The sequence below is a fragment of the Haliotis cracherodii genome, unplaced genomic scaffold, assembly GCF_022045235.1.
Source record: "Haliotis cracherodii isolate W230 unplaced genomic scaffold, xgHalCrac1.p SCAF_6, whole genome shotgun sequence".
Lineage (NCBI taxonomy): Eukaryota > Metazoa > Mollusca > Gastropoda > Lepetellida > Haliotidae > Haliotis > Haliotis cracherodii.
This window is the reverse complement of record NW_027266319.1, coordinates 36,934,512-37,006,600: the sequence shown is the minus strand read 5'-3', so window position 1 is coordinate 37,006,600 and position 72,089 is coordinate 36,934,512. Positions and strand designations below refer to the sequence as shown.

Sequence of the window (72,089 nt, the reverse complement as noted above, 5' to 3'; positions counted from 1 at the left end):
GGAGTTTAGGCGTCAGATTCTACAAAGGTAATATGACGCACATCATAAGCAATCTGTCCCACATCTATATCGTATGGCATTTCTTTTTGGTAGCAGTCGATTATTCTTGTCAGTTTGTGACAGGTACAATAACAGTTAGGGGGATGTATTTGTAATAGATCATCCCCAAGATTTTGTTTATTGTTTGGTTGTACGATCAAACAGAACCATTTATTTGCGACTACATAATTTAGAGGACTATTTGCTTATTGGCTTCGTCAAAACGTAAGTGATAAAGTGTATGAGAGCTGACTTTTACACGCGTGGATACATGTAATGGTTACGATGGTCTTGTCACTCTTACAGCTGACGAAACATTACAGAATGTGAACGAGATGAGCACATACATGTTGCGTGAAAAGGACATGTAATTTCAAGAGGCACATACATATATTATCCGTAGTTCCTCTAAGCTCGTAAATTATTCTCTAAATCATATTCAGTCAAAGATTTACTTTCCTTTTTAACGTCAAAGGGACACAACTCGTGTTAACGTAAGCGAAAGTTCACCCGTACCTGCATTCCGTTACATTACATGGCCAAGGCGTCTCTGAGTGAATACAGGCCAAGGCCAACATTTTTTAATTATTCATACCTCTAAGGATTTGATTCTTTTGTAAGAGTCATCTCCGGAGATTCTAATAGTCTGTTATTAAATTCATCTCGGGTAGACAATTCATGGAAGCAATTTTCTATCTCTAAAATTCCTCTGGGGTTTGGGGAAGGTCGCATTAAGATTGTTGCATTTTTTGCAAGGGTACAGCAGTTCAAGATTTACGGTATTTAAGAAGTGGCTGTTTTCGTTCACTGTGATTTAGGGTGTTCGTCTAAATAATTCTTTCCTTCTTAATTTTAGGAAATATGTTCCTTTTCATTTTCAGATATGTACGCACGTACTTACGCGCGCAACGAAGACCTGAATATCCTCCATCACATCCATTCCCGCAGGTTCCGTTCCTTTTGTCACATACTGTACCACTCTTGCAGTGACCACATTCTGACACACATCCACTGCCATACCTCCCGTCGTCACACACTGAAATAGCCAGTATTGCATTGCCAAGTCACATTTACCTGCATCTTCTTGTGTCAGATGATACGTAATATACATTTGTTCTCATAAACAATACCCGTGGAAGTTCTAGTTGATGATTATGCACAGACTGAACTTTAAATGGCCAACCGTTTTTACGTGAGTAATTATGACTTCTGGTATTCAGACAATCAGGAAGTACATTTAAAAAACGATACAATTTGTGATGGAAATGCAGAATCAACAGAAATACTGAGTAAACATGCTCATGGATATGCATGCGCATGCAAACACTTGCGCTGACACGCAATGACAAATGACATTTCAGACCTGATTAAGTTCACATGATTAATTGTCTTTCTGAAACATGTTTCACACTCCTCTTTTCACTGCCTGTTTCCGTGTTTTATTGTGAGATATTTATATCCTTTTCCACGCACTTATGATGCAGTATTGAAATGGATTTTTCCAAAACAATACCAATTTTCTCTTTTGATCAATCACTTCTCTAGATGTATACCTGGCAAGTGATAAATGTGAATGAAGCAAGAGATGAATGTGGCAATGTATGCACATGGATGCCTTCTGCATGTGTTGAATGTATGGATATTTTGTATGAGACACGAACTGAAAACCAATCAACGATTTACCATTATGGCACGTGGTATTCATCCAACCTGCTCCACATCCTCTAGGGCATGTTCCTGTTGACTTGTCACACGCATCACCATTTAGACAGTTTCCACAATTGGACATGCAGTCAATACCATAAACACCATCTGCACATGCTGCAAAGACACTTGAAGCTGTGAGCGTACATGTAATAGTAAATGCAAATAGATAAGACACCAAGTGATATAAATATTACATTCTAATCTACAAAGAACATCATATACATATACTTTACTCATCTCGTAACCGCGACATTGTGTGTTCGAATTCATTGCAACAGTTACTTTTCACGTGTATTAAGCGGGTAAACTGTCAAGAAAAAGTTTCACCTTTCATGCCCACGAAACGATAGCAAACAGTTACAGCTACATATTTCGTTATATTTGGTGAATATTTTATGTCCACTTCAGTTATCCTTGCCAGCTTTGATATGTCTAAACAATTTGAAATGAAAATGTAAATGTAAATATCGCCTGAGATTGGGCATATGCTAGCTTTACTCGGACCAACCTACAGTTTTGTTCATGGAGGTGTCGCCTATCACAAAACTGTACATCTAAAACCGACCGTCAAAAACCTGATTTGGAAGACTTGACAATGTTATGTTGTAAGAATCATATTCGACTTTTTTTCGCTTAAATGTTCATGTGTTTACATCGCATACAATGTACAGGTCTGACTTACCTTGATTACACCTGTCACTGATCCACCCTGATGCACATCCTTCAGGACATGTTCCATTTGTCTTGAAGCAAACATTGCCATCCCGACAGTTTCCACACTGGACACCACAGTCCGGACCATAGGAACCACTTGGACATGCTGTGTACATAATTCAATGTTTTGGTCATGATGTCAGTGATATTTGAAAGAACTTGCATGAATGTGTGTCTCACCTTCTTTATTCCAATGGTGATAAAATGGAATTATAACCAGAAACGCATATCTAAAGTATGTGAATAAGGCATAAATATATTTTATGGAATAATCTGGGTAAAGAGGACACATAGAAACTTAAGTATAATATTGCATGTATAAAATCTACACTCACGTTGACCACAGGTGTCGTTCATCCATCCTGCAGCACATCCTTTTGGGCATATTCCTGTTGACTTGTTACATGCATGACCATTAAGACAGTTTCCACACTGGGAGACACAGTTGATACCATACCGTCCATCCAAACACGCTGTACACGTTAAAACGATTATAAAAAGTTAATAATGTTCAGGATGATGAGAAACATGAAAGATATTCTGCTGTCTATGAAGATTTCAAAGAGCGCCATCCAACGCTTGCTCGAAAGTTGTTTGATCAAGGTTAAAACCTCAAATGCCCTATTGAAGAGTTTAAAGATTTTATGATAGACACGCGGAGGACATATCCATATACTTGACTTATCAGTGACCAAAAATATCTGATGCAATATACGTTCCCATGTTTGTTTCTCTTTGAACACTTGAATTGTCTTTGCATGTGTTTGTGGCGGGTACGACCGATAAGGCATGATACACTGACTTTGTCGCACTCCAAGCAACGAAAAACTACTCACGTTGAAGACAGGTGTCGCTTAACCACCCTGCTGCACAACCTCCAGGACAGTAGCCTGTGGTCTTGTAACAATGGACAGCGTTGAGGCAGTTTCCACACTGTGAGGTGCAATCTCCATAGTACCCGTCTGGACATGCTATACATGTCAAAGAAGACCTTTGTCAGTTGTATTATTAAATGTTTATGAAAACACGTTAATTTGTAATGTTATTATGCTCGTAATGCTATAAAGGTCATTCTCAAATGGTTGGAACATGCCAGGAGACATAACCAATATCAAACACTGTGGACGGACCGAATATATCATACGCATCAAGATATATATTACCCCATCTTATTGAAAACACGATGGCATTTCGCTTTACATTCAACCAATTATTACCTTAACGTAGTAATTTGTCCATTTAAATATGTCCTGTAACGTTTGCTGAGTATGTCTGGAACGTTAGTATGACGTCAGTAAGATTATATGACAAGAGAAATGACTTCATCTCTCCCTTTTATATTCCGCAATATTCCAGCAGTTCCAGCCTTCGGTGTCCACATTTCACAACTTTTAAGATCCAATCGAGCATGATCTTTTAACGAAAATTTCGACTCTTGTTCAAAGGTTATTTGATAACGGTTACAACATTTAAAGCTTTAACAAAGTTTTATAGTAGACATATAGAGGATATTTCCAAATTTGACGCATCATTGTCTGATGCAATTGCCTATTTCGTCTTATACCATATTATGTTCACGTGTTTGTTTTCAGGCGGGTACACACACCTTTTCGCGATTTCACTATTTGATAGTAATATATTATATTATATATATATGCTTTTAGCAGGGATTTCTTTTGAATATGGAAAGATGTTTGTAGCGTATGTACTTGTGAAACAGAGGTAACTCTGGCAAACCTAAAATCAAGCATTGATAAGCCTTCCTTTGTTTTTCAAGACTACAATCATCAATGATTGTCCGTGAAAGTAATTAAATGCCCACTATCTGTGATAAAGTACATTTTGATAAAAAATCCTTCCCGACTCGTAAAAAACATGTTTTTATTGAATGGTGCTTTAGAATGTATTTTCTTTGAATTGTCAAAAACATTGATCAAATTCAGTGAAAACCCTTTCTATGTGAAAGACATCATTAGCGAAATTTCGTGGACGTATTCTAATAATATGCATAAAATCACACTCAAAACAAAGAAATATTCTCACGTTGAAGACAGGTGTCAGTTGACCAGCCTGCTGCACAACCTCCAGGACAGTAGCCTGTAGCCTTGTTACAGTAGGCATGATTGCGACAGCTGCCACACTTAGAGGTGCAATTTCCATAGTAACCGTCTGGGCATACTGTATATGAAGTAAAAGAATCAGTTCGTCAGAGCAGAACAAAAATTAGTTTTCTACAGAACAGAACATTGAACAAAACTGATGGAAAGATCACTAACACACCAGTCAAACATCACAGTTTACAGTAATACTGACGTTAAAACTTAAATTCAATATCTTATCAAACAGTTTAATTTCCTTAAAATTATGCTGAAATAAGTTGTAAGAAACGGTATTAAAAGGTCAAAAACAGTTTGAACAACATAAAACATTGACGAATCAGTCCAAAATCAGTGAAGGCATGTTATCCAATCAAGGGTTGTGTGGAATTAGAGACTTGGTTATTACAGCTTTGCTACAACATATATCTAACATATTGCCAAACAGCAGGCTTCATATCAGTATATGGAAAAATACTTCTCGTAAATGATCCGTGTATGCGAGGCTCCGAACCTGTACCTGATTGACAATTGATTCCCATGTATCCTGGAGCACATCCACTCAGACACTGTCCAGTGATCTTGTCACATACTTCTGCGTTTTGTGAACAGTGACACTGTTTGTCACAATCCTCATCAAACCAACCGTCACTGCAAACTGAATATGAGCATGATGCGAATACAAAGCTAACACGAAATATAAATGACGACATCTTATTGAAATCATATTTCATGATTCATGATGAACAAAATTGTGGAAAGAGTCCATTTGAGCAGACCAAGAAAAACCAACAACACATTAAGGAGAACACCGGAAGCCAAATACGTTAAAGGTGAATGTAATATTTCTGTCCTGTCTACTGTTCTATTTCTAGAGCTTATGTGAAGACCTGTTCTCTATAATGGCATAGACACCAATATCTTTACCAACGCGGGCGAGAGCTCTAGATCTTTGATTCCGTAACCCCTTGCTGATCAGGGCTTTGTTTGGTCTGTCAGCAATAGTCTCACCAAATACCTCAACATCTACTTCCGGGGTAACTTTGGACTTCACTCTCACATTATGCAAACTGGCAGTTAAGTTATAACTTAATTGTTGATCGAAGCAACGTTACAACGCAAATCTTTCGCTCACATGATCAATGGTGTATGTTACCCTCCAAATATCTGCACCTCGCATGGCGTGAGAAAATCGCTTGTCTGTATAGTGAGTGTGTTTACACAAATAGCTTTCCCCAGCCTCTTGCGAGAGTTCTTAGGTGCCGCAAGAATAATAATTTAACATGTGTAACCAGGCTAACTTTGGATACTTCTCACACGTTAAACAGTCATCCTGTGATACTACTTAATTATTATTCAAAGCAACGTTACAACCCTAATGTTTCGCTCACACGATCAATGGTGTATGTGAACCTACCAAATATCTGCACCTCGCATAGCGTGAGGAAATTGCTTGTCTGTACGGTGAGTGTGTTTCCTGTCAGTGGTTGTTGACATCTGACGTCAGCTATAGCAGGCGGATAATTATTGGTTGGCCACTGGGCGCACAGCTGCTCACCGACGAATATCTTCATGCCCGTGTTTCTTTCTAGTTCTGCATTTCAATGGGAAAATGTGCAGTCTTTTGAGGGTCAGGTGTTATAGTTGATAAAGCACCAGATCGATTAGGACCCGTGAAGATCCGGGGTAGACATAAGTTTTCAGCAGCCCATGCTTGCCGTAAAAGGTGACTATGCTTGTCGTAAGAGGCGTCTAAGGGGATCGGGTGGTCAGGCTCGCTGACTTGGTTGATGCATGACATCGATCCCAATTGCGTGGATCGATGCTAATGATATTAATCACGCGATTGTCTGGTCAAGTCTGTATTATTTACAGACCGCCGTCATATAGCTGGAATATTGCTGAGTGCGGCGTTGTAAAACCAACCAACCAACTGACCAACCAGATAGATTAGTCACGTGAAATGGTACAGCAAGTTATGGCATGCGCGAACACAATTCCAAAAAGACACAAAACATGTTACCGAGATCAGGATGACCATGGCTTTTGACCACAACGTACCTATACTGACAATATTCCGTAAGCACCTGTCATTAAGCAGTACAGTACAAGAACCATACACCAACGATACATTTTGTTATGTTAAGGATTTAGTTATGTGTAGTCAAACATGCTACATTTTAATGATATTCGTCTTATCGAAAACAAATTATATTTTGATACCCATACTCACGGTCATTACGTAGATACAGCCTGATGCGTTGTATCTTGTCTGTGTTGGTGTTCAGGTACACGGTCCATGTTTGGACTCCCCCGTATGTATGTGTACATGTCAGTGGTGTACTATAGAAGTCGTTGGTAGCTCCGCCATCTACAGCATATTTGGCCTCGAAATATTGTGGTGCATACCCTGTGTTGATACTGTTTTCAATGTATGTACTGCTCTGGTTGGCACTTCTTCCTAAAGCAACATTTTCTGAAGAAAACGAAACAATGTACAACACCATAACATGAGACAATGGTGGAGCCAGAAGGTTCATGTCTGACAACAGGTAATGCATGGTAGTGTACATTATTTATTAACATTCAGTTTACTTTATAAACTGAGCTATGGAAACCTTTGGTAGCCAACGTGGAACATGGATTTCATATGTCAAGTAGCATTGCTGGCTTAATATAGACACCCTTGCTAAACTAATATAGTAACAACTGTATATGATGACGATACAGTCTAACAGTGTTGACACTGGTAGCTTCTTGGTACGGCTACCATTTTTCTTCATAACAGCTAACCATATGTTTGCATAGTAAATGAGTCCTGTTCATAAAGACATTGTGTCAGAATACATGTTTATATCTTACTCGCAAAGGAATGTAATAATCTCTGAGTAGGTCACATTTCCCCCACACAACATTTTAATTTTCGGCAATTGTACATTCCAGTTTAATTGTAGGTGTGCATACACTGTTCAGAACCTTGTCTTCGTTCTTTCAGTAGCTATCTGTAAAATGTTTTCAATCTAAAACACAGATCGAAGTCAGTATGTAATTTACCGAGATGGACTAATTCTAACCGAGACAAGTTAGAACAGTCACATTCAACAATAGTGATAATGAATAATAATAGAATGTTTATATAGTGCCGATTTTCTTATACAATGTACATAGTACAGTCTGTGTGAAACAAAACAAATGTGTTTTTAATTCCTTGCTGAAAGCTTTCTAGACTGAATGCCAATTTCATTGTAACGGAAAGATTTTCCAAAGCACAGATGATGCACACTGGAAGGAGAGTCATAGCAGGTTCTTGATTTGGGTCTGATGACTAAGTCTTTGTTCTGTGATCTAAGAATTCATGATGGAATCTGACTTTTGAGGAGTGATGATAGATATGATGGGATTGAGACGTATTCAAACTCTTTTAAACAAAGATGAGCAGTTTGAAACTGATTATGTTAGTAACACGAAGCCAGTGATATTCTCGGAGTACTGCAGAGTACTGCCAAGAAAGAATAACAAACGCAAATCCCGAAAACTCACGTCTCTGGCAGTAGGAACCAAACCATCCCTGTTGACATCTGTCTTGACTACCGACCTGGCTACAGGGTGTAGACGGGAACATGGAACAGGCAGTCGCAGTGTCACAATGGCACTCGGCATCTAAAGAGATATTGAAAATAAATAATGTTGTTTATACAAAATAGGGATATCTACTTTTACAGATCAATAGACAGAAGAGAATGTAGATGCGCAATTAGATGACATTGTTAAAAACCGATTTGTTCTTCTTCCTGCTTGATATCCAGTCTTAGCTAGAACTGTTATAACCAGGACGTCAAGTACCATATGAAACAAAGTATCACACTCATAGTTGATACTAAACGGACTTTTATAGAAACCCTTACCAGTGAGTGTCCCAGTGACTGACACCAACAGCACCCCAGTCAATAACCATGCCATCAGGTCTGTTTCTTGGGAGATGAATCTTGAAACGAAATAGACGCTGACGTTGATTCTACCACCATTCATATTTCATTCATGTATACAAACCACACATCGTTATAGAGGACATTCTACGTGCCTATAACACGTTCTACTTTCAACTGGTACGCCCTTTGCAGCAGGGAATCTCACAAATATTTACTAATTGGCAAATTCCTAATTGACACGTTTTCATTAATCTGCCCAATCGAACAAATAAACAAGTAAAATCCTACTCTTGCGAAACAAACCCTGCGGTCTCATCTTGGCAAGCTTGCCCTGACAATTGATACGCCCTCATCGAAACAATGTCACAGTTGAAAAATAGCATGCCGGTATACTATAATATTTGATAAATGTATAAGAGTGAGTGTGTGATCATGAGTGGATGAGTTGGGTTTAACGCCGCTTTTAACAGTATTCCAGTTATATCACGGCGTGTCAGCTTAAGTGTGAGGAAAGCCCCATGTGATGCAGATCTAAGACGTCTGCAGGTCTTTAATGTTTACCACTTCGGTGAAACCAACGGGAGCGGGTATGGTGCTGACAAACCTAGGAGCATAATCGGGGCCAACCGGGATTCGAACCCACAATCATAGGTTTCTGCCACGCAACTCTGCACAGCGAATCGCGGCGCCTTTGACGACTGAGCCACCCGTGTCCCCAAATGCATGAGACAATGGACGGGTGCATACACACAGTTAAGAGTAGTTATCATTTTCTTTGTCATCACTATGGACCCGACAAACATAGTATTGTATAAGTGGAACGTGCAGACCAGTGTACGTACGTATATGTATTGCTATCTCAATTGATCATGTTTGAAATTCATGAATACTGATTTGGGTATTTCAGCTATGCATCAACCATACGGACATGGAAATTAGCATCTTTACATCTGTGTCAATTAAAAGTTATTAAACATAACATCTGACTAGTTTCACGTGCATCTTTGCTATCATCGAATTTGTTATGGACACACACGTGCTTCACTTGCATCTTTACTATAGTCGCGTTTGTTATGGACACGTGTTTCACTTGCATCTTTGCTATCTTCGCGTTTATTATGGACACGTGTTTCACTTGCATCTTTGCTGTAGTCTCGTTTATTATGGACACGTGTTTCACTTGCATCTTTGCTATCGTCGCGTTTTTTATGGACACGCGTTTCACTTGCATCTTTGCTATCGTCGCGTTTGTTATGGACACGTGTTTCACTTGCATCTTTGCTGTAGTCTCGTTTATTATGGACACGTGTTTCACTTGCATCTTTGCTATCGTCGCGTTTTTTATGGACACGCGTTTCACTTGCATCTTTGCTATCGTCGCGTTTGTTATGGACACGTGTTTCACTTGCATCTTTGCTGTAGTCGCGTTTGTTATGGACATGTATGTAACTTATGTCATATTGCTACGGTCAAATTAAACGAGGTCCATAATGGTTTCATTAGTTTAACATAATAGTTTAACGTTTCTAATGACACCATGCTCAATGAGCAGGTTCAAAATGCTTCCCATGAATGTAGCCTAAATTGTAATTTAACTCGTTCTTTTGACATTCTTGGGTTTCACTTTGTATTAGGCTTAGAATGGCTTAAAGCTAGAATATTTGTTTGCTTTAATGGAATGTGAAATTGTCCGAGGAATTGTTGCACATTATAGTAATGTCCATGTAATAAGGTCAAATGTGAAGTCTGAAGCAATGATGACAAAGATTATATGTGTATACTTACAACATCTATAACATTAATTCAGCAATAGAAAGTAGGATATGTAGCGAGTGAGGCAGTTCTGTTTGACGCCGCTTTTAACAGTATTCCAGTCATATCACGGCGTGTCAGTTAATGTGGGGGGAAAGCCCCATGTAATGCAGATCTAAGACGTCTACCACCTCGGTGAAACCCACGAGCACGGGTATGGTGCTGACAAACCTACAAACATAATCGGGGCGAACCGTGATTCGAACCCACAATCATAGGTTTCAGGCGTGCCCAAGAGACGCAACTCTGCATAGCGAATCGCGGCGCCTTAGACGACTGTGTTTTCCTAAAAGATACCCGATTCGGAAAATACCGCACTTACAACCCTGCCATATAGTGTACATGGATCGTAACCCCACTAAAGCTGTAATCCGATTCGTTCTCTAAAACACATTCCTTAAAATACATGTACTTATATTTCCGATCACACGACTTTCTATGTACTTATCGGGGTCGTATCATCGAAGGTGTACGGAGTTTAGGCCGCCATTATTGTTTGGTGAGCATGTCGACGTCCTGTGACAACCCGGATTTAGAAGCTGCTATGTTTATGTTTTTAGAGCTCAATACATACTGTTACACATCAGTGATTTTTCCGCTGTGGTGAATCATATAATAACGATGCACTGTTATAGTTTGGAGACTCTGTTGTCGTGAGTTGTCCACAAACACATACAATTATATATGAATATACTCGTGTGTATAACGAGAAAGGGAGACTAATATTAACAAAACGGGTATCCACAAATACCTCTCCATGTCAACATAATTCACCGTGCCCTGCAAACTAAAATAGACTCATAACCCAGATAGATAACCCAGCGCCCAGTCTCTCAAATGCCAGACGCTTTACAAGTAGCCATAATAGCTATGTCATAGTTCATCTCCCTTCAGAAATTACGGTATCAATTACAAATGTATAACATCGTGGTAATGAAAGGTACACCATACACATCGAGATGAATTACACAATGTGCAACACGCATGTAAAACGCTACCACAACTCACCTGTGTGTTCCCACGAAGGAACAGTGAACTTCAACCAGGAAGAAAGTTGTTGATCTTTGTAACGTGCAGTGACCCAGGGTCTCCACAGTTTCCAGGAGCGTAAGTTTGCATTGGCTGGTATTTTTAATATTACATCCTGGATTCCTACGTTTTCGTATACAGTCTTTAGATGTTATCCATGTCAATCAAATGTCTCTGTTGGATAGAATATCTGGTAAACACTGGGGAAAAGTAGGAAGCTAGAAAACAAACACAAGTGACACTTATGTTATGAAGTAACTTCTGTGGTAGGGAACGAAAGTGTGAAGTGATTGCTGTCTAAAGAGAGAATTGTTAGTTAATTTATAGAATTGATATTAACGTCTATCTGTATCAGGAATTATATCCAGATTTCAGTTATACCTAAATATCTAGATCCCACTTATACCTAAATATCTAGGTCTGTTATGCCTAAATATCTACATCTCAGTTCTACCTAAATATCTACTTTTCAGTTTTACCTAAATATCTATATCTAAGTTATACCTAAATATCTACATCTAAGTTATGCCTAAATATCTACATCTCAGTTATACCTAAATATCTACATCTCAGTCATGCCTAAATATCTCGATCTCAGTTTTACCTAAATATTTACACCTCAGTTATGCCCAAATATTTACATCCCACTTATACCTAAATATCTAGGGCTGTTATACCTAAATATCTACATATCGGTTATACCTAAATATCTACATCTCAGTAATACTTCAGTATTTTCAAGTCTGTTCTACAATATACCAAATAACTTGATCTCAGTTAAATATTGATATCAACATCTACCAAATAAATTGATCTCAGTTATACCTCAATATCAACATCTCAGTTATACCTAAATATCTAGATAGTAGTTATACCTCAATATCTACAACTCAGTTATACCTAAATACATATACGGCTTCCACCCTCCTCAGTATGAGATTAATGTACGAATTTCCTCGAGACTAACTTTTTGTATAAAAAATTGTAACCTATTGAGTGTCTGGCTCACATTGAGGTCTGTCAGAAATCTTCCACCTCCATTCTCATGTATTGTATTATAATGAGTGTGTGTGTTTAGTTTAGAGGAAAAAAGCCACCAGGAATGATGCAGGTTGATACTTGATCCATGAGCACAGGTAACTTCCTGACCTGAAACATAATCAGGGTGTAACTGAGATCCTTGCACACCTGAGGAACCCATCTTTTGACAGGGAAGTACAGTGTCTCAGGCGACAGAGAAAGCGTGACTTCCCATTTATATCACGTGGGCACAATAAACCCAAATATAAAGATTTCTTTTCGTTAACATGTTATAATTATACGCCGTATTCATTTACATGTAGGCTTATATTAAATAACAGGGTACGAAGCAAATAGCTGATTCATATGAGGTCGTTTTATTACTCTGCCCTTCAAATATTAAAGTGTGTTTAACGTTTATGTTGCCAAAGCGAAGCGTAGATCTTCCGCTTGACTGCATACGTGTCAGCCAGCCTTTCGAGAACCTCATACCTGCTCCTGTCGCCGTCGTATTGTGTGAGATTATCACAATGAGAGTATAGCCTGGGGTGGCTGGTTGCGATAAATGAAGGAGGGTGATGTGAAAAATAGCATTGAGATACATTCTTTGACAGTTGTGTAGGAAGACTGCGGTTACAATATGGACATATGTTGCAAACACGTAAAACTAACAAGCACATTATTTTAGGTTTAATGGCCCAGGTAGATTTGATTCAGATTATGGGAATGCGTGAAGTGGCAGACATGGGATGTTACTGATGCGCAGGGATCAATGTATAAAATGGACATGCTTGGGGCGATTACAATACTTGTGACAATTAAACTCCTTTAAAGCAGGACACTACGCAATATGTACACCTTTCAGTAAAGTGTACGGCACTGCTACCTACAGTGACGACTGCTACAGAGCCTACTGTGCATGTCACAGACTACCTTTTACGAGAAAATAATATATGTAAACAAAACTGTATAACGTCAATCAAATTACATTAAAAATTCATGAATTCTTTATTTGTTTGTTTGTTTGTTTGTTTGTTTTTACCGCCGCACTCCGCAATGTTCCAGCTGTATAATGGCGGTCTGTAAATAATCATGTCTGGACCAGACAATCCTGTTACTGACATCATGAGCATTGATCCACGTAATTGGGATACGATGACATGCATCAACCAAGTCAGCGAGCCTGACCACCCGATCCCGTCAGTCGCCTCTTACGACAAGCATAGTCGCCTTTTACGGCAAGCATCGGTTGCTGAAGATCAATTCTATCCCGAAGCTTCACGAGTCATTCATGAATTCATTAAGATATCCGTTTGATAGTATTTTGATTTGTGTCCGATTGATCACCACAATCCTTGCTAGTAAAACGATCAAGTATCAACATAATTGCGATGTTTAGATGGTTGTACGCCATGATAAGTTTTAGATCGATGTTATCGGGCAACATCACACGAAGGACCTTTTGTTATCACTTGTGTAGTTTCTAGTTATATATTAAATGCTTTGGGCAAGGGAAGTTAATTGCGTGACAATGGACAGTATATTTTTCTGGCTATCGTTTTGAAATATATAAATAACCTTACACTTGTTAAAAGAAACAGTACCATGCTTAGGGGCTCCACGACGACTTCCGGGTCATTTGTTTGCGTCGGATATTACTGACGGCGTATAGTCGTGGGAAACTAGTACACAGTGATTATAATTATTATTATGCACATAATTAAATTTTTGTTGTTTCGTGCATTCCGTATAATAATAATCATAATTGTACTTTTGAATTCCATATGTATGCACACTATATGGACTATCATACAATGTAGACTTGCGACAGATACTATGGCATTTCATTGTGTAAATAAATGGGACATATCATCAACAACCTGAACTTATTGTCAATAATAATCAGTGTGATTGAGAATGTTGGATCCCATGTCCATATCAATCGCAATGAGGCAGGATACTATCCTTCCTAACTGAAGTAGATTGTCCCCAATTACCAATAACTGCAGGAAGACTTTCCTTTACATGTACATGAGTTTGTTGTAGCTTTCATACGTTGCAGGAGTTCCACCCAGGAATCCCCAAGGCTTCCTATGTCTTTTAACACATTTTTTTGTTCGTCTGTTGTTTAATGCCGCACTCAGCAATGTTCCACCTATATGACGGCGATCTGTAAATAATCGAGTCCGGATCAGATAATTCAGCGACTGACATCAAGGGCATCGATCCTCTAAATGGGATACGATGACATGCATCAACCAAGTCAGCGAGCCTGACCACCCGATCCCTATAGTCGCCTCTTAAAACATACAACATATCATCAAAACCTAATTCTTAACGTGTTTTGAAAGTGCTAAATGTGTATGCTTAATGGCGATCACAGCTTAAAAGGACAGGAAGGACCTATTATATAATATGTTCTAGATTTTATTTATTGACCCCAGCAGCTACCAGGCGTCCAGTTCCACACCCTCTGCGCATTTAATAAACAGCACTAAGTCTACACATTTTCCACCATTTTAATACATTTGTTTTCTTGACAAATAATATCAAGTAACTTGACAAAGTTGATATTTTCAGGATTGGCTCAGGTAACGAGGTGAACCTGTTAATTGACAAGATAAGCCAAATGTCATATTCGTTTTTTGTTTTTTTTATCGATCTCTTCGGAAGTACAAGGAGTCAAACAGGCAAACTAAAAGTACTTAAAGCGAAAATATGATGTCACTCAGATAAATACAATACTTAATTTCTACATGCATAATAAAAATGGTACATGAATTGTACATTCACACTAGGCTTATAGTGACAATGGTCAAATATATTTATTTTGCCAATTAAGACGTTGGCGTGGATTAGAACGTCGTGTGGAAGCAGTATGCAGGTTGTGGTTTGAACATCAGTCTAACCGGAAGGGTCGTGGCAGCTGTTCGATAGAAAACATCAGGGTTAAATGACATACTCATTCTCACTGGTCAGGCTGCTGGACCGCAGTTTAAAATGAGAAAATGCTTCAGTTATACACGTGACATGTAATAGTGCATGTGGATACGTGTATCATACAAATCAAGACCATGTGTATTGGAAATACATGAATATGTCATGACATATGCTATTGACCTGCACACGAGATGACTTTACAGATGTATCAATAATGTCCATGCGTATACTGCATCTGGTAAATATAAAACATCAATAAAAGAGAATAACCAGTTTTGATTATCCGTCGAAACAGATCATTCTATTTTGGCGCAAAATAGCCGTGCAATTTATGTGGATGGACATCTGAAAATCAGCGATGGCACCACGAGAACTTGTAGCACTACTAAAGCTATATATTTCCACATAAAGTAATCAGTTCTCACATCCGTCTGTTGTGTTTGTTTTGATTAAATATATTTGTTTTTGATTACAAAGAGATATACACAAGTTGAAAAATAGAAACCAATATCGATTATTTATTTTTTGTTACTGTTATTCTTTCACTCTGTTGTTGTTTTTGTATCATATGATTTAACGTAGTACTTGTGAATAGCTAGCGAAATATACCATGGTCATGTACTGACAAAGCAGGCAACGTTGGTGTCTTAGACATTAATACAATGATGCCAGTGCAATATGACCATACATGTTCATGTATGTCAAAAAGCTATATGGCAGCGTTGGGATGTATGTGAAATTATAGATAGGTGAGCTATCAACCAAACGCTTTATCCGCGAATGATTATTCGACGAAAATCGCTTCAAATGATTTCTATAAAAGGTCAGATTTCCAATTCCACAATATTCCCACGCTAAGCTGTCTTCGTAAGTCTTTCTTAGATAATGAAAAAGCATTCGATAGGATATGGCACGATGAATTATTTTACAAACTACATAAACTAGGCATTAAAAGGTAATACTCTCTCTCTCTCTCTCTCTCTCTCTCTCTCTCTCTCTCTCTCTCTCTCTCTCTCTCTCTCTCTCCACTTTGGATCGTTTTGGTGAAATTTCACCAGACTAAATTTAAGTGAAAATGACAGACGGCGAGCCAAAAGGAACAACTGAATTCGATACCTCGCAGCATAACGTCGTGCGTCAATCCAATGGCAGGACCCGTGTCTTAAGGTGTCAAGGTGACCGATACGTCAACCCACGTGTTCTTGAATGCAATCGGCATTATGATGTGGGGTGGAATAACTGCTGCAGGAGGGACCCAAGTGCTTGTGATTGAATGGCATTGAATACTTTGAGATGCTGGGGTGAGATTTGTAAACGACCAATTTAACGTTATTTCAGCTCAACGGCAATCCCGACATTGGACCATAATAACACCAGACTATATGTTGCTTGGGTTGTATACTAGTTAGTGACCAAACGAGAAAAAAAAGATGTTGACCCAACCCAGAACAATGTTGTTAAAAAGAATCTGCTCTGTATCAATCTACAACAAGGCAGTTCTTTTGATGCAACTGATTTTGATCAGTTCAAATTCGGCCCTGATGGTCGCCTGCATTAGCATAAGGAGTGGTGCTGTCAATGTGTTCATATGTGTTTTCCATAACTGGATCCTTGGTCTTCTCATCAAGAGATATGTAGTTATCTTCAGGCTTCTTCTGTAAAGCATCCAGTTGACACTTCAGTCTGAAATATACAGCAATAAGCTAGTAATACACAAGATGGTTGTTACATAGAGAATCTCACCTGAGTGTCTTTTGATATCAAATATATCAACACGAGTTGAAAAAAGTGGGAAAACAACGAGGCTTTCCGAGGTGTTTTTCCACTTTTATCAAAGAGTGTTGATATATTGCATATCAAAAGTCACATGGGTGAGATTTTATATATCATCCAACATCATTCTTCCAACTTTTTCAGTGTGTAGACAGTAATAAGCAGTGTCTAAAGTGTAAAAAGTACTGCTAACAGCTTCAGGTAGCAGAGCCATTAGTGATGTCATTTGGTTGTGACGTCATTGTAACCAGTGCTGAAGACCATATCACCACTAGTTGTTTCTTGTTTGTGTTGCAGAGAACTGCAATCCTAGTATTCAATATCTGTGTAAGGAGAATGTCTGGTACGTCTCTGTGACTTAATCAATACTAATTGTCTCTTGAATATTTGTCTTAATCAATCGATACAAGTATCGCCAAATGTACGCTCCACATTCGTACATGTTTGTACGAGCTGATACTTTCTTAGAATACTTGACGTTAATGTACATCATCGATATCGTTGTAGGTCGAATCAACTGAAGTTCTGTGTAAAAAAATGAGTTTCATGTTATATTATTGAATATGAATGCATAGTAAAACAAAAAATGAACGACGTATGATCAATATGATAAAGAGAATCTGTAAGTTAGAGTTTCTAAAGTACAATCATTCACACGGAACCAGTTACTATTGCTCAATATTATGAACCCTCTTTTCATGTTCATGATATTTTATTTTTACACATTACACGATCCCTACCTTCTGATGTAAAAGATGGACGCCAACAGAGCGATAACAGCCAAGACGAGAAGTGTACCGAGTGTTGCTACAACTGGCGCTTCCCGGCTTAAACATCCTGGTGTTGCCGGACACACTGTACAACATTGTTTGTGAAGACAAGTAAATGATTCATATTCCTTGATACATTGTGTAGTTTTTACAAATGCCTTGATAGGCCTTACTAAGTTCCTTTCAAAGAGAAATATTGACTAAACAAACTAGTTTTATAATATTGATTTACTGTCAGGATGACTAAACAAAAATTGTAAAAGTCGACTTCAAAATGTAAAAGACAGTAGATAAATCTTATTATTTTTCCTATTGAATTTAGTGTTCTACCCAGTCTCATTAAAATCAGATCTGAGTTATCGCTGCCGCTAAACAAAGATCTGAGGACATCCCATTACGGGTCACGTCAGAACGACCTTTCGCGAACTTTGACACGACTGAAATGATTAAAAAGAAGTCGACATCAGCCAATTAGAAAGTAGCTTTTCTCGAGCTTTATGGCACTCGTTTCAACCTGGCGACTTCCATTTCAGACTACGCTTGAAAGATATGTTGACACAGTTCTCGATTAAAATTTTGAAAACTGAACAAACGAACATTCTGGAATGTCTAATATATGGTTGAGATTGTATGGCAGTGCTTCCCACGTGCTGTTCAACGCCTCCACCGTTCAAAAGTTTATCCCACGAAACCGAGAGATAGACGATAATTTTGACGGAACCATTCGTACGGGCCGTAGCTGACGTTCGGATACCCCGTGTTAACGTTTTCGAGGTTGCATGATTAGACAACACATTCCGACCGTCACTTTCATGATCTGGTAAGCGACGCTTTGATTGGTCGGATAAAAGGTCGTTCTGATGTGACCCGTAATGGTATGTCCTCAGGTCTTTGTTGAGTGATAGCGAGAACTAAGATCTAATTTTGATGAGATCGGTGTCCTACCTTGACACAGGGGCTTCACGAAGTGGCCCTGACATCCTTCTGGACATTTCCCACTGGACTTATCACAGATCAGGGCGTCTTTACACTGACCACATCGGGACATGCAGTCATCTCTGTACATTCCATCAACGCATTCTGGCGAGTAGACTACGTATTCTTTTTATCTGAATACTTTATTTTTATGATATATTGGCAAGGCTGTAGCGACCAGTGAAGGGAGAGTTGTTATCATGTACAAAGAGTGAACAATAACATCAATCACATCGAAAATGCATCCCACCTTTACAAGTGGGTTCTTGAAACCCTGGCTGGCATCCCTGGTCACATGTTCCATTGATCTTGTTACAAGGCAGGTTTCCTTTACACTGGCCACATTCTGACTGACAGTGGTGTCCATGACGACCGTCACTGCAAGCTATAACAAATAAGATTACCATGAACAAAAAGACAAAACGTTTCAGGTTTGTTAACTATACTGAAGATCAAGTACCTACCCTGTGAACAGAGATCTGGCCACCATCCAGGCTGACATCCTCTGGGACATTTCCCTGTCACCTTGTCACAGACAACAGTGCCCAGACAGTGGCCACACTGAGATGGACAGTTGACACCATAACGTCCGTCCGGGCATGCTGTAGACAGTAACATGAGCAATCGTCACTGAATATAAACTCTTAGCGAGGGCAAGCTTTGATTAGGCCGTGAGTCACACAGGTACAAATGTGTACATTTTGGGAGCATGAGACATTACAACATAAAATCATGTCAGGCACATATTGTCCATTACTCTTGATATGGTCAAGTACATGTCAACCATTTAGTTCAGGTTCCTATATACATGTAGGCAGATTTAAACGAAATACTTTAAAACATGATCATTGTACATGTACTGGATTGTTAATTTTCACAAGGTTGAACAAATCTTAAAGTTTTCTCTGGACACTAGTACGCAAATCAGTATATCTATCTAAGATTAAGCAAATAACTTTAATGTTCAGGCTAAAAAAGGTACGTGTGTAAACAATCGTGTCTGGACCACGGTGATAGCATGATCAACTCCCACACTTACACCTAATAATTGTATGTAGGCTCCTGCGTCAAGCATGGGATATTGAGGACCTCTTCTCTCCGAGAATTCCCATCATATAACTTCTTTATACCCTTTTCAAATACTATTGGCTATTGGTTCAGCGGGGAGGACGTTACACATGATTATTATATAGTCAAATCATACAATGTCGCTTTTTGCACAGTTTTTGTGAGGATAGGCCAATATCGTTATTGGCATCGTAGTGTTGTGATGTTGATCTTGTTCCAGTGCATAAGAGTCATGTAATGTATTGTGTGCGAGAGGTGTAAGCCCATGTGTCGAACAGTGTAAATGCATGAGATAATGTCTGCAGTGAATGTGATACGGTAGGTACTTTCCATACGAAATTATCTTGATTCAAGCTTAAAACTGAGTGTATTTGTTTCAGACGAAAGTTGATCTTAAACAACTCTTATATGATCGTTGATTATTCGACGTTCTTCGATGGTGATGGAGTTTAGGCGTCAGATTCTACAAAGGTAATATGACGCACATCATAAGCAATCTGTCCAACATCTATATCGAATGGCATTTCTTTTGGTAGCAGTCGATGATTCTTGTCAGTTTGTGACAGGTACAATAACAGTAAGGGGGATGTATTTGTTATAGATCATCCCCGAGTTTTTGTTTATTGTTTGGTTGTACGATCAAACAGAACCATTTATTTGCGACTACATAATTCAGAGGACTATTTGCTTATTGGCTTCGTCAAAACGTAAGTGATAAAGTATTTTGTGTATGAGAGATGACTTTTTACACGCGGGTGGATACGTGTAATTGTTACGAGGGTCGTGTCTCTCGAACAGCTGACGAAACATTACAGAATGTGAACGAGATGAGCACATACATGTTGCGTGAAAAGGACATTTAATTTCACTAGGCACATACATGTACATGTATTATCCGCAATTCCTCGTAGCTCGTAAATTAGTCTCTAAATCATATTCAGTCAAAGATTTACCTTCCTATAAAACGTCAAAGGGACACAACTCGTGATAACGTAAGCGAAAGTTCACCCGTACCTGCATTCCGTTAAATTACATGGCCATGGTGTCTCTGAGTGAATACAGGCCAAGGCCAACATTCTTTAATTATTCATACTTCTAAGGATTTGATTCTTTTGTAAGAGTCATCTCCAGAGATTCTCACACACTGTTATTAAATTCATCTCGGGTAGACAATTCATGGAAGCAATTTTCTATCTCTAAAATTCCTCTGGGGTTTGGGGAAGGTCGCATTAAGATTGTGACGTATTTTTTGCAAGGGTACAGCAGTTCAAGATTTACGATATTTAAGAAGTGACTGTTTTCGTTCACTGTGATTTAGGGTGTTAGTCTAAATAATTCTTTCCTTCTTAATTTTAGAAAATATGTTCCTTTTCATGTTAAGACATGTACGCACATATTTACGCGCGCAACGAAGACCTAAATATCCTCCATCACATCCATTCCCGCAGGTTCCGTTCCTTTTGTCACATACTGTACCACTCTTGCAGTGACCACATTCTGACGCACATCCATTGCCATACCTCCCGTCGTCACACACTGAAATAGCCAGTATTGCATTGCCAAGTCACATTTACCTGCATCTTCTTGTGTCAGATGATACGTAATATACATTTGTTCTCATAAACAATACCCGTGGAAGTTCTAGTTGATGATTATGCACAGACTGAACTTGAAAGGACCAACCATTTCTACGTGAGTAATTATGACTTCTGATTTTCATTCAATCAGGAAGTACATTTAGAAAACGATACAATTTGTGATGGAAATGCAGAATTAACAGACATACTGAGTAAACATGCACATGGATATGCATGCGCACGCAAACACTTGTGCCGACACGCAATGACGAATAACATTTCAGACCTGATTAAGTTCACATGATTAATTGTCTTTCAGGAGCATATTTCATACTCCTCTTTTCAATGCCTGTTTCCGTGTTTTTTGGTTGGATATTTATATTCTTTTCCACGCACTTAGGATGCAGTATTGAAATGGATTTTCCAAAACAATACCAATTTTCTCTTTTGATCAATCACTTCTCTAGATGTATACCTGGCAAGTGATAAATGTGAATGAAGCAAGAGATGAATGTGGCAATGTATGCACATGGATGCCTTCTGCATGTGTTGAATGTATGGATATTTTGTATGAGACAAGGACTGAAAACCAATCAACGATTTACCCTTATGACACGTGTTATTCATCCACCCTGCTCCACATCCTCTAGGGCATGTTCCTGTTGACTTGTTACACGCATCACCATTTAGACAGTTTCCACACTTGGACGTGCAGTCAATACCATAAACACCATCTGCACATGCTGCAATGTCACTTGAAGCTGTGATACATGTAATAGTAAATGCAAATAAACTACTGGTCAAACGAAAGTTTTCACTTTAAAAATAGTTGTATAAAAAGCAAAAAAGTTGGTACAGGTTTGAACCCCGCAAAAAACATTCGCCCAAATGCAACATGACCACAACCACAACGCAGATTTTCGAACGCAGCTTTCCAAATCATGCATTGTTAAAAACGTGCAAAACGTGATTTTGAGACATTGGTCCAAATGCACGTGCGTGATTGTGGCATAAATACCGACTTTGGACAGAGCAGGCATACAGTAAGCAAACAACCACCAAGAATATGCCCAGACTTACACAAGCGCAACGAGACAGGGCGATCGGTATGGCCAATATGGGGGCTACTCAACGTCAGATAGCCAGAACCTTCAACTGCTCCCTGGGTTTTGGAGTATCAACACTGGAGTATCATCATAATCAATGAGAAAAATAGGTATATGAAAGGGATCATTATCCAATTCACATAAAGCAAAATACACTTAGAATATGCTGAAACCCACAAGATTGCACTCACAGCAATGAAATGTACTCACGCTGATGACAGGTGTCAGTTAACCACCCTGATGCACAACCTCCTGGACAGTAGCCTGTAGCTTTGTTACAATGAACAGCGTTGCGGCAGTTTCCACACTTGGAGGTGCAATCTCCATAGTAACCGTCTGGACATGCTGTGGGTGTTAAAACAATAAGTTTGTCAACTGTATCATTAAACGTTTATGATAATACCATACATTTTCTTTGCTGAAATGCACAATTCGAAGGTACATGCCTAAAAGAAAATGCTATTAAATATTGAATAGTGTCACCGTCCGAAACGCATTAAGGTACATATCAGAACCGTATGTTATTAAAAAATATCTGTGAAAGCATGATGGCATAATGGTTTACATATAACTAAATTTACAATTCCCCTGTTACGTCTGTTGAGTTTGTCTCGGACTTTGCTATGACGTCAGTATGACTTATGACAAGAGGGTGGACTTCTACTCTCCCGTTATGCGGAACAATATTCCGTAGGTCCGTCCTTTCGTGTCTACATTCGACACCTTTTAAGGCATACCCTTTCTAACAAATTTCCAGAGAGCGTCATTCGACTCTTGCTCAAAAGATATTTGATAAATGTTACAACATACAAGGCGTCAGTTTTAAAAAAAGTTTTATGTTAGACATATGAAGGACGTTTCCAAATCTGACGTATTAGTGACAACAGAATGTCTGATGCATTCCCTATTTTGACGTTTACCATAATGTTCCCGTGTTTGTTTTCAAATATATACAGTTGACTTGCCTGTTCATGTATTTGTGACGGTTGCTATCGGTGGGACAGGATAGGTCCATTTTTTGCGAATGCCTAGTATCATCACTATTCCTTAGTCATTGATATACACATACCCATGTAAACGTCGGAATCGTAAGTCGACTCTGCCTTCAGCAGGGATTTCTTTTGAATATGGAAGCGTTTTGTTGCTTATATTTATATAGTTGTGAAAGAAAGGCAACTCAGACAATCTTAACATCAAGCATTGATAAATCTTTGTCATTCTTTATGGTTCAAGAGTAACTGTCCATGCAATGAAAGTAATTCCCATTGCCTGTAATAAAGTACATATTAATAAGAACCCGGTTTTCCTGACTCACATAAAACGTGTTTTAGGTGCTTTAGGATTGCGGAGAACTGTGACTCTTGGGAATGTGTTATCTTTGAATTGTAAAAAAACTTTATCATTATTCAGTGAAAACCCTACCTTTATGAAAGTTTTCGTTAGCCAATTTACATTGAGAAACGGACTTACAAATATGCATAAAACAACACAATTAAAAAAACGCAGGAAGTGTACTCACGTTGAAGACAGGTGTCAGTTAACCACCCTGCTGCACAACCTCCTGGACAGAAGCCTGAATCCTTGTAACAATGAACAGCGTTGCGGCAGTTTCCACACTTGGAGGTGCAATCTCCATAGTAGCCGTCTGGACATGCTGTATTATCATGTAAAACAATCCGTTGGTCAACTGTAGCATACATGTACAAATAATACACACAGATGACATATATACAGTACACATTGTATATACTAGTAATTCATGTTTATGATAATATGACACACCTACCCTAGAGACATCAGAGGTATATACTCTCAGATTTACATACTATATAGGGCCTGCACGTAACAAATGTGTCCTCGCTCCAAAGTACTTATTAGAGCTGGCATGGATTACGGTGAATGCCAGTGAATATTGACAATGGCTTGCCAAGACACTTTATTGTGGCCTTTCAACAACTTATGCATACAGTCTTACTAAATTCTTGCTGCCCTATAAAAGGATAAGGGAGTACGTAAAGATTAAAAAAAACGACAGGGTCAGCAAAAAGTTAAAGCAGCGTTGTTAATGTATTATACAAAGTATGTTCCTCACTTTTGTACTTTTGCAAAAGGTCACAGACACCTGTTTATTTCACAGCGAATCAATTTGCTCATAATAAACTTCTATGACAGCATGTAATGTTCACAACACGATTCCTACTGTGCGAGGCTCAGAACCTGTACCTGATTGGCAATTTATTCCCATGTATCCTGGAGCACATCCGGTCAGACACTGTCCAGTGATCTTGTCACACACTTCTGTGTTTTGTGAACAGTGACACTGTTTGTCACAGTCCTCATCAAACCAGCCGTCACTGCAAACTGAATATGAACATGTAAGAATGTATATAACTAACATGAACTATAAGTGACATCGGCAGACGCTAGATAAACTCATATTCATGATTAATGATGCACACAACTGTTGAAAAAGTTGAACTCCGCCGACCATTTAAAACCAACAAAACATTAAGGATAAACGTGGAGACAATCTGCCACTAAGGCAAAGTAAATCTGTCCTATCCATACTGTAATAGTTCCATTACGAGAGCTTGTTTGGAGACCTATTTTCTTTTATGTCATTTACTAAAATAGCTGAGCCGTTGTTGATCTTGGGTTTTGAATGTTTGGTTCGTCAGCAATTGTCTTTGGACATTTAGTGAGTGAGTAATAAGTAGGGTTTGACGCTGCTTTGAACAGTATTCCAGTTATCAGCTGTATGTGGGAGGAAAGCAGGTCTCTGACTTTAACCACTTTGGTGATACCCAAGAGCACGGATATGGTGCTGACAAACCTAGACACATAATCGGGGTTTGCCGGGATTCCAAACCACGATCAAAGGCTTCTGGCTAACAAAAGGATGTGTTTGTTTGCTGTTTAACGCCAGCTATTCCAGCTATATGACGGCGGTCTGTGAATAATTGTGACATCACGAGCATCGATCTACGCAATTGGGATACGATGACATGCATCAACCAAGTCAGCGAGTCTTGACCACCCGATCCCGTTAGTCGCCTCTTACAAGCATGAGTTGCTGAAGACCAATTCTAACCCGGAATCTTCACGGGACGCACCCAAGGACGCAACTCTGCACGGGGTATTGCGGCGCCTTTGTCATGCTGTGATATAACTGAATTATTGTTAAAAACATGAAAACCCAAAACTTTCGCTCACACGATCAGTGGTGTAAGTTAACCTACCAAATATCTGCACTTCGCAGAGCGTGAGAAAATCGCTTGTCTGTATTGTGAGTGTGTTTTCTGTCAGTGGTTGTTGACATCTCACGTCAGCTATAGCAGGCGGATGGGTATACGTTGACCACTGGAAGCACAGCTGTCCACCGACAAATATCTTCATGCCTTGGTTTCTGCTAAGTACTGAATTTGAAGTGAAAATGTGCAGTCTTTTCAAGGTCAGGTGTTTCATTTGATGAAGCTCCAGATCGATTAGCCACGTGAAATAGTACATCAAGTTATGGCTTGCACGAACACAATTCCAAAAAGACACAGCAAATGTTACCTGAGATTAGGATAACCATGGCTTTTGACCACAACGTACATATACCGACAACAATCCATAAGCACCTGTTATAAAGCAGTACTAGGAACCATCCATCAACGATACATTTTGTTTTGTTACGGATTTAGTTATGTGTAGATAAAAGCGCTACATTTTATTGGTATTCTTCACATTGAGAAAAACACAAAATTTATATGTTGACCCATACTCACGGTCATTACGTAGATACAGCCTGATGCGTTGTATCTTGTCTGTGTTGGAGGTGTTCAGGTACACTGTCCATGTTTGAACTCCAGGGTTTGTATGTGTACATGTCAGTGGTGTACTATAGAAGTCTGTTGTAGCTCTGCCATCTACAGCATATTTAGCCTCGAAATAGAATGGTGTATACCCTGTCCGGTCACTGTTTTCAACGTATGTACTGCTCTGGTTGGCACTTCTTCCTAAAGCAATATTTTCTGAAGAAAAAGAAGCAATGTACAACACCATACACATAAGACAATGGTGGAGAGAGAAGGTCCAGGTGTGACAACAGTTAATGCATGGCCGTGTACATTATTTATTAACATTCAGTTTACTTCATAAACTGAGCTATGGAAACCTTTGGTAGCCAACATGGAATATGGATTTCATATGTCAAGAAGCATTGCTGGCTTAATTTAGACACCCTTGCTGAACTAATATAGTGACAACTGTATACGTGGCGATACAGTCTTAGAGATTTGCCACTCTTAGCTTCTTGGTGCGTCTTCAATATTAATTACCAGCTAATCATATGTTTGCATAGTAATGAGTCCTGTTCATAAGGATATCGTGTCAAAATATAGGTTATCACGCGAGTGTGTTTGGGGATGGTAAATATCCTGCATTAGGAACAAACATTGTATTTAGCGAGCCTTGGCAGAATTAATTCTTTAATTCTGTGCTTGAAAATCGCTTTCCTTCTCTCACAAACATAATCTAAACATTGCGAGTTTTCCTGGAATGCGCGCATTAATATGTATTACGTCACAGGGTAAGTGATGTGTCAGTCGGACAGTGACAGTAGCCAATGTCGTTCCAACTGAATCCGTTTCTTTTACACTGGTGAAGCAATATATACGCAAAACAACAATCGTTTTTATTTGCCTTTCGCGGCAATCCATCGGTCTGTCCGCTAGAGTAACTGCCCTTTTTCAAAGGGAAGCTACTCTAACCCTAGTCTATGAGACGTCACGGCCACGGTCAGACGTTGTTGACAGTCGGTCTGTCATAACGTTAAGAAGTGTAGTCAGATGTACACACAGCAACAAAACGAAACAAGGTAACAATTCAAACATATTTCGGCCAAATCCAACTATTTTAATTTGTGGAGAAGGTTCCAAGCCGCAAAGGTCTACAAGCACAGATATGGCTACTGATCCCGCTTGGCTAGGCCTCGTGTCCTCGCAAAATTGTTTCGAAATTTATATCTCCAAAACTTATAAAATGCCTGAGCTACGTCACAGTTAAACACTGATTTTCAGTATAATAGACTGTGCTTTTGATAATGATGGCAATTATCTCTGTAGTTTATCCAGATTCCCGATGGTTAATTCGGACTCGGCTGCCTAATGACAAGGGCGACGCCATGTTTGTTTATAAACACTGAAAGTAGTCCCTACTTGACCTTTGATATCATTCGTCACCACTCGCCCTTTCCGTAACCTGCAAGAAGACTCGTCCCCCTACCGATGAATGTTATGTGCGAAAATACGACAAACAAATCAGAATGCGCGTATGATTTCAAGTACTTCGTCAAAGAATCCCTCAGAAATATTGTTTTGATTTTACACATCTAAAAATATACCCGAGACACAGTTAAATGTGTTCAATCATACTGTATAATTCCGCACGTCCCGATGTGCTTTAAATTTTATCTGAAATATATATAATATATGGGGAAACATATGTGAACCATTACGCAACGAATTGACAATTGTTTTAGGTGTGCCCGTTTGCGCTAAGACGGAACCCGGTCGCAAAAATGGCCACGAGAGGGGCACGAGTCGCTATTCGGCTTGTCCCGGAATAACACGAGTTGGTCACGAATGCTTTGATATTTGCATCTCTATCCGCATATGACCCCAACGGATATCGTTTTTATCCGTTGGCTTTATCCTGCCGAGAAACCTACCCATTGTATGATAAATGTTTATATCTTACACTCTCTTAAAACGACACGCAAAGGAATGTAATAATCTCTAAGTACGTCACACTACCCCCACGGAACAACTTAATTTTTCGGCAATTGTACATTCCAAATTAAATTTAGGTATGCACCAACTGTTCAAAACGTTGTTGGTGTTCTTTCAGTTGCGTTCTGCAAAGTGTTTTCAATCTAAAACACAGATCGAAGTTAGTATGTAATTTTCTGAGATGGACTAATTCTGATAGAGACAAGTTGGATAAGTCACATACAGTAATAGTGATAATAAATAATCATATCGTGTTTATATATCCTGTGATGATAGATATGATGGGACTGAGTCGTATTCAAACACTTTTAAACAAAGATGAGCAGTTTGAAATTGATTATGTTAGTAACATGAAGCCAGTGACTCGGAGTGCTGCAGAGTACTGCCATGAAAGAAAAACAAATGCAAATCCCGAATACTCACGTCTCTGGCAGTAGGAACCAAACCATCCCTGTTGACATCTGTCTGGACTGCCGACCTGGCTACGGCTACAGGGAGTGGATGGGAACGTGGAACAGGCAGTCACAGTGTCACAATGGCATTCGGCATCTAAAGAGATATTGAAAATATATAATGTTGTTTATACAATATAGGGACATATACTTTTACACATCAAAAGACAGACGAGAATGTAGATGTGCATTTAGATGACATTGTTAGAAATCGAATTGTTTCATCTTCCTACTTGAGATCCAGTTTTAGCTAGAACTGTCATAACCAGGATAGCAGGTGCCATATGGAACTAAGTATCACATGCGTAGTTGATACTGAAGGGATTGTATCAATAATTCTTACCAGTGAGTGTCCCAGTGATGGAGATCAACAGGACCCCAGTCAATAACCTTACCATTTCGTCTCAGGTCTGTGTATTGGGAGTTGAATCTTGAAATGAAATAGACGCTGCCGTTGATTCTACCACCATTCATATTTCATGCATGCATACAAACCACACATAGTTATAGAGGACATGCTACGTGCCTTTAACACGTTCTACTTTCGACTGGTACGATGTTTGCAGCTGGGAATCTCACAAATATTTACTAATTGGCAAATTCCTAGTTGACACATTTCCATTAATCTGCCAAATCGAACAAATTAACAAGTAATTAAAAAAATCGTACTCTTGCGAAACAAATCCCGAGGGCTCATCTTGTCAAGCTTGCCCTGACATTTGATACGCCCTCATCGAAACAATGTCACAGTGGAAAAATAGTCTGCCGGCAGGTATACAAGATTGTATGATAAATGTACGAGACAATGGACGGATGCATACACACAGTTAAGAGTAGTTATCATACTATTTGTCATCACTGCGGACTAGACAAACATAACATTGTACATGTGGAACGCGCCTAACAGTTTACGTACGTATGTGTATTTCTATCTCAGTTGATCACATTTGAAATTCATGGACACTGATTGGGGTATTTCAGCTACGCATCAACTAAACGGACATGGAAATTTGCAACTTTACATCTGTGTCAATAAAAGTTTATAAACATAACACCTGACTAGTTTCACGTGCATCTTTGCTATCATCGAATTTGTTATGGACACGTGCTTCAGGTGCATCTTTCTGGTATCGTCGCGTTTGTTATGATCATATTTCACGTGAATCTTTTCTATCGTCGCGTTTGTTATGGACACATGTTTTACTTGCGTTTCTGCTATCGTCGCGTTTGTTATGGACACGTGCTTCACTTGCATATTTGCTGTAGTCGCGTGACATGGTGATTAAAACAGCAAAAGAATTAAAGTGGAGATTGTACATACCACTTGATACATCATTCGATTTCAAACTGGAACGATGATATAAATATGGTTCGGCTGTTTAATAATTGCGAGTGAGTGTGTAAGTTGGGTTTAACGCCGCTTTTAACAGTATTCCAGTTTTATCACGAAGTGCCAGCTTAATGTGGGAGGAAAGCCCAAAGTGATGCAGGTCTCAGATACCACTTCGGTGAAACCCACGAGCACGGTAATGGTGCTGACAAACCTAGAAACATAAGCGGGGCGAACCGTGATTCGAACCCACAATCATAGGTTTCTGGCGTGACCAAGGGACGCAACTCTGCATAGCGAATCGCGGCGCCTTAGACGACTGGGCGACCCGTGCCCCCTTTAATAGTTGTGAACTCTTCACAAATGGTGGATTAACTATGATGGATTTAACTGGGGTAACTGTAGCTCTGCCTTGCTGCTAAACGATTTGGATTGTTACTTGTCACTACACAGAGCTGCAGACTGTCCCACAGTGTTTTCCTAAAGATACCCGATTCGGAAAATACCGCACTCACAACCCTGCCATAAAGTGTACATGGATCGTGATCCCACCAAAGCTGTAATCCGATTCGCTCTCTAAAACACATTCCTTAAAATACATGTACTTATATTTTCGATCACACGACTTTCTATGTTCTTATCGGGGTCGCATCATCGAAGGTGTACGGAGCTTAGGCCGCCATTGTTGTTGGGTGAGCATATCGACGTCCTGTGACTACCCGGAATTAGAAGCTGCTTTGTTTATGTTTATAGAGCTCAACACAGACTGTTACACATCAGTGATTTCTCCCCTGTGGGAAATGATATAACAACAATGCACTGTTATAGTTGGGAGACTCTGTTGTCGTGAGTTGTCCACAAACACATACAATTATACGCTGTTTTCACTCACGCTATGTTTGAAGCAATAGTTTCAAAAATGTATATGAATATACTCATGTGTACAACGAGAAAGGGAAACTAATATCAACAAAACGGGTATCCACAAATACCTCTCCATGTCAACACAATTCACCGTGCCCTGCAAACTAAAATAGACTCATAACCCAGATAGATAACCTAGCGCCCAGTCTCTCAAACGCCAGACGCTTTACAACTAGCCATAATAGCTATGTCATAGTTCATCTCCCTTCAGAAATTACGGTATCAATTACAAATGTATAACATCGTGGTAATGAAAGGTACACCATACACATCGAGATGAATTACACAATGTGCAACACGCATGTAAAACGCTACAACAACTCACCTGTGGGTTCCCACGAAGGAACAGTGAACTTCAACCAGGAAGAAAGTTGCTGATCTTTTTAAAGTGCAGTGACCCAGGGTCTCCCCAGTTTCCAGGAACGTAAGTTTGCATTGGCTGGTATTTTTAATATTACATCCTGGATTCCTACGTTTTCGTATACAGTCTTTAGATGTTATTCATGTGAATCAAATGTCTCTGTTGGATAGAATATCTGGTAAACACTGAGGAAAAGTAGGAAGCTAGAAAACAAACACAAGTGACACTTATGTTATGAAGTAACTTCTGTGGTAGGGAACGAAAGTTTGAAGTGATTGCTGTCTAAAGAGAGAATTGTTAGTTAATTTATAGAATTAATATTAACGTCTATCTGTATCAGAAATTATATCCAGATTTCAGTTATACCTAAATATCTAGATCCCACTTATACCTAAATATCTAGGTCTGTTATGCCTAAATATCTACATCTCAGTTATACCTAAATATCTACATCTCAGTCATACCTAAATACCTACATTTCAGTTATGTCCAAATATCTAAATCTCAGTTACACCTAGAAATCTAGATCTCAGTTATACCTAAATATCTATGTCTCAGTTATGCCTAAATATCAACATCTCGGCAATACCTAAATATCAACATCTCGGCAATACCTAAATATCTACAGCTCAGTTATGCCTAAATATCTCCATCTCACTTATACCTAAATATCTAGATCTCAGTTATGTCCAAATATCTAGATCTCAGTTTTACCTAAATATTTACACCTCAGTTATGCCCAAATATTTACATCCCACTTATACCTAAATATCTAGGGCTGTTATACCTAAATATCTACATATCGGTTATACCTAAATATCTACATCTCAGTTATACTTAAGTATTTTCAAGTCTGTTCTACAATATACCAAATAACTTGATCTCAGTTAAATATTAATATCAACATCTACCAAATAAATTGATCTCAGTTATACCTCAATATCAACATCTTAGTTATAACTAAATATCTAGATAGTAGTTATACCTCAATATCTACAACTCAGTTATACCTAAATACATATACGGCTTCCACCCTCCTCAGTATGAGATTAATGTACGAATTTCCTCGAGACTAACTTTTTGCATAAAAAATTGTAACCTATCGAGTGTCTGGCTCACATTGAGGTCTGTCAGAAATCTACCACCTCCATTCTCATGTATTGTATTATAATGAGTGTGTGTTTAGTTTAGAGGAAAAAAGCCACCAGGAATGATGCAGGTTGATACTTGATCCATGAGCACAGGTAAATTCCTGACCTGAAACATAATCAGGGTGTAACTTGGATCCTTGCACACCTGAGGAACCCATCTTTTGACAGGGAAGTACAGTGTCTCAGGCGACAGAGAAAGCGTGACTTCCCATTTATATCACGTGGGCACAATAAACCCAAATATAATGATTTCTTTTCGTTAACATGTTATAATTATACGCCGTATTCATTTACATGTAGGCTTATATTAAATAACAGGGTACGAAGCCAATAGCTGATTCATATGAGGTCGTTTTATTACTCTGCCCTTCAAATATTAAAGTGTGTTTAACGTTTATGTTGCCAAAGCGAAGCGTAGATCTTCCGCTTGACTGCATACGTGTCAGCCAGCCTTTCGAGAACCTCATACCTGCTCCTGTCGCCGTCACATAGTGTGACATTATCACAATGAGAGTATAGCCTGGGGTGGCTGGTTGAGATAAATGAAGGAGGGTGATGTGAAAAACAGCATTGAGATACATTCTTTGACAGCTGTGAAGGAAGACTGCGGTTACAATATGGACATATGTTGCAAACACGTAAAACTAACAAGCACATTATTTTAGGTTTAATCGCCCAGGTAGATTTGAGTCAGATTATGGGAATACGTGAAGTGGCAGACATGGGATGTTACTGATGCGCAGGGATCAATGTATAAAATGGACATGCTTGGGGCGATTACAATATTTGTGACAATTATACTCCTTTAAAGCAGGACACTACGCAATATGTACACCTTTCAGTAACGTGTACGGCACTGCTACCTACAGTGACGACTGTTACAGAGCCTACTGTGCATGTCACGGACTACCTTTTACGTGAAAATAATATATGTTAAGAAACTGTACAACGTCAATCAAATTACATTATAAATTCATTAATTCTTTGTTTGTTTCTTTTTTGTTTAACGCCGCACTCAGCAATGTTCCAGCTATATGACGGCGGTCGGTAAATAATCGTGTCTGGACCAGACAATCCAGTGATTGACATCATGCGCATCGATCCACACAATTGGGATACGATGACATGCATCAACCAAGTCAGCGAGCCTGACCACCCGATCCCGTTAGTCGCCTCTTACGACAAGCATAGTCGCCTCTTACGACAAGCATCGGTTGCTGAAGATCTATTCTATCCCGAATCTTCACGGGTCATTCATGAATTCATTAAGATATTATTTTTGTAGTATTTTGATTTGTGTCCGATTGATCACCACAATCCTTGCTAGTTAAACGATCAGGTATCAACATAATTGCGATGTTTAGATGGTTGTACGCCATGAATATTTTAGATCGATGCCGAACAAGTTATCGGACAACATCACATGAAGGACCTTTTGTTATCACTGGTGAAGTTTCTAGTTATATATTAAATGCTTTGGGCAAGGGAAGTTAATTGTGTAACAATGGACAGTATATTTTTCTGGCTATCGGTTTGAAACAAAAAAATATATAAATATACCTTACACTTTTTAAAAGGAGCAGTACCACGCTAGGGGCTCCACGACGACTTCCGGGTCATTTGTTTGCGTCGGTTATTACTGACGGCGTATAGTCGTGGGAAACTAGTGGAGTGATTATGATTATTATTATGCACATAACTAAATTTTCGTTGTTTCGTGCATTCCGTATAATAATAATTATAACTGTATGTTTGAATTCCATATGTATGCACACTATATGGACTATCATGCAAAGTAGAATTGCGACAGATACTCTGGCATTTCATTATGTAAATAAATGGGACATATCATCAACAACCTGAACTTATTGTCAATAATAATCAGTGTGATTGAGGACGTTGGATCCCGTGTCCATATCAATCGCAATGAGGCAGGATACTATCCTTCCTAACTGAAGTAGATTGTCCCCAATTACCAATAACTGCACGAATTCTTTCCTTTACATGTACATGAGTTTGTTGTAGCTTTCATACGTTGCAGGAGTTCCACCCAGGAATCCCCAAGGGTTCCTATGCCTTTTAACACATTTGTTTGTTCGTCTGTTGTTTAATGCCGCACTCGGCAATGTTCCACCTATATGACGGCGATCTGTAAATAATCGAGTCTGGATCAGATAATTCAGCGACTGACATCAAGGGCATCGATCCTGTAAATGGGATACGATGACATGCATCAACCAAGTCAGCGAGCCTGACCACCCGATCCCTATAGTCGCCTCTTACAACATACAACATATCATCAAAACCTAATTCTTAACGTGTTTTGAAAGTGCTAAATGTGTATGCTTAATGGCGATCACAGCTTAAAAGGACAGGACCTGTTATATAATATGTTCTAGATTTTATTTATTGACCCCAACAGCTACCAGGCGTCCAGTTCCACGCCCTCTGCGCATTTAATAAACAGCACTAAGTCTAAAAAAATTCCACCATTTTAATACATTTGTTTTCTTGACAAATGATATCGAGTAACTTGACAAAGTTGATATTTTCAGGATTGGCTCAGGTAACGAGGTGAACCTGTTAATTGACAAGATAAGCCAAATGTCATATTTGTTGTTTTCTTTTTTTCGCAGATCTCGTCAGAAGTACAAGGAGTCAAACAGGCAAACTAAAAGTACTTAATGCGAAAATATGATGTCACTCAGATAAATACAATACTAAATTTCTACATGCGTAATAAAAATGGTACATGAATTTTACATTCACACTAGGCTTATAGTGACAATGGTCAAATATATTTCTATTGCAAATTAAGAAGTTGGCGTGGATTAGAACGTCATGTGGAAGCAGTATGCAGGTTGTGGTATGAACGTCAGTCTAACCGGAAGGGTCGTGGCAGCTGTTCGATAGAAAACAGCAGGGTTAAATGACATACTTATTCTCACTGGTCAGGCTGCTGGACCGCAGTTTGAAATGAGAAAATGCTTCAGTTATACACGTGACATGTAATAGTGCATGTGGATACGTGTATGATACAAATCAAGACCATGTGTATTGGAAATACATGAATATGTCATGACATATGCTATTGACCTGCACAAGAGATGACTTTACAGATGTATCAATAATGTTCAGGCGTATACTGCAGCTGGTAAATATAAAATATCAATAAAAGAGAATAACTAGTTTAGATTATCCGTCGAAACAGATCATTCTATTTTGGCGCAAAATAGCCGTGCAATTTATGTGGATGGACATCTGAAAATCAGCGATGGCACCACGAGAACTTGTAGCACTACTAAAGCTATATATTTCCACATAAAGTAATCAGTTCTCACATCCGTCTGTTGTGTTTGTTTTGATTAAATATATTTGTTTTTGATTACAAAGAGATATACAAAAGTTGAAAAATAGAAACCAATATCGATTATCTAATGTTTTGTTACTGTTATTCTTTTCCTCTGTTGATGTTTTTGTATCATATGATTTAACGTAGAACTTGTGAATAGCTTGGGAAATATACCATGGTCATGTACTGACAAAGCAGGCAACGTTGGTGTCTTAGACATTAATACAATGATGCCAGTGCAATATGACCATACATGTACATGTATGTCAAAAAGCTATATGGCAGCGTTGGGATGTATGTGAAATTATAGATAGGTGAGCTATCAACCAAACGCTTTATCCGCGAACGATTATTCGATGAAAATCGCTTCAAATGATTTCTATAAAAGGTCAGATTTCCAATTCCACAATATTCCCACGCTAAGCTGTCTTCGTAAGTCTTTCTTAGATAATGAAAAAGCATTCGATAGGATATGGCACGATGGATTATTTTACAAACTACATAAACTAGGCATTAAAAGGTAATACTCTCTCTCTCTCTCTCTCTCTCTCTCTCTCTCTCTCTCTCTCTCTCTCTCTCTCTCTCTCTCTCTCCACTTTGGATCGTTTTGGTGAAATTTCACCAGACCAAATGTAAGTGAAAATGACAGACGGCGAGCCAAAAGGAACAACTGAATTCGATACCTCGCAGCATAACGTCGTGCGTCAATCCAATGGCAGGACCCGTGTCTAAAGGTGTCAAGGTGACCGATACGTCAACCCATGTACGTGTTCTTGAAGGCAATCGGGATTATGATGTGGGGTGGAATAACTGCTGCAGGAGGGACTCAAGTGCTTGTGATTGAATGGCATTGAATACTTTGAGATGCTGGGGTGAGATTTGTAAACGACCAATTTAACGTTATTTCAGCTCAACGGCAATCCCGACATTGCCCCATAATAACACCAGACTATATGTTGCTTGGGTTGTATACTAGTTAGTGACCAAACGAGAAAAAAAGATGTTGACCCCACCCAGAACAATGTTGTTAAAAAGAATCTGCTCTGTATCAATCTAGAACAAGGCAGTTCTTTTGATGCAACTGATTTTGATCAGTTCAAATTCGGCCCTGATGGTCGCCTGCATTAGCATAAGGAGTGGTGCTGTCAATGTGTTCATATGTGTTTTCCATAACTGGATCCTTGGTCTTCTCATCAAGAGATATGTAGTTATCCTCAGGCTTCTTCTGTAAAGCATCCAGTTGACACTTCAGTCTGAAATATACATCAATAAGCTAGTAATACACAAGATGATTGTTACATAGAGAATCTCACCTGAGTGTCTTTTGATATCAAATATATCAACACGAGTTGAAAAAAGTGGGAAAACAACGAGGCTTTCCGAGGTGTTTTTCCACTTTTATCAAAGAGTGTTGATATATTGCATATCAAAAGTCACATGGGTGAGATTTTATCTATCATCCAACATCATTCTTCCAACTTTTTCAGTGTGTAGAGAGTAATAAGCAGTGTCTAAAGTGTAAAAAGTACTGCTAACAGCTTCAGTAGCAGAGCCATTAGTGATGTCATTTGATTGTGACGTCATTGTAACCAGTGCTGAAGACCATATCACCACTAGTTGTTTCTTGTTTGTGTTGCAGAGAACTGCAATCCTAGTATTCAATATCTATGTAAGGAGAATGTCTGGTACGTCTCTGTGACTTAATCAATACTAATTGTCTCTTGAATATTTGTCTTAATCAATCGATACAAGTATCGCCAAATGTACGCTCTACATTCGTACATGTTTGTACGAGCTGATACTTTCTTAGAATACTTGACGTTAATGTACATCATCGATATTGTTGTAGGTCGAATCAACTGAAGTTCTGTGTAAAAAAATTAAATGAGTTTCATGTTATATTATTGAATATGAATGCATAGTAAAACAATAATGAACGACGTATGATCAATATGATAAAGAGAATCTGTAAGTTAGAGTTTCTAATGTACAATCATTCACACGGAACCAGTTACTATTGCTCAATATTATGAACCCTCTTTTCATGTTCATGATATTTTACACATTACAAGATCCCTACCTTCTGATGTAAAAGATGGACGTCAACAGAGCGATAACAGCCAAGACGAGAAGTGTACCGAGTGTTGCTACAACTGGCGCTTCCCGGCTTAAACATCCTGGTGTTGCCGGACACACTGTACAACATTGTTTGTGAAGACAAGTAAATGATTCATATTCCTTAATACATTGTGTAGTTTTTACAAATGCCTTGATAGGCCTTACTAAGTTCCTTTCAAAGAGAAATATTGACTAAACAAACGAGTTTTATAATATTGATTTACTGTCAGGATGACTAAACAAAAATTGTAAAAGTCGACTTCAAAATGTAAAAGACAGTAGATAAATCTTATTATTTTTCCTTTTGAATTTAGTGTTCTACCCAGTCTCATTAAAATCAGATCTGAGTTATCGCTGCCGCTAAACAAAGATCTGAGGACATCCCATTACGGGTCACGTCAGAACGACCTTTCGCGAACTTTGACACGACTGAAATGATTAAAAAGAAGTCGACATCAGCCAATTAGAAAGTAGCTTTTCTCGAGCTTTATGGCACTCGTTTCAACCTGGCGACTTCCATTTCAGACTACGCTTGAAAGATATGTTGACACAGTTCTCGATTAAAATTTTGAAAACTGAACAAACGAACATTCTGGAATGTCTAATATATGGTTGAGATTGTATGGCAGTGCTTCCCACGTGCTGTGCAACGCCTCCACCGTTCAAAAGTTTATCCCACGGAACCGAGAGATAGACGATAATTTTGACGGAACCATTCGTACGGGCCGTAGCTGACGTTCGGATACCCCGTGTTAACGTTTTCGAGGTTGCATGATTAGACAACACATTCCGACCGTCACTTTCATGATCTGGTAAGCGACGCTTTGATTGGTCGGATAAAAGGTCGTTCTGATGTGACCCGTAATGGTATGTCCTCAGGTCTTTGTTTTGTGATAGCGAGAACTAAGATCTAATTTTGATGAGATCGGTGTCCTACCTTGACACAGGGGCTTCACGAAGTGGCCCTGACATCCTTCAGGACATTCCCCACTGGACTTATCACAGATCAGGGCGTCTTTACACTGACCACATCGGGACATGCAGTCATCTCCGTACATTCCATCAACGCATTCTGGCGAGTAGACTTCGTATTCTTTTTATCTGAATACTTTATTTTTATGATATATTGGCAAGGCTGTAGCGACCAGTGAAGGGAGAGTTGTTATCATGTACAAAGAGTGAACAATAACATCAATCACATCGAAAATGCATCCCACCTTTACAAGTGGGTTCTTGAAACCCTGGCTGGCATCCCTGGTCGCATGTTCCATTGATCTTGTTACAAGGCAGGTTTCCTTTACACTGGCCACATTCTGACTGACAGTGGTGTCCATGACGACCGTCACTGCAAGCTGTAACAAATAAGATTACCATTAACAAAAAGACAAAACGTTTCAGGTTTGTTAACAATACTGAAGATCAAGTACCTACCCTGTGAACAGAGATCTGGCCACCATCCAGGCTGACATCCTCTGGGACATTTCCCTGTCACCTTGTCACAGACATCAGTATCCAGACAGTGACCACACTGAGATGGACAGTTGACACCATAACGTCCGTCCGGGCATGATGTAGACAGTAACATGAGCAATCGTCACTGAATATAAACTCTTAGCGAGGGCAAGCTTTGATTAGGCCGTGAGTCACACAGGTACAAATGTGTACATTTTGGGAGCATGAGACATTACAACATAAAATCATGTCAGGCACATATTGTCCATTACTCTTGATATGGTCAAGTACATGTCAACCATTTAGTTCAAGTTCCTATATACATGTAGGCAGATTTAATTATTTCCCTGTTGAGTGGCGAGAGATAAAAACGAAATACTTTAAAACATGATCATTGTACATGTACTGGATTGTTAATTTTCACAAGGTTGAACAAATCTTAAAGTTTTCTCTGGACACTAGTACGCAAATCAGTATATCTATCTAAGATTAAGCAAATAACTTTAATGTTCAGGCTAAATAAGGTACGTGTGTAAACAAAAGTGTCTGGACCACGGTGATAGCATGATCAACTCCCACACCTACACCTAATAATCGTATGTAGGCTCCTGCGTCAAGCATGGGATATTGAGGACCTCTTCTCTCCGAGAATCCCCATCATATAACTTCTTTATACCCTTTTCAAATACTATTGGCTATTGGTTCAGCGGGGAGGACGTTACACATGGTTATTATATAGTCAAATCATACAATGTCGCTTTTTGCACATTTTTTGTGAGGATAGGCCAATATCGTTATTGGCATCGTAGTGTTGTGATGTTGATCTTGTTCCAGTGCATAAGAGTCATGTGATGTATTGTGTGCCAGAGGTGTAAGCCCATGTGTCGAACAGTGTAAATGCATGAGATAAAGTCTGCAGTGAATGGGATACGTTAGGTACTTTTCATACGAAATTATCTTGATTCAAGTTTAAAACTGAGTGTATTTGTTTCAGACGAAAGTTGATCTTAAACAACTCTTATATGATCGTTGATTATTCGTCGTTCTTCGATGGTGATGGAGTTTAGACGTCAGATTCTACACAGGTAATATGACGCACATCATAAGCAATCTGTCCAACATCTATATCGAATGGCATTTCTTTTGGTAGCAGTCGATGATTCTTGTCAGTTTGTGACAGGTACAATAACAGTAAGGGGGATGTATTTGTTATAGATCATCCCCGAGTTTTTGTTTATTGTTTGGTGGTACGATCAAACAGAACCATTTATTTGCGACTACATAATTCAGAGGACTATTTGCTTATTGGCTTCGTCAAAACGTAAGTGATAAAGTATTTTGTGTATGAGAGATGACTTTTTACACGCGGGTGGATACGTGTAATTGTTACGAGGGTCGTGTCTCTCGAACAGCTGACGAAACATTACAGAATGTGAACGAGATGAGCACATACATGTTGCGTGAAAAGGACATTTAATTTCACTAGGCACATACATGTACATGTATTATCCGCAATTCCTCGTAGCTCGTAAATTATTCTCTAAATCATATTCAGTCAAAGATTTACCTTCCTATAAAACGTCAAAGGGACACAACTCGTGTTAACGTAAGCGAAAGTTCACCCGCACCTGCATTCCGTTAAATTACATGGCCATGGTGTCTCTGAGTGAATACAGGCCAAGGCCAACATTCTTTAATTATTCATACTTCTAAGGATTTGATTTTTTTGTAAGAGTCATCTCCAGAGATTCTCACAGACTGTTATTAAATTCATCTCGGGTAGACCTCATGGAAGCAATTTTCTCTCTCTACAATTCCACTGGGGTTTGGGGAAGGTCGCATTAAGATTGTGACGTATTTTTTGCAAGGGTACAGCAGTTCAAGATTTACGATATTTAAGAAGTGGCTGTTTTCGTTCACTGTGATTTAGGGTGTTAGTCTAAATAATTCTTTCCTTGTTAATTTTAGAAAATATGTTCCTTTTCATGTTAAGACATGTACGCACATATTTACGCGCGCAACGAAGACCTAAATATCCTCCATCACATCCATTCCCGCAGGTTCCGTTCCTTTTGTCACATACTGTACCACTCCTGCAGTGACCACATTCTGACGCACATCCACTGCCATACCTCCCGTCGTCACACACTGAAATAGCCAGTATTGCATTGCCAAGTCACATTTACCTTCATCTTCTTGTGTCAGATGATACGTAATATACATTCGTTCTCATAAACAATACCCGTGGAAGTTCTAGTTGATGATTATGCACAGACTGAACTTGAAATGACAAACCATTTTTACGTGAGTAATTATGACTTCTGATATTCAGACAATCAGGAAGTACATTAAGAAAACGATACAATTTGTGATGGAAATGCAGAATCAACAGAAATACTGAGTAAACATGCACATGGATATGCATGCGCACGCAAACACTTGCGCCGACACGCAATGACGAATAACATTTCAGACCTGATTAAGTTCACATGATTAATTGTCTTTCAGGAGCATATTTCATACTCCTCTTTTCAATGCCTGTTTCCGTGTTTTTTGGTTGGATATTTATATTCTTTTCCACGCACTTAAGATGCAGTATTGAAATGGATTTTCCAAAACAATACCAATTTTCTCTTTTGATCAATCACTTCTCTAGATGTATACCTGGCAAGTGATAAATGTGAATGAAGCAAGAGATGAATGTGGCAATATATGCACATGGATGCCTTCTGCATGTGTTGAATGTATGGATATTTTGTGTGAGACACGAACTGAAAACCAATCAACGATTTCACTTGTTATTCATCCACCCTGCTCCACATCCTCTAGGGCATGTTCCTGTTGACTTGTTACACGCATCACCATTTACACAGTTTCCACACTTGGACGTACAGTCAATACCATAAACACCATCTGCACATGCTGCAATGTCACTTGAAGCAGTGAACGTACATGTAATAGTAGATGCAAATAAACTACCGGTCAAAAGAAAGTTTTCACTTTAAAAATAGTTGTATAAAAAGCAAAAGAGTTGGTACAGGTTTGAACCCCGCAGAAAACATTCGCCCAAATGCAATATGACCACAACCACAACGCAGATTTTCGAACGCAGCTTTCCAATTCATGCATTGTTAAAAACGTGCAAAACGTGATTTTGAGACATTGGTCCAAACGCACGTGCGTGATTGTGGCATAAATACCGACGTTGGACAGAGCAGGCATACAGTAAGCAAACAAACACCAAGAATATGCCCAGACTTACACAAGCGCAACGAGACAGGGCGATCGGTATGGCCAATATGGGGGCTACTCAACGTCAGATAGCCAGAACCTTCAACTGCTCCCAGACCCCCATCAGCAAGTTGATAATCCGCTCCCAACAGACAGGACAGACTCACGACCGGCCAAGATCGGGAAAACCGAGACTAACAACACCGGCCGAAGACCGCTACATCCGTCAGATTCACCTCCGAAACAGATGTGTGACCGCGACGTCAACGGCGGCAACAGCACTAGGGCATGCCATCAGCAGAAGAACAGTCCTTCGAACACTTCGTACGGCTGGTATACCAGCCTACCGACCCTTCCGTGGAATCGCCTTGACGCGTCTACGCCGTCAACGCAGACTGCAATGAGTACGAACTGTACGTCGGAAGTGGCGACTTGACTGAACGAGAGTGCTCTTTACAGATGAAAGTCGGCTCTGTCTGTTCAGGAACGATGGCAGAGTTCGAGTTTTTCGACGGAGGGGAGAGCGACTGGCGCCAAACTGCATTAGAGAAGTTCGCCCGTTGGGAGGTGGAGTCGTTATGGTATGGGGTGGCATTTGTGGCCAGATTACAACACGACTGGTTATCATCCGAGGAAACCTGAATGCTCAGCGATACAGGGATGAAGTGTTGAGGCCAGTTGTGGTGCCCTTTATTCAACATCAGCCAAGAGGATTAATTTTGCAACAAGACAACGCAAGGCCTCACACCGCCTGAATTGTTCAAGACTACCTGAACAACGTTAACGTCAACGTGTTGCCCTGGTCAGCTTGTTTTCCAGACATGAACCCCATTGAACATCTCTGGGATCATCTTGATCGTCAGCTGAGATAACATGTATCGCCTCCAGCGAACCGACGGGAACTTGAACAGACTCTATTGAACTAATGGAACAGGATGTCTGTTGACGTTATCCACCGACTGACGACGTCAATGAGGAGGCGTGTGTTGGCGTGCATGGATGCCCAGGGTGGTCACACTCGCTATTGATGACGTGTTACCTGACTACTGTGTCATTAATGGACTCTTCATACACTTTTTCAATGAACTCTGATTTGTGTAATTTTTAATTTGGACCCATTGACTCTTTCTTTGTGTCTTGCGGAGAATGCAATATCAGCATTACAATGCATTTTGATTCTAATTCATGGAAAATGATTTCTGTTTATAAATTAATCATCATAAATCTCACATATGCCTTTGTTTGTAGTGTTTGGTCATGTGAAGTCGGTGAAAACTTTCTTTTGCCCGGTAGTTTAGATAAGACACTAAGTGATATAAATATTGCATTCTAATCTACAAATAACATCATATCATAGACTTTACTCATCTGGTGCCCGTAGCATATTCTTATCATTGCAATAGTTATTTTTCACGAGTATTAACCGGGTAAAATGTCAAGAGAAAATGTCACCTTTTACGCCTGCGAAACGATCGTTAACAGGCCACTTAACAGTTATATATTTCGTTATATTTGGTGAATATTGTATGTCCACTTCAGTTATCTTTGCCAGCTTTGGTATAAACAATTTGAACTGAAAATGTAAATGTAAAAGCACACTTACTCGCCTGCCATAGGGCATATGTTAGCTTTACTCATATACCTTTACTCGTACCAACCTACACTACAGTTTTGTTCATGAAACTTCGGAGGTGTCGCCAATGACGAAACTGTACATCTAAATCCGACCGTTAAAAATCTGATTTGGAAGACTTGACAACGTTATGTTATAAGAATGATATTTGAGTTTATCTCACTTAATAATAAATGTACATGTGTTTACATCACATACAATGCATAGGTCTGACTTACCTTGATTACACCTGTCAGTGATCCACCCTGCTGCACATCCTCCAGGACATGTTCCATTTGTCTTGATGCAAACATCGCCATCCAGACAGTTGCCACACTGGACGCCACAGTCCGGACCATAGTAACCACTTGGACATGCTGTGTACATAAATCAATGTTTTGGTCATGATGTCAGTGATATTTGAAAGAACTTGCATGACAGTGTGTCTCACCTTCTTTATTCCAGTGGTGACAAAATGGATTTATCAACTACACAGGTGGTAGACTACATGTAGATGACAAACAGGTATCAGTATCAACACTGGAGTATCATCATAATCAATGAGAAAAATAGGTATATGAAAGTGATCATTATCCAATTCACATCAAGCAAAATACACTTAGAATATGCTGAAACCCACAAAATTGCACTCACAGCAATGAAATGTACTCACGCTGATGACATGTGTCAGTTAACCACCCTGCTGCACAACCCCAAGGACAGTAGCCTGTAGCTTTGTTACAATGAACAGCGTTGCGGCAGTTTCCACACTTGGAGGTGCAATCTCCATAGTAACCGTCTGGACATGCTGTGGGTGTTAAAACAATAAGTTTGTCAACTGTATCATTAAACGTTTATGATAATACCATTCATTTTCTTTGCTGACATGCACCATTCGAAGGTACATGCCTAAAAGAAAATACTATTAAATATTGAATAGTGTCACCGTCCGAAACGCATTAAGGTACATATCAGAACCGTATGTTATTAAAAAATATCTGTGAAAGCATGATGGCATAATGGTTTACATATAACTAAATTTACAATTGCCCTGTTACGTCTGTTGAGTTTTTCTCGGACTTTGCTATGACGTCAGTATGACTTATGACAAGAGGGTGGACTTCTACTCTCCCGTTATGCCGAACAATATTCCGTAGGTCCGTCCTTTCGTGTCTACATTCGACACCTTTTAAGGCATGCCCTTTCTAACAAATTTCCATTGAGCGCCATTCGACTCCTGCTCAAAAGATATTTGATAAATGTTACAACATGCAAGGCGTCAGTTTTAAAAAAGTTTTATGTTAGACATATGAAGGAAGTTTCCAAATCTGACTTATTAGTGACAACAGAATGTCTGATGCATTCCCTATTTTGACGTTTACCATATGTTCCCGTCTTTGTTTTCATATATACAGATGACTTGCCTGTTCATGTGTTTGTGACGGGTGCTATCGGTGGGACAGGATAGGTCCCATTTTTGCGAATGCCTAGTATCATAGTGATTGATATACACATACCCATGTAAACGTCGGAATCGTAAGTCGACTCTGCCTCCAGCAGGGATGTCTTTTGAATATGGAAGCGTTTTGTTGCTTATATTTATATAGTTGTGAACGAAAGGTAACTCAGACAAACCTAACATCAAGCAATGATAATTCTTTGTCATTCTTTATGGTTCAAGAGTAACTGTCCATGCAATGAAAGGAATTCCCTTTGCCTGTAATAAAGTACATATTAATAAGAACCCGGTTTTCCTGACTCACATGAAACGTGTTTTAGGTGCTTTAGGATTGCGGAGAACTGTGACTCTTGGGAATGTGTTATCTTTGAATTGTAAAAAAACTTGATCACTATTCAGTGAAAACCATACCTTTATGAAAGTCTTCGTTAGCCAGTTTACATTGAGAAACTGACTGATAATATGCATAAAACCACACAATTAAAAAACCGCAAAAAGTGTACTCACGTTGAAGACAGGTGTCATTTAACCACCCTGCTGCACAACCTCCTGGACAGAAGCCTGAAGCCTTGTAACAATGAACAGCGTTGCGGCAGTTTCCACACTTTGAGGTGCAATCTCCAAAGTAGCCGTCTGGACATGCTGTATTATCATGTAAAACAATCCGTTGGTCAACTATAGCATGCATGTACATAATACACAAAGATGACATATACAGTACACATTGTATATACTAGTAATTCATGTTTATAATAATATGACACACCTACCCTAGAGACATCAGAGGTATATACTCTCAGATTTACATACTATATAGGGCCTGCACGTAACAAATGTGTCCTCGCTCCAAAGTACTTATTAGAGCTGGCATGGATTACGGTGAATGCCAGTGAATATTGACAATGGCTTGCCAAGACACTTTATTGTGGCTTTTCAACAACTTTTGCATACAGTCTTACTAAACTCTTAATGCCCTTTAAAAGGATAAGGGAGTACGTGAAGATTAAAGAATACGAAAGGGTCAGCAAAAAGTTAAAGCAGCGTTGTTAATGTATTATACAAAGTATGTTCCTCACTTTTGTACTTTTGCAAAAGGTCACAGACACCTGTTTATTTCACAGCGAATCAATTTGCTCATAATAGAACTCTATGACAGCCTATAATGTTCACAGCACAAGATTCCTACTGTGCGAGGCTCAGAACCTGTACCTGATTGGCAGTTTCTTCCCGTGTACCCTGGAGCACATCCGGTCAGACACTGTCCAGTGATCTTGTCACACACTTCTGTGTTTTGTAAACAGTGACACTGTTTGTCACAGTCCTCATCAAACCAGCCGTCACTGCAAACTGAATATGAACATGTAAGAATGTATATAACTAACATGAACTATAAGTGACATCGGCAGACGCTAGATAAAATCATATTCATGATTAATGATGCACACAACTGTGGTAAAAGTTGAACTCCGCCGACCATTTAAAACCAACAAAACATTTGGGATAAACGTGGAGACAATCTGCCACTAAGGCAAAGTATATCTGTCTTATCCATACTGTAACACTTCCATCACGAGAGCTTGTTTGGAAACCTTAAAATAATACTAAAATAGCTGAGCCGTTGTTGATCATGGGTTTGAATGTTTGGTTCATCAGCAATTGTCTTTGGACTTTTCACTCACATGTAGTGAGTGAGTAAGACGTAGGATTTGACGCCGCTTTGAACAGTATTCCAGTTATATCAGCTGTATGTGGGAGGAAAGCAGGTCTCTGACGTTTAGCACTTTGGTGATACCCAAGAGCACGGATATGGTGCTGACAAACCTAGACACGTATCGGGGTTTGCCAGGATTCCAAACCACGATCAAAGGCTTCTGGCGAACAAAAGGATGTGTTTGTTTGCTGTTTAACGCCAGCTATTCCAGCTATATGACGGCGGTCTGTAAATAATTGAATCTGGACCAGACAATCCAGTGATTGACATAACGAGCATCGATCTGCGCAATTTGGATACGATGACATGCATCAACCAAGTCAGCGAGTCTTGATCACCCGATCCCGTCAGTCGCCTCTTACAAGCATGAGTTGCTGAAGACCAATTCTAACCCGGAATCTTCACGGGACGCACCCAACGACGCAACTCTGCACGGGGTATTGCGGCGCCTTAGTCATGCTGTGATATAACTGAAGTATTGTTAAAAACATGAAAACCCAAAACTTTCGCTCACACGATCAGTGGTGTATGTTAACCTACCAAATATCTGCACTTCGCAGAGCGTGAGAAAATCGCTTGTCTGTATGGTGAGTGCGTTTCCTGTCAGTGGTTGTTGACATCTCACGTCAGCTATAGCAGGCGGATAGGTATTGGTTGGCCACTGTATACACAGCTGTCCACCGACAGATATCTTCATGCCTTGGTTTCTGTTAAGTACTGAATTTGAAATGAAAATGTGAAATCTTTTGAAGGTCGGGTGTTTTATTTGATGAAGCTCCAGATCGATTAGCCACTTGAAATGGTACAGCAAGTTATAGCTTACGCGAACACAATTCCTAAAAGACACAACAAATGTTACCTAAGATTAGGATAACCATGGCTTTTGACCACAACGTACCTACACTGAAAACAGTCCGTAACCACCTGTTATATAGCAGTACAGGAACCATACACAAACGATACATTTTGTTTTGTTAAGGATTTAGTCATGTGTAGTAAAACGTTCTACATTTTATTGGTATTCTTCTCATTGAGAAAAACACAAAATATATATTTTGCTACGAATACTCACAGTCATTACGTAGATACAGCTTGATGCGTTGTATCTGGTCTGTGTTGGCGGTGTTCAGGTACACAGTCCATGTTTGGACTCCCCCGTCTGTATGTGTACATGTCAGTGGTGTACTATAGAAGTCTGTTGTAGTTCTGCCATCTACAGCATATTTAGCCTCGAAATAGTGTAGTATATTCCCTGTCCGGTCACTGTTTTCAGCGTATGTACTGCTCTGGTTGGCACTTCTTCCTAAAGCAACATTTTCTGAAGAAAAAGGAACAATGTACAACACCATAACATGAGACAATGGTGGAGCGAGAAGGTTCAGGTGTGCCAACAGTTAATGCATGGTAGTGTACATTATTTATTAACATTCAGTTTACTTCATAAACTGAGCTATGGAAACCTTTGGAAGCCAACGTGGCATATGGATTTCATATGTCAAGTAGCATTGTGGCTTAACATAGACACCCTTACTGAACTAATGTAGTGACAACTGTATATGTGGCGATACAGTCTTAGAGTTTTGCAACTGTTAGCTTCTTGGTGCGTCTTCAATATTAATTACCAGCTCATCATATGTTTGCACAGTAATGAGTCCTGTTCATAAGGATATCGTGTCAAAATATAAATAGGTTATCACGCGAGTGTGTTTGGGGATGGTAAATATCCTGCATTAGGAACAAACATTGTATTTAGCGAGCCTTGGCAGAATTAATTCTTTAATTCTGTGCTTGAAAATCGCTTTCCCTCTCTCACAAACATGATCTAAACATTGCGAGTTTTCCTGGAATGCGCGCATTAATATTTATTACGTCACAGGATAAGTGATGTGTGTCAGTCGGACAGTGACAGTAGCCAATATAGTTCCAACTGAATCTGTTTTTTATACACTGGCGAAGCAATATATACGCGGCAATCCATCGGTCTGTCCGCTAGAGTAACTGCCCTTTGTCAAAGGGAAGCTACTCTAACCCTAGTCTTTGAGACGTCACGGCCACGTTCAGACGTTGTTGACAGTCGGTCTGTCATAACGTTAAGAAGTGTAGTCAGATGTACACACAACAACAAAACGAAACAAGGTAACAGTTCAAACATATTTCGGCCAAATCCAACTATTTTAATTTGTGGAGAAGGTTCCAAGCCGCAAAGGTCTACAAGCACAGATATGGCTACTGATCCCGCTTGGCTAGGCCTCGTGTCCTCGCAAAATTGTTTCGAAATTTATATCTGGAAAGTTGCCAAAACTTATAAAATGCCTTAGCTACGTCACAGTTAAACACTGATTTTCAGTATATTAGACTGTGCTTTTGATAATGATGGCAATTATCTCTGTAGTTTATCCAGATTCCCGATGGTTAATTCGGACTCGATCGCCTAATGACAAGGGCGACGCAATGTGTGTTTATAAACACTGAAAATAGTCCCTACTTGACCTTTGATATCATTCGTCACCACTCGCACCTTTCCTTAACCTGCAAGAAGACTCGTCACCCTATCGATGAATGTTATGTGCGAAAATACGACAAACCAATCAGAATGCGCGTATGATTTCAAGTGATTCGTCAAAGAAACCCTCAGAAATATTGTCTTGATTTTACATATGTCTTGCATCTAAAAATATACGTTACCCGAGACACAGTTAAACGTGTTCAATCATACTGTATAATTCCGCACGTCCCGATGTGCTTTAAATTTCATCTGAAATATATATAATATATGGGGAAATATATGTGAACCATTAGGCAACGAATTGACAATTTTGTATTAGGTGTGCCCGTTTGCGCTAAGACGGAACCCGGTCGCAAAAATGGCCACGAGAGAGGGTGCACGAGTCGCTATTCGGCTTGTCCCGGAATAACACGAGTTGGTCACGAATGCTTTGATATTTGCATCTCTCTCCGCATATGACCCCAACGGATATCGTTTTTATCCGTTGGCTTTATCCTGCCGTGAAACCTACCCATTGTATGATAAATGTTTATATCTTACACTCTCTTAAAACGACACGCAAAGGAATGTAATAATCTCTAAGTACGTCACACTTCCCCCACGGAACAACTTAATTTTTCGGCAATTGTACATTCCAATTTAAATTTAGGTATGCACCAACTGTTCAAAACGTTGTCGGTGTTCTTTCAGTTGCGTTCTGCAAAGTGTTTTCAATCTAAAACACAGATCGAAGTTAGTATGTAATTTTCTGAGATGGACTAATTCTGATAGAGACAAGTTGGATAAGTCACATACAGTAATAGTGATAATAAATAATCATATCGTGTTTATATATCCTGTGATGATAGATATGATGGGACTGAGTCGTATTCAAACACTTTTAAACAAAGATGAGCAGTTTGAAATTGATTATGTTAGTAACATGAAGCCAGTGACATTCTCGGAGTGCTGCAGAGTACTGCCATGAAAGAAAAACAAATGCAAATCCCGCATACTCACGTCTCTGGCAGTAGGAACCAAACCATCCCTGTTGACATCTGTCTGGACTGCCGACCTGGCTACAGGGAGTGGATGGGAACAGGGAACAGGCAGTCTCAGTGTTACAATGGCATTCGGCATCTAAAAAGATATTGAAAATAAATAATGTTGTTTATACAATATAGGGACATATACTTTTACACATCAAAAGACAGACGAGAATGTAGATGTATGTGCATTTAGATGACATTGTTAGAAATCGAATTGTTTCATCTTCCTACTTGATATCCAGTTTTAGCTAGAACTGTCATAACCAGGATAGCAGGTGCCATATGGAACTAAGTATCACATGCGTAGTTGATATTGAAGGGATTGTATCAATAATTCTTACCAGTGAGTGTCCCAGTGATGGAGATCAACAGGACCCCAGTCAATAACCTTACCATTTCGTCTCAGGTCTGTGTATTGGGAGTTGAATCTTGAAATGAAATAGACGCTGCCGTTGATTCTACCACCATTCATATTTCATGCATGCATACAAACCACACATAGTTATAGAGGACATGCTACGTGCCTTTAACACGTTCTACTTTCGACTGGTACGATGTTTGCAGCTGGGAATCTCACAAATATTTACTAATTGGCAAATTCCTAGTTGACACATTTCCATTAATCTGCCAAATCGAACAAATGAACAAGTAATTAAAAAAATCGTACTCTTGCGAAACAAATCCCGAGGGCTCATCTTGTCAAGCCTGCCCTGACATTTGATACGCCCTCATCGAAACAATGTCACAGTGGAAAAATAGTCTGCCGGCAGGTATACAGGATTGTATGATAAATGTACGAGACAATGGACGGATGCATACACACAGTTAAGAGTAGTTATCATATTATTTGTCATCACTGCGGACTAGACAAACATAACATTGTACATGTGGAACGCGCCTAACAGTTTACGTACGTATGTGTATTTCTATCTCAGTTGATCACATTTGAAATTCATGGACACTGATTGGGGTATTTCAGCTACGCATCAACTAAACGGACATGGAAATTTGCAACTTTACATCTGTGTCAAATAAAAGTTTATAAACATAACACCTGACTAGTTTCACGTGCATCTTTGCTATCATCGAATTTGTTATGGACACGTGCTTCAGGTGCATCTTTCTGGTATCGTCGCGTTTGTTATGATCATATTTCACGTGAATCTTTTCTATCGTCGCGTTTGTTATGGACACATGTTTTACTTGCGTTTCTGCCATCGTCGCGTTTGTTATGGACACGTGTTTCAGGTGCATCTTTCTGCTATCGTCGCGTTTGTTATGATCATGTTTCACGTGCATCTTTTTTATCGTCGCGTTTGTTATGGACACATGTTTCACTTGCGTTTCTGCTATCGTCGCGTTTGTTATGGACACGTGTTTCAGGTGCATCTTTTCTATCATCGCGTTTGTTATGGACACGTTTCACGTGCATCTTTTCTATCGTCGCGTTTGTTATGGACACATGTTTCACTTGCGTTTCTGCTATCGTCGCGTTTGTTATGGACACGTGTTTCAGGTGCATCTTTCTGCTATCGTCGCGTTTGTTATCATCATTTTTCACGTGAATCTTTTTTATCGTCGCGTTTGTTGTGGACACGTTTTTCACGTGCATCTTTTCTATCATCGCGTTTGTTATGGACACGTTTCACGTGCATCTTTTCTATCGTTGCGTTTGTTGTGGACACGTGCTTCACTTGCATATTTGCTGTAGTCGCGTGACATGGTGATTAAAACAGCAAAAGAATTAAAGTGGAGATTGTACATACCACTTGATACATCATTCGATTTCAAACTGGAACGATGATATAAATATGGTTCGGCTGTTTAATAATTGTGAGTGAGTGTGTAAGTTGGGTTTAACGCCGCTTTTAACAGTATTCCAGTTTTATCACGAAGTGCCAGCTTAATGTGGGAGGAAAGCCCAAAGTGATGCAGGTCTCAGATACCACTTCGGTGAAACCCACGAGCACGGTAATGGTGCTGACAAACCTAGAAACATAAGCGGGGCGAACCGTGATTCGAACCCACAATCATAGGTTTCTGGCGTGACCAAGGGACGTAACTCTGCATAGCGAATCGCGGCGCCTTAGACGACTGGGCGACCCGTGCCCCCTTTAATAGTTGTGAACTCTTCACAAATGGTGGATTAACTATGATGGATTTAACTGGGGTAACTGTAGCTCTGCGTTGCTGCTAAACGATTTGGATTGTTACTTGTCACTACACAGAGCTGCAGACTGTCCCACAGTATTTTCCTAAAGATACCCGATTCGGAAAATACCGCACTCACAACCCTGCCATAAAGTGTACATGGATCGTGATCCCACTAAAGCTGTAATCCGATTCGCTCTCTAAAACACATTCCTTAAAATACATGTACTTATATTTTCGATCACACGACTTTCTATGTTCTTATCGGGGTCGCATCATCGAAGGTGTACGGAGCTGAGGCCGCCATTGTTGTTGGGTGAGCATGTCGACGTCCTGTGACTACCCGGAATTAGAAGCTGCTTTGTTTATGTTTATAGAGCTCAACACAGACTGTCACACATCAGTGGTTTCTACGCTGTGGTGAATCATGCAACAATAATGCACTGTTATAGTTGGGAGACTCTGTTGTCGTGAGTTGTCCACAAACACATACAATTATATATGAACATACTCGTGTGTATAACGAGAAAGGGAGACTAATATTAACAAAACGGGTATCCACAAATACCTCTCCATGTCAACACAATTCACCGTGCCCTGCAAACTAAAATAGACTCATAACCCAGATAGATAACCTAGCGCCCAGTCTCTCAAACGCCAGACGCTTTACAACTAGCCATAATAGCTATGTCATAGTTCATCTCCCTTCAGAAATTACGGTATCAATTACAAATGTATAACATTGTGGTAATGAAAGGTACACCATACACATCGAGATGAATTACACAATGTGCAACACGCATGTAAAACGCTACAACAACTCACCTGTGTGTTCCCACGAAGGAACAGTGAACTTCAACCAGGAAGAAAGTTGTTGATCTTTTTAAAGTGCAGTGACCCAGGGTCTCCCCAGTTTCCAGGAGCGTAAGTTTGCATTGGCTGGTATTTTTAATATTACATCCTGGATTCCTACGTTTTCGTATACAGTCTTTAGATGTTATTCATGTGAATCAAATGTCTCTGTTGGATAGAATATCTGGTAAACACTGAGGAAAAGTAGGAAGCTAGAAAACAAACACAAGTGACACTTATGTTATGAAGTAACTTCTGTGGTAGGGAACGAAAGTTTGAAGTGATTGCTGTCTAAAGAGAGAATTGTTAGTTAATTTATAGAATTAATATTAACGTCTATCTGTATCAGAAATTATATCCAGATTTCAGTTATACCTAAATATCTAGATCCCACTTATACCTAAATATCTAGGTCTGTTATGCCTAAATATCTACATCTCAGTTCTACCTAAATATCTACTTTTCAGTTTTACCTAAATATCTATATCTAAGTTATACCTAAATATCTACATCTAAGTTATGCCTAAATATCTACATCTCAGTTATACCTAAATATCTACATCTCAGTCATGCCTAAATACCTACATTACAGTTATGTCCAAATGTCTAGATCTCAGTTACACCTAGAAATCTAGATCTCAGTTATACCTAAATATCTATATCTCAGTTATGCCTAAATATTTACATCTCAGTTACACCTAGATATCTATATCTCAGTTATACCTAAATATCTTGATCTCAGTTCTACCTAAATATCTAAATCTCAGTTATGCCTAAATATCAACATCTCGGTAACAACCTAAATATCTACAGCTCAGTTCTACCTAAATATCTATATCTCACTTATACCTAAATATCTAGATCTCAGTTATGCCTAAATATCTCCATCTCAGTTATACCTAAATATTTAGATCTCAGTTATGTCCAAATATCTAGATCTCAGTTTTACCTAAATATTTACACCTCAGTTATGCCCAAATATTTACATCCCACTTATATCTAAATATCTAAGGCTGTTATACCTAAATATCTACATATCGGTTATACCTAAATATCTACATCTCAGTAATACTTCAGTATTTTCAAGTCTGTTCTACAATCTACCAAATAACTTGATCTCAGTTAAATATTAATATCAACATCTACCAAATAAATTGATCTCAGTTATACCTCAATATCAACATCTCAGTTATACCTAAATATCTAGATAGTAGTTATACCTCAATATCTACAACTCAGTTATACCTAAATACATATACGGCTTCCACCCTCCTCAGTATGAGATTAATGTACGAATTTCCTCGAGACTAACTTTTTGTATAAAAAATTGTAACCTATTGAGTGTCTGGCTCACATTGAGGTCTGTCAGAAATCTTCCACCTCCATTCTCATGTATTGTATTATAATGAGTGTGTGTGTTTAGTTTAGAGGAAAAAAGCCACCAGGAATGATGCAGGTTGATACTTGATCCATGAGCACAGGTAAATTTCTGACCTGAAACATAATCAGGGTGTAACTGAGATCCTTGCACACCTGAGGAACCCATCTTTTGACAGGGAAGTACAGTGTCTCAGGCGACAGAGAAAGCGTGACTTCTCATTTATATCAAGTGGGCACAATAAACCCAAATATAAAGATTTCTTTTCGTTAACATGTTATAATTATACGCCGTATTCATTTACATGTAGGTTTATATTAAATAACAGGGTACGAAGCAAATAGCTGATTCATGTGAGGTCGTTTTATTACTCTGCCCTTCAAATATTAAAGTGTGTTTAACGTTTATGTTGCCAAAGCGAAGCGTGGATCTTCCGCTTGACTGCATACGTGTCAGCCAGCCTTTCGAGAACCTCATACCTGCTCCTGTCGCCGTCGTATTGTGTGACATTATCACAATGAGAGTATAGCCTGGGGTGGCTGGTTGCGATAAATGAAGGAGGGTGATGTGCAAAATAGCATTGAGATACTTTCTTTGACAGCTGTGAAGGAAGACTGCGGTTACAATATGGACATATGTTGCAAACACGTAAACTAACAAGCACATTATTTTAGGTTTAATCGCCCAGGTAGATTTGATTCAGATTATGGGAATGCGTGAAGTGGCAGACATGGGATGTTAGTGATGCACAGGGATCAAGGTATAAAATGGACATGCTTGGGGAGATTACAATATTTGTGACAAGTAAACTCCTTTAAAGCAGGACACTACGCAGTATGTACACCTTTCAGTAACGTGTACGGCACTGCTACCTACAGTGACGACTGTTACAGAGCCTACTGTGCATGTCACAGACTACCTTTTACGTGAAAATAATATATGTAAACAAAACTGTATAACGTCAATCAAATTACATTAAACATTCATGAATTCTTTGTTTGTTTCTTTTTTGTTTAACGCCGCACTCAGCAATGTTCCAGCTATATGACGGCGGTCGGTAAATAATCGTGTCTGGACCAGACAATCCAGTGATTGACATCATGCGCATCGATCCACACAATTGGGATACGATGACATGCATCAACCAAGTCAGCGAGCCTGACCACCCGATCCCGTTAGTCGCCTCTTACGACAAGCATAGTCGCCTCTTACGACAAGCATCGGTTGCTGAAGATCTATTCTATCCCGAATCTTCACGAGTCATTCATGAATTCATTAAGATATCCTTTTGATAGTATTTTGATTTGTGTCCGATTTATCACCACAATCCTTGCTAGTTAAACGATCAGGTATCAACATAATTGCGATGTTTAGATGGTTGTACGCCATGATAAGTTTTAGATCGATGTTATCGGGCAACATCACACGAAGGACCTTTTGTTATCACTTGTGTAGTTTCTAGTTATATATTAAATGCTTTGGGCAAGGGAAGTTAATTGCGTGACAATGGACAGTATATTTTCCTGGCTATCGTTTTGAAATATATAAATAACCTTACACTTGTTAAAAGAAACAGTACCATGCTTAGGGGCTCCACGACAACTTCCGGGTCATTTGTTTGCGTCGGATATTACTGACGGCGTATAGTCGTGGGAAACTAGCACACAGTGATTATAATTATTATTATGCACATAATTAGATTTTCGTTGTTTCGTGCATTCCGTATAATAATAATCATAATTGTACTTTTGAATTCCATATGTATGCACACTATATGGACTATCATGCAATGTAGAATTGCGACAGATACTATGCCATTTCATTGTGTAAATAAATGGGACATATCATCAACAACCTGAACTTATTGTCAATAATAATCAGTGTGATTGAGAATGTTGGATCCCATGTCCATATCAATCGCAATGAGGCAGGATACTATCCTTCCTAACTGAAGTAGATTGTCCCAAATTACCAATAACTGCAGGAATACTTTCCTTTACATGTACATGAGTTTGTTGTAGCTTTCATACGTTGCAGGAGTTCCACCCAGGAATCCCCAAGGGTTCCTATGCCTTTTAACACATTTGTTTGTTCGTCTGTTGTTTAATGCCGCACTCAGCAATGTTCCAGCTATATGACGGTGATCTGTAAATAATCGAGTCTGGATCAGATAATTCAGTGACTGACATCAAGGGCATCGATCCTCTAAATGGGATACGATGAAATGCATCAACCAAGTCAGCGAGCCTGACCACCCGATCCCGTAAGTCGCCTCTTAAAATATACAACATATCATCAAAACCTAATTCTTATATAAACGTGTTTTGAAAGTGCTAAATGTGTATGCTTAATGGCGATCACAGCTTAAAAGGACAGGACCTGTTATATAATATGTTCTAGATTTTATTTATTGACCCCAACAGCTACCAGGCGTCCAGTTCCACACCCTCTGCGCATTTAATAAACAGCACTAAGTCTACACATTTTCCACCATTTTAATACATTTGTTTTCTTGACAAATAATATCAAGTAACTTGACAAAGTTGATATTTTCAGGATTGGCTCAGGTAACGAGGTGAACCTGTTAATTGACAAGATAAGCCAAATGTCATATTCGTTGTTTTGTTTTTTTCATCGATCTCGTCGGAAGTACAAGGAGTCAAACAGGCAAACTAAAAGTACGTAATGCGAAAATATGATGTCACTCAGATAAATACAATACTAAATTTCTACATGCATAATAAAAATGGTACATGAATTTTACATTCACACTAGGCTTATAGTGACAATGGTCAAATATATTTCTATTGCAAATTAAGAAGTTGGCGTGGATTAGAACGTCATGTGGAAGCAATATGCAGGTTGTGGTATGAACGTCAGTCTAACCGGAAGGGTCGTGGCAGCTCTTCGATAGAAAACATCAGGTTTAAATGACATACTCATTCTCACTGGTCATGCTGCTGGACCGCAGTTTAAAATGAGAAAATGCTTCAGTTGTACACGTGACATGTAATAGTGCATGTGGATACGTGTATCATACAAATCAAGACCATGTGTATTGGAAATACAGGAATATGTCATGACATATGCTATTGACCTGCACAAGAGATGACTTTACAGATGTAGCAATAATGTTCAGGCGTATACTGCAGCTGGTAAATATAAAACATCAATAAAAGAGAATAACCAGTTTTGATTATCCGTCGAAACAGATCATTCTATTTTGGCGCAAAATAGCCGTGCAATTTATGTGGATGGACATCTGAAAATCAGCGATGGCACCACGAGAATTTGTAGCACTACTAAAGCTATATATTTCCACATAAAGTAGTCAGTTCTCACATCCGTCTGTTGTGTTTGTTTTGATTAAATATACTTGTTTTTGATTACAAAGAGATATACAAAGTTGAAAAATAGAAACCAATATCGATTATTTAATTTTTGTTACTGTTATTCTTTCACACTGTTGTTGTTTTTGTATCATATGATTTAACGAAACACTTGTGAATAGCTAGCGAAATATACCATGGTCATGTACTGACAAAGCAGGCAACGTTGGTGTCTTAGACATTAATACAATGATGCCAGTGCAATATGACCATACATGTACATGTATGTCAAAAAGCTATATGGCAGCGTTGGGATGTATGTGAAATTATAGATAGGTGAGCTATCAACCAAACGCTTTATCCGCGAACGATTATTCGACGAAAATCGCTTCAAATGATTTCTATAAAAGGTCAGATTTCCAATTCCACAATATTCCCACGCTAAGCTGTCTTCGTAAGTCTTTCTTAGATAATGAAAAAGCATTCTATAGGATATGGCATGATGGATTATTTTACAATCTACATAAACTAGGCATTAAAAGGTAATACTCTCTCTCTCTCTCTCTCTCTCTCTCTCTCTCTCTCTCTCTCTCTCTCTCTCTCTCTCTCCACTTTGGATCGTTTTGGTGAAATTTCACCAGACCAATTGTAAGTGAAAATGACAGACGGGGAGCCAAAAGGAACAACTGAATTCGATACCTCGCAGCATAACGTCGTGCGTCAATCCAATGGCAGGACCCGTGTCTAAAGGTGTCAAGGTGACCAATACGTCAACCCAATTGTTCTTGAATGCAATCAGCATTATGATGTGGGGTGGAATAACTGCTGCAGGAGGGACTCAAGTGCTTGTGATTGAATGGCATTGAATACTTTGAGATGCTGGGGTGAGATTTGTAAACGACCAATTTAACGTTATTTCAGCTCAACGGCAATCCCGACATTGCACCATAATAACACCAGACTATGTGTTCCTTGGGTTGTATACTAGTTAGTGACCAAACGAGAAAAAAAGATGTTGACCCCACCCAGAACAATGTTGTTAAAAAGAATCTGCTCTGTATCAATCTAGAACAAGGCAGTTCTTTTGATGCAACTGATTTTGATCAGTTCAAATTCGGCCCTGATGGTCGCCTGCATTAGCATAAGGAGTGGTGCTGTCAATGTGTTCATATGTGTTTTCCATAACTGGATCCTTGGTCTTCTCATCAAGAGATATGTAGTTATCTTCAGGCTTCTTCTGTAAAGCATCCAGTTGACACTTCAGTCTGAAATATACAGCAATAAGCTAGTAATACACAAGATGATTTGTTACATAGAGAATCTCACCTGAGTGTCTTTTGATATCAAATATATCAACACGAGTTGAAAAAAGTGGGAAAACAACGAGGCTTTCCGAGGTGTTTTTCCACTTTTATCAAAGAGTGTTGATATATTTAATATCAAAAGTCACGTGGGTGAGATTTTATCTATCATCCAACATCATTCTTCCAACTTTTTCAGTGTGTAGACAGTAATAAGCAGTGTCTAAAGTGTAAAAAGTACTGCTAACAGCTTCAGTAGCAGAGCCATTAGTGATGTCATTTGATTGTGACGTCATTGTAACCAGTGCTGAAGACCATATCACCACTAGTTGTTTCTTGTTTGTGTTGCAGAGAACTGCAATCCTAGTATTCAATATCTATGTAAGGAGAATGTCTGGTACGTCTCTGTGACTTAATCAATACTAATTGTCTCTTGAATATTTGTCTTAATCAATCGACACAAGTATCGCCAAATGTACGCTCTACATTCGTACATGTTTGTACGAGCTGATACTTTCTTAGAATACTTGACGTTAATGTACATCATCGATATCGTTGTAGGTCGAATGAACTGAAGTTCTGTGTAAAAAAATTAAATGAGTTTCATGTTATATTATTGAATATGAATGCATAGTAAAACAATAATGAACGACATATGATCAATATGATAAACAGAATCTGTAAGTTAGAGTTTCTAATGTACAATCATTCACACGGAACCAGTTACTATTGCTCAATATTATGAACCCTCTTTTCATGTTCATGATATTTTCATGTTCATGATATTTTATTTTTACACATTACACGATCCCTACCTTCTGATGTAAAAGATGGACGCCAACAGAGCGATGACAGCCAAGACAAGAAGTGTACCGAGTGTTGCTACAACTGGCGCTTCCCGGCTTAAACATCCTGGTGTTGCCGGACACACTGTACAACATTGTTTGTGAAGACAAGTAAATGATTCTTATTCCTTAATACATTGTGTAGTTTTTACAAAAGCCTTGATAGGCCTTACTAAGTTCCTTTCAAAGAGAAATATTGAGTAAACAAACGAGTTTTATAATATTGATTTACTGTCAGGATGACTAAACAAAAATTGTAAACGTCGACTTCAAAATGTAAAAGACAGTAGATAAATCTTATTATTTTTCCTATTGAATTTAGTGTTCTACCCAGTCTCATTAAAATCAGATCTGAGTTATCGCTGCCGCTAAACAAAGATCTGAGGACATCCCATTTCGGGTCACGTCAGAACGGCCTTTCGCGAAGTTTGACTGACCACTGAAATTACTAAAAAGAAGTCAGCCAATTAGAAAGTAGCTTTTCTCGAGCTTTACGGCACTCGTTTCAACCTGGCGACTTCTATTTCAGACTACGCTTGAAAGATATGTTGACACAGTTCTCGATTAAAATTTTGAAAACTGAACAAACGAACATTCTGGAATGTCTAATATATGGTTGAGATTGTATGGCAGTGCTTCCCACGCGCTGTGCAACGCCTCCACCGTTCAAAAGTTTATCCCACGGAACCGAGAGATAGACGATAATTTTGTCGGAACCATTCGTACGGGCCGTAGCTGACGTTCGGAATACCCCGTGTTAACGTTTTCGAGGTTGCATGATTAGACAACACATTCCGACCGTCACTTTCATGATCTGGTAAGCGACGCTTTGATTGGTCGGATAAAAGGTCGTTCTGATGTGACCCGTAATGGTATGTCCTCAGGTCTTTGTTGAATGATAGCGAGAACTAAGATCTGATTTTGATGAGATCGGTGTCCTACCTTGACACAGAGGCTTCACGAAGTGGCCCTGGCATCCTTCAGGACACTCCCCACTCGACTTATCACAGATCAGGGCGTCTTTACACTGACCACATCGTGACATGCAGTCATCTCCGTACATTCCATCAACGCATTCTGGCGAGTAGACTACGTATTCTTTTTATCTGAATACTATATTTTTATGATATATTGGCAAGGCTGTAGCGACCAGTGAAGGGAGAGTTGTTATCATGTACAAAGAGTGAACAATAACATCAATCACATCGAAAATGCATCCCACCTTTACAAGTGGGTTCTTGAAACCCTGGCTGGCATCCCTGGTCACATGTTCCATTGATCTTGTTACAAGGCAGGTTTCCTTTACATCGACCACATTCTGACTGACAGTGGTGTCCATGACGACCGTCACTGCAAGCTGTAACAAATAAGATTTACCATGCACCAAAAGACAAAACGTTTCAGGTTTGTTAACAATACTGAAGATCAAGTACCTACCCTGTGAACAGAGATCTGGCCACCATCCAGGCTGACATCCTCTGGGACATTTCCCTGTCACCTTGTCACAGACAACAGTGCCCAGACAGTGGCCACACTGAGATGGACAGTTGACACCATAACGTCCGTCCGGGCATGCTGTAGACAGTAACATGAGCAATCGTCACGGAATATAAACTCTTAGCGAGGGCAAGCTTTGATTAGGCCGTGAGTCACACAGGTACAAATATGTACATTTTGGGAGCATGAGACATTACAACATAAAATCATGTCAGGCACATATTGTCCATTACTCTTGATATGGTCAAGTACATGTCAGCCATTTAGTTCAGGTTCCTATATACATGTAGGCAGATTTAATTATTTCCCTGTTGAGTGGCGAGAGATAAAAACGAAATACTTTAAAACATGATCATTGTACATGTACTGGATTGTTAATTTTCACAAGGTTGAACAAATCTTAAAGTTTTCTCTGGACACTAGTACGCAAATCAGTATATCTATCTAAGATTAAGCAAATAACTTTAATGTTCAGGCTAAATAAGGTACGTGTGTAAACAAAAGTGTCTGGACCACGGTGATAGCATGATCAACTCCCACACCTACACCTAATAATCGTATGTAGGCTCCTGCGTCAAGCATGGGATATTGAGGACCTCTTCTCTCCGAGAATCCCCATCATATAACTTCTTTATACCCTTTTCAAATACTATTGGCTATTGGTTTAGCGGGGAGGACGTTACACATGGTTATTATATAGTCAAATCATACAATGTCGCTTTTTGCACAATTTTTGTGAGGATAGGCCAATCACGTTATTGGCATCGTAGTGTTGTGATGTTGATCTTGTTCCAGTGCATAAGAGTCATGTGATGTATTGTGTGCCAGAGGTGTAAGCCCATGTGTCGAACAGTGTAAATGCATGAGATAATGTCTGCAGTGATTGTGATACGGTAGGTACTTTTCATACGAAATTATCTTGATTCAAGCTTAAAACTGAGTGTATTTGTTTCAGACGAAAGTTGATCTTAAACAACTCTTATATGATCGTTGATTATTCGTCGTTCTTCGATTGTGATGGAGTTTAGACGTCAGATTCTACAAAGGTAATATAACTCACATCATAAGCAATCTGTCCAACATCTATATCGAATGGCATTTCTTTTGGTAGCAGTCGATGATTCTTGTCAGTTTGTGACAGGTACAATAACAGTAAGGGGGATGTATTTGTTATAGATCATCCCCGAGTTTTTGTTTTTGTTTTTTGTTGGTGGTACGATCAAACAGAAGCATTTATTTGCGACTACATAATTCAGAGGACTATTTGCTTATTGGCTTCGTCAAAACGTAAGTGATAAAGTAGTTTGTGTATGAGAGATGACTTTTTACACGCGGGTGGATACGTGTAATTGTTACGAGGGTCGTGTCTCTCGAACAGCTGACGAAACATTACAGAATGTGAACGAGATGAGCACATACATGTTGCGTGAAAAGGACATTTAATTTCACTAGGCACATACATGTACATGTATTATCCGCAATTCCTCGTAGCTCGTAAATTATTCTCTAAATCATATTCAGTCAAAGATTTACCTTCCTATAAAACGTCAAAGGGACACAACTCGTGTTAACGTAAGCGAAAGTTCACCCGCACCTGCATTCCGTTAAATTACATGGCCATGGTGTCTCTGAGTGAATACAGGCCAAGGCAAACATTCTTTAATTATTCATACTTCTAAGGATTTGATTCTTTTGTAATCACTGTGATTTAGGGTGTTAGTCTAAATAATTCTTTCCTTGTTAATTTTAGAAAATATGTTCCTTTTCATGTTAAGACATGTACGCACATATTGACGCGCGCAACGAAGACCTAAATATCCTCCATCACATCCATTCCCGCAGGTTCCGTTCCTTTTGTCACATACTGTACCACTCTTGCAGTGACCACATTCTGACGCACATCCATTGCCATACCTCCCGTCGTCACACACTGAAATAGCCAGTATTGCATTGCCAAGTCACATTTACCTTCATCTTCTTGTGTCAGATGATACGTAATATACATTTGTTCTCATAAACAATACCCGTTGAAGTTCTAGTTGATGATTATGCACAGACTGAACTTAAAAGGACCAACCATTTTTACGTGAGTAATTATGACTTCTGATTTTCAGACAATCAGGAAGTACATTTAGAAAACGATACAATTTGTGATGGAAATGCAGAATTAACAGACATACTGAGTAAACATGCACATGGATATGCATGCGCACGCAAATACTTGTGCCGACACGCAATGACGAATAACATTTCAGACCTGATTAAGTTCACATGATTAATTGTCTTTCAGGAGCATATTTCATACTCCTCTTTTCAATGCCTGTTTCCGTGTTTTTTGGTTGGATATTTATATTCTTTTCCACACACTTATGATGCAGTATTGAAATGGATTTTCCAAAACAATACCAATTTAATCTTTTGATCAATCACTTCTCTAGATGTATACCTGGCAAGTGATAAATGTGAATGAAGCAAGAGATGAATGTGACAATGTATGCACATGGATACCTTCTGCATGTGTTGAATGTATGGATATTTTGTATGAGACCCGAACTGAAAACCAATCAACGATTTCACGTGTTATTCATCCACCCTGCTCCACATCCTCTAGGGCATGTTCCTGTTGACTTGTTACACGCATCACCATTTAGACAGTTTCCACACTTTGACGTGCAGTCAATACCATAAACACCATCTGCACATGCTGCAATGTCACTTGAAGCTGTGAGCGTACATGTAATAGTAAATGCAAATAAACTACCGGTCAAAAGAAAGTTTTCACTTTAAAAATAGTTGTATAAAAAGCAAAAAAGTTGGTACAGGTTTGAACCCCGCAGAAAACATTCGCCCAAATGCAATATGACCACAACCACAACGCAGATTTTCGAACGCAGCTTTCCAAATCATGCATTGTTAAAAACGTGCAAAACGTGATTTTGAGACATTGGTCCAAACGCACGTGCGTGATTGTGGCATAAATACCGACGTTGGACAGAGCAGGCATACAGTAAGCAAACAAACACCAAGAATATGCCCAGACTTACACAAATGCAACGAGACAGGGCGATCGGTATGGCCAATATGGGGGCTACTCAACGTCAGATAGCCAGAACCTTCAACTGCTCCCAGACCCCCATCAGCAAGTTGATAATCCGCTCCCAACAGACAGGACAGACTCACGACCGACCAAGATCGGGAAAACCGAGACTGACAACACCGGCCGAAGACCGCTACATCCGTCAGATTCACCTCCGAAACAGATGTGTGACGGCGACGTCAACGGCGGCAACAGCACTAGGGCATGCCATCAGCAGAAGAACAGTCCTTCGAACACTTCGTACGGCTGGTATACGAGCCTACCGACCCTTCCGTGGAATGACCTTGACGCGTCTACACCGTCAACGCAGACTGCAATGAGTACGAACTGTACGTCGGAAGTGGCGACTTGACTGGACGAGAGTGCTCATTACAGATGAAAGTCGGCTCTGTCTGTTCAGGAACGATGGCAGAGTTCGAGTTTTTCGACGGAGGGGAGAGCGACTGGCGCTAAACTGCATTAGAGAAGTTCGCCCGTTTGGAGGTGGAGTCGTTATGGTATGGGGTGGCATTTGTGGCCAGATTACAACACGACTGGTTATCATCCGAGGAAACCTGAATGCTCAGCGATACAGGGATGAAGTGTTGAGGCCAGTTGTGGTACCCTTTATTTAACAACAGCCAAGAGGATTAATTTTGCAACAAGACAATGCAAGGCCTCACACCGCCCGAATTGTTCAAGACTACCTGAACAACGTTAACGTCAACGTGTTGCCCTGGTCAGCTTGTTTTCCAGACATGAACCCCATTGAACATCTCTGGGATCATCTTGATCGTCAGCTGAGATAACATGTATCGCCTCCAGCGAACCGACGGGAACTTGAACAGACTCTATTGAACTAATGGAACAGGATGTCTGTTGACGTTATCCGCCGACTGACGACGTCAATGAGGAGGCGTGTGTTGGCGTGCATGGATGCCCAGGGTGGTCACACTCGCTATTGATGACGTGTTACCTGACTACTGTGTCATTAATGGACTCTTCATACACTTTTTCAATGAACTCTGATTTGTGTAATTTTTAATTTGGACCCATTGACTCTTTCTTTGTGTATTGCGGAGAATGCAATATCAGCATTACAATGCATTTTGATTCTAATTCATGGAAAATGATTTCTGTTTATAAATTAATCATCATAAATCTCACATATGCCTTTGTTTGTAGTGTTTGGTCATGTGAAGTCGGTGAAAACTTTCTTTTGCCCGGTAGTTTAGATAAGACACTAAGTGATATAAATATTGCATTCTAATCTACAAATAACATCATATCATAGACTTTACTCATCTGGTGCCCGTAGCATATTGTCATCATTGCAATAGTTATTTTTCACGAGTATTAACCGGGTAAAATGTCAAGAGAAAATATCACCTTTTACGCCTGCGAAACGATCGTTAACAGGCCACTTAACAGTTATATATTTCGTTATATTTGGTGAATATTTTATGTCCACTTCAGTTATCTTTGCCAGCTTTGGTATAAACAATTTGAACTGAAAATGTAAATGTAAAAGCACACTTACTCGCCTGCCATAGGGCATATGTTAGCTTTACTCATATACCTTTACTCGCATCAACCTACAGTTTTGTTCATGAAACTTCGGAGGTGTCGCCAATGACGAAACTGTACATCTAAAACCGACCGTTAAAAATCTGATTTGGAAGACTTGACAACGTTATGTTATAAGAATGATATTTGAGTTTATCTCACTTAATAATAAATGTACATGTGTTTACATCACATACAATGCATAGGTCTGACTTACCTTGATTACACCTGTCAGTGATCCACCCTGCTGCACATCCTCCAGGACATGTTCCATTTGTCTTGATGCAAACATCGCCATCCAGACAGTTGCCACACTGGACGCCACAGTCCGGACCATAGTAACCACTTGGACATGCTGTGTACATAAATCAATGTTTTGTTCATGATTTCAATGCTATTTGAAAGAACTTGCATGAAAGTGTGCTTCACTTTCTTTATTCCAATGGTGACAAAATGGATTCATCAACTACACAGGTGGTAGACTACATGTAGATGACAAACAGGTAGGAATTAACAAACAAACACCATTGTTAGTTCAATAGTGTGTCATTATTGCACAGAAACTCATATCTATATTATATTAACATTCAATATATTCTATGGAATTACCGCGGTTAAGAGGACACATAAAAGTATGTACAATATTGCACTGTATATATTCTACGCTCACGTTGACCACAGGTGTCGTTCATCCATCCTGCAGCACATCCTCTTGGGCATATTCCTGTTGACTTGTTACATGCATGACCATCGAGACAGTTTCCACACTGGGAGGCACAGTTGATACCATACCATCCATCCGGACACGCTGTACACATTAACACTATTAGAATTATATTATGTTGATGAAGATAAAAAAACATGGAAGGTATTCTGTTGTTGGCAGCACATAGCTTTGTACCCTGAGGAAGATTCACACATACATTTAACTTCTCTTTGGTGACATAAACAACCGTAAGCTATAGTCCATTTCGACAGGCACAGCTGAAGCTATACTACAGTCCGTTTGATTCTATCTGAGACCGATGAATTGCTCACTAACTCAAAATCTAATAATTGCAACAAAACTAAAATGTGCACAGCGACATGAATTGGACAGATCAACGTGAGCAATTCATCGGTCTCAAATGGAATCAAACGGACTGTAAATAAATATGTGAGAAAACAAAGCATAAATTCCTTGACAAAAAGTGTTCTTAAAGTGACGAAAAATTGCCACAAGACTGTATGACAAGAAGTCAATTTTCCCGCAATATTCAAGCACCTCCAGCCTTTGGTGTCTACATTTCAGATCTTTTGAGGTTAAAATGATCATACTCCTTCTTCGAAGATTTAAAATAGCATCATACGACGCTTGCTCGAAAGTTGTTTGATCAGGGTTAAAGAATCAAATGCCTTATCAAAGAGTTCAAAATATTTTATGAGAGACAAGCACATGTGGAGGGTACGTATGTCCATATAGTTGACTCATCAGTGACTAAAATTATGTGAGAAACGATTCCTGGAAGAATTGCACAATACGTAACTATTTTTGTTTGTCTTTGAACAATTGAAGTGGCTTTGCATGTGTTTGTGGCAGGTGCGACCGATAGGTTCTGGTACACCATCACACGATCACTAATTGTGGAAAAGGTTTTAATTATTTCTAAGATTTGAAAACTGGGTTTGGGAGTATCAACACTGGAGTATCATCATAATCAATGAGAAAAATAGGTATATGAAAGTGATCATTATCCAATTCACATCAAGCAAAATACACTTAGAATATGCTGAAACCCACAAAATTGCACTCACAGCAATGAAATGTACTCACGCTGATGACATGTGTCAGTTAACCACCCTGCTGCACAACCCCCTGGACAGTAGCCTGTAGCTTTGTTACAATGAACAGCGTTGCGGCAGTTTCCACACTTGGAGGTGCAATCTCCATAGTAACCGTCTGGACATGCTGTGGGTGTTAAAACAATAAGTTTGTCAACTGTATCATTAAACGTTTATGATAATACCATACATTTTCTTTGCTGACATGCACCATTCGAAGGTACATGCCTAAAAGAAAATACTATTAAATATTGAATAGTGTCACCGTCCGAAACGCATTAAGGTACATATCAGAACCGTATGTTATTAAAAAAATATCTGTGAAAGCATGATGGCATAATGGTTTACATATAACTAAATTTACAATTGCCCTGTTACGTCTGTTGAGTTTGTCTCGGACTTTGCTATGACGTCAGTATGACTTATGACAAGAGGGTGGACTTCTACTCTCCCGTTATGCCGAACAATATTCCGTAGGTCCGTCCTTTCGTGTCTACATTCGACACCTTTTAAGGCATGCCCTTTCTAACAAATTTCCAGAGAGCGCCATTCGACTCCTGCTCAAAAGATATTTGATAAATGTTACAACATGCAAGGCGTCAGTTTTAAAAAAGTTTTATGTTAGACATATGAAGGAAGTTTCCAAATCTGACGTATTAGTGACAACAGAATGTCTGATGCATTCCCTATTTTGACGTTTACCATATGTTCCCGTCTTTGTTTTCATATATACAGATGACTTGCCTGTTCATGTGTTTGTGACGGGTGCTATCGGTGGGACAGGATAGGTCCCATTTTTGCGAATGCCTAGTATCATAGTGATTGATATACACATACCCATGTAAACGTCGGAATCGTAAGTCGACTCTGCCTTCAGCAGGGATTTCTTTTGAATATGGAAGAGTTTTGTTGCTTATATTTATATAGTTGTGAACGAAAGGTAACTCAGACAAACCCAACATCAAGCAATGATAATTCTTTGTCATTCTTTATGGTTCAAGAGTAACTGTCCATGCAATGAAAGGAATTCCCTTTGCCTGTAATAAAGTACATATTAATAAGAACCCGGTTTTCCTGACTCACATAAAACCTGTTTTAGGTGCTTTAGGATTGCGGAGAACTGTGACTCTTGGGAATGTGTTATCTTTGAATTGTAAAAAAACTTGATCACTATTCAGTGAAAACCCTACCTTTAAGAAAGTCTTCGTTAGCCAGTTTACATTGAGAAACTGACTGATAATATGCATAAAATCACACAATTAAAAAAACGCAGGAAGTGTACTCACGTTGAAGACAGGTGTCATTTAACCACCCTGCTGCACAACCTCCTGGACAGAAGCCTGAAGCCTTGTAACAATGAACAGCGTTGCGGCAGTTTCCACACTTGGATGTGCAATCTCCAAAGTAGCCGTCTGGACATGCTGTATTATCATGTAAAACAATCCGTTGGTCAACTATAGCATACATGTACATAATACACAAAGATGACATATACAGTACACATTGTATATACTAGTAATTCATGTTTATAATAATATGACACACCTACCCTAGAGACATCAGAGGTATATACTCTCAGATTTACATACTATATAGGGCCTGCACGTAACAAATGTGTCCTCGCTCCAAAGTACTTATTAGAGCTGGCATGGATTACGGTGAATGCCAGTGAATATTGACAATGGCTTGCTAAGACACTTTATTGTGGCTTTTCAACAACTTTTGCATACAGTCTTACTAAACTCTTAATGCCCTTTAAAAGGATAAGGGAGTACGTGAAGATTAAAGAATACGAAAGGGTCAGCAAAAACTTAAAGCAGCGTTGTTAATGTATTATACAAAGTATGTTCCTCACTTTTGTACTTTTGCAAAAGGTCACAGACACCTGTTTATTTCACAGCGAATCAATTTGCTCATAATAGAACTCTATGACAGCCTGTAATGTTCACAACACGATTCCTACTGTGCGAGGCTCAGAACCTGTACCTGATTGGCAATTAATTCCCGTGTACCCTGGAGCACATCCGGTCAGACACTGTCCAGTGATCTTGTCACACACTTCTGTGTTTTGTAAACAGTGACACTGTTTGTCACAGTCCTCATCAAACCAGCCGTCACTGCAAACTGAATGTGAACATGTAAGAATGTATATAACTAACATGAACTATAAGTGACATCGGCAGACGCTAGATAAAATCATATTCATGATTAATGATGCACACAACTGTGGAAAAAGTTGAACTCCGCCGACCATTTAAAACCAACAAAACATTTGGGATAAACGTGGAGACAATCTGCCACTAAGGCAAAGTATATCTGTCTTATCCATACTGTGACAGTTCCATCACGAGAGCTTGTTTGGAGACCTTAAAATAATACTAAAATAGCTGAGCCGTTGTCGATCATGGGTTTGAATGTTTGGTTCGTCAGCAATTGTCTTTGGACTTTTCACTCACATGTAGTGAGTGAGTAAGAAGTAGGGTTTGACGCCGCTTTGAACAGTATTCCAGTTATATCAGCTGTATATGGGAGGAAAGCAGGTCTCTGACGTTTAGCACTTTGGTGATACCAAAGAGCACGGATATGGTGCTGACAAACCTAGACACATATCGGGGTTTGCCAGGATTCCAAACCACGATCAAAGGCTTCTGGCGAACAAAAGGATGTGTTTGTTTGCTGTTTAACGCCAGCTATTCCAGCTATATGACGGCTGTCTGTAAATAATTGAATCTGGACCAGACAATCCAGTGATTGACATAACGAGCATCGATCTGCGCAATTTGGATACGATGACATGCATCAACCAAGTCAGCGAGTCTTGATCACCCGATCCCGTCAGTCGCCTCTTACAAGCATGAGTTGCTGAAGACCAATTCTAACCCGGAAACCCAAGGACGCAACTCTGCACGGGGTATTGCGGCGCCTTAGTCATGCTGTGATATAACTGAAGTATTGTTAAAAACATGAAAACCCAAAACTTTCGCTCACACGATCAGTGGTGTATGTTAACCTACCAAATATCTGCACTTCGCAGAGCGTGAGAAAATCGCTTGTCTGTATGGTGAGTGCGTTTCCTGTCAGGGGTTGTTGACATCTCACGTCAGCTATAGCAGGCGGATAGGTATTGGTTGGCCACTGGAAGCACAGCTGTCCACCGACAAATATCTTCATGCCTTGGTTTCTGCTAAGTACTGAATTTGAAATGAAAATGTGAAATCTTTTGAAGGTCGGGTGTTTTATTTGATGAAGCTCCAGAT

The 72,089-nt window shown here is 39.3% G+C and overlaps 3 protein-coding genes across 3 annotated transcripts in view; all 3 read right to left on the bottom strand.

Moving 5' to 3' along the window:
• LOC139444706 (receptor-type tyrosine-protein phosphatase epsilon-like) overlaps positions 1-8,516 on the bottom strand; it is a 19,646-nt gene extending 11,130 nt beyond the window's left edge. The window contains exons 1-10 of the mRNA XM_071225635.1: positions 8,462-8,516; positions 8,097-8,216; positions 6,790-7,032; positions 5,974-6,150; positions 5,077-5,214; positions 4,504-4,638; positions 2,796-2,933; positions 2,429-2,566; positions 1,723-1,860; positions 941-1,075 (exon numbers count right to left, since the gene is read on the bottom strand). Of these exons, the coding sequence (XP_071081736.1) occupies positions 941-1,075; positions 1,723-1,860; positions 2,429-2,566; positions 2,796-2,933; positions 4,504-4,638; positions 5,077-5,214; positions 5,974-6,150; positions 6,790-7,032; positions 8,097-8,216; positions 8,462-8,516 (1,417 nt within the window). The remainder of the gene's footprint in view (positions 1-940; positions 1,076-1,722; positions 1,861-2,428; positions 2,567-2,795; positions 2,934-4,503; positions 4,639-5,076; positions 5,215-5,973; positions 6,151-6,789; positions 7,033-8,096; positions 8,217-8,461) is intronic.
• An 11,805-nt stretch (positions 8,517-20,321) lies between these two features.
• On the bottom strand, positions 20,322-54,021 carry LOC139446407 (protein draper-like). Its single transcript, XM_071227733.1, has 21 exons — positions 53,993-54,021; positions 51,358-51,444; positions 50,988-51,107; positions 48,555-48,800; positions 48,023-48,199; positions 46,981-47,118; positions 46,279-46,413; positions 44,552-44,689; positions 44,304-44,307; positions 42,262-42,402; positions 41,486-41,625; positions 39,449-39,592; positions 39,235-39,369; positions 38,955-39,089; positions 26,326-26,571; positions 24,756-24,916; positions 24,098-24,242; positions 22,766-22,900; positions 22,055-22,210; positions 21,274-21,408; positions 20,322-20,335 (listed from the first exon to the last, which is right to left on the bottom strand). The coding sequence occupies exons 2-21, from the start codon at positions 51,410-51,412 to the stop codon at positions 20,322-20,324; spliced, it is 2,700 nt and encodes an 899-aa protein (XP_071083834.1). The 5' UTR covers positions 51,413-51,444; positions 53,993-54,021.
• A 5,813-nt stretch (positions 54,022-59,834) lies between these two features.
• Positions 59,835-72,089, bottom strand: part of LOC139446405 (multiple epidermal growth factor-like domains protein 10) — a 14,998-nt gene continuing 2,743 nt past the window's right edge. The window contains exons 4-16 of the mRNA XM_071227732.1: positions 71,847-72,023; positions 70,819-70,956; positions 70,119-70,286; positions 68,825-68,959; positions 67,682-67,819; positions 67,229-67,366; positions 64,944-65,073; positions 64,147-64,307; positions 62,310-62,447; positions 62,095-62,229; positions 61,815-61,949; positions 60,843-60,957; positions 59,835-59,991 (exon numbers count right to left, since the gene is read on the bottom strand). Of these exons, the coding sequence (XP_071083833.1) occupies positions 59,835-59,991; positions 60,843-60,957; positions 61,815-61,949; positions 62,095-62,229; positions 62,310-62,447; positions 64,147-64,307; positions 64,944-65,073; positions 67,229-67,366; positions 67,682-67,819; positions 68,825-68,959; positions 70,119-70,286; positions 70,819-70,956; positions 71,847-72,023 (1,865 nt within the window). The remainder of the gene's footprint in view (positions 59,992-60,842; positions 60,958-61,814; positions 61,950-62,094; positions 62,230-62,309; positions 62,448-64,146; positions 64,308-64,943; positions 65,074-67,228; positions 67,367-67,681; positions 67,820-68,824; positions 68,960-70,118; positions 70,287-70,818; positions 70,957-71,846; positions 72,024-72,089) is intronic.

What these genes read in the sequence shown, in the direction of transcription:
- LOC139446407 (XM_071227733.1), bottom strand. Translation starts at nt 51,412, where the DNA reads ATGGTAAGGTTATTGACTGGGGTCCTGTTGATCTCCATCACTGGGACA. An exon ending in AAATGACACCTGTCTTCAAC is followed by an intron (nt 44,690 to 46,278) that starts GTGAGTACACTT and finishes TTATGTACACAG; the next exon opens with CATGTCCAAGTGGTTACTAT. An exon ending in ATATTTAGGTCTTCGTTGCG is followed by an intron (nt 39,593 to 41,485) that starts CGCGTAAATATG and finishes TCATGTTACTGT; the next exon opens with CTACATCATGCCCGGACGGA.